The sequence below is a fragment of the Sinohyriopsis cumingii genome, chromosome 13, assembly GCF_028554795.1.
Source record: "Sinohyriopsis cumingii isolate HCF-2022 chromosome 13, ASM2855479v2, whole genome shotgun sequence".
Classification (NCBI taxonomy): Eukaryota; Metazoa; Mollusca; class Bivalvia; order Unionida; family Unionidae; genus Sinohyriopsis; species Sinohyriopsis cumingii.
The window spans coordinates 44,844,103-44,916,191 of NC_142973.1; the positions used below are offsets into that span (position 1 = coordinate 44,844,103).

A 72,089-nucleotide genomic window follows, 5' to 3' on the forward strand; every position below is an offset into this window, starting at 1 on the left:
CTACACATTAGTGGCCACTGCATCACGCTTAATACGTAGATTAGTCGATCCAAGCTTTCAAAGCTGGACAATCAGATTGTTGCATATGCTGATTTCTCATTCTTTAGCGGCATCTGTATAGTTGCTACGAATGTGATTCCCTTCGGAAAAAAAATGAAATAATTTTTCACATCTATAACGAATATTGAACACATTTTTGAAAGTCATATTTTGTTTTAGTCAACATGTCATTTCGGTCTCGCCTTATCTTTATTGTCCTAAATTTCATCATCTGAATAAAAACAATCTATATGAGATAAAAAAAGTCAAGAATTTTGAAATGATCCTCTATACATAAGAGTTCCTTTCGTTATCACATAAGTAACTGAGAATATTTTTTTGTCTGTCCCTTTCTGGTTGGAAGTAGCAAAATAATTACAAAAAATAATTCGATTTATTTAATAGTATAATAGACAGATATCTGAAATTGAATAACTTTGTGCCCCCCTCCCCATAATAACCACAACAAAAACATCATCAACAACATGGGATTTCCTATCAATTTCGTTCAGTGTTCCATTATTAATGTTATATAATCATCAATTATACAATAATTATACATTGTCAACAGTGGGGTACACACAAATTCCCAGAGTAAATGAAGACTAACATTCGATCCTGAATAATTGTGACTTTCATTTCAGGAGAATGGTTCATACGGTTTGATGAGAAATTATATTCGATAAAGCTTGATAGCTCGCAATCTGACTTTTATGGCCTATTCATAGTTCTGCTACCCCAAAACCAATCAATCTTTGATAAAGCCACACATAATGCATTACCATGCAATAAAACAAAATTACTACCACATTGCAATATCATATGTATACATTTTTGTTACATAAAAATGCTACAACCTGAAGTACTAGAAAAATATGCCCCTCCCTCAATCAAAACAACAAAATAAATAAATAAATAAATAAATAAATAAATAAATAAATAAATAAATCAAAAACAATATACGAACAAGCGAGAATGTGTCCGGTTAAACCAGCTGGGCGTCGGAGTAAAATGATGTTATGACAAGTCGATATTTAGGCCCCAGGTGCACTGCCTAATTACTCGGACCACTGAGCCAACCACAATACGAACCATAACATCGTGTCAATTTGAAACCGCATTTTTAATTCAGGTATTTTGCTTTCTTTATGTAGAGCATTGATTGAGATATGTGGGGAAAATATGTGCAGATGACGACACACCTTGTGTGATAAAGGTAAGTCGTGTTTTAAAGCCAGGACCCTCTAAACAATAAAAACTGAACAAAGGGGCCATTTTAAGCTTTATTTGGGTTAAAATCATTACTGCGATCTCACTCATGGCATTTTACTTTTTATTCAGATTTAATTTATGCAACTTGTGTTGAATGAATTTATCTTTGCGCGATCTTAATTTTGCGGTAAAATTCCAATCTCTCTGTGGGCGAATGTTCATTAAATGTTATTCTGTCCTTTCATTTTTAATATTTTCTCACAATTTCATAAAGCAAGACTCTTGCAATCTTATGAATTTAGAAATAAAAGCCTCTAAGATGAATAATTACAGTGACCAACTTAAAGCTCGGCAACAGTCACTCAACAAATGTAACATTAAAATAAGCATTTGATAAGGTCAGTTTTTTTTGGCTTTTCCCAGTTTGTATGCTGCATTTTGGCATTAAAATCAATATTTACAACATCAATATCTTAGCATTATTAATCCAAATAATGTTTTATGGAAAAGGTATAACTATTTCTGATTGATTTTTTCACAGTGTTTAAAAACATGTATCGATCACATACTCAAAAATGGGACATGTCTACTAACCTATGCTCTCATAGAAAAGTCAAGGTGTGAAGTTTTACCTGCATACCGGTTTATAACGGTATGTTTTTCCAGTGGTAAGTACCACGGTACTTTTCACTGTCCCATTACTTCATTAGTTTCCGTCAGTAAGGAATATACATAAATACAAAGTAATCTTTATAACAAATAGTGATATTAATAGTATGTTATTATCTTGCATAACAAACTAATTAAAATAATTAGTATGCACTTTACCAACCAATTGTATTTTGTCACAAATAAATTTTGAATATGACAAATATAATTATATTTATGATCGTTTAATAATTAGTCACATGCTTCACACGTGTCACGTGTGCCATCGTTTTGGTCAAATGTGATGTTGTGAAAGATATTCGGGCCAAATCCAAATTTTGAAAACATGTTTGAAAAAACAAACATTATTATTTTAGTTATATACTAGTGTATGTTAATATGTTAAGCATATATATTACTTTGTAGATCGACTGGAAGGCTATACAGCGCCACAAAAAGGAGATATTATATGGTTTATGCATGAAAAGTGGTTCATGATCAACGAGCGATAAAACAGAGAAAATATAAACAATGCGATAGTGAGGACAATATCTGAAGGTTCCCGATCAACGGGTCATGTAAATCGTATGTATAAAGGCTAGTTATATATTAAAGATATTTAGGGTGATTGGCTTAAAATATTGCTTAACATACTCAAATTAATAGGCTGCAAATAAGCTCTAGTTTTGAATAAATGTTAGCCTTCTTCAGGAAATTTAAAATGCAAGACACATTTACCATATCAAAATGCTCCTTCGAGCGCAGAACATTATGCAACGATCGTGTGTATGTTGGAGATCGAAACAATCTATTAGAAAGTGCTTCACGGTAAAGGGTTCGTTGCAAGAATCATTAAGGTTGATCATCAGCCTTTAATATGTCAGACTGTGTTATATACATATGACCAAATCAAGTTCATGCAACGATTACTTCCTCCTTGCGGATGGTTCTGTAGGAGGGATGTCATTCGTTTAAGGAGGATTTGACTTCATGGAACTTGTTACTGACAGTATAATTCCATGATGCCCTACACTTACTAAAAAAAGACTTTCTGACGCATGGTCTAAAATCAGTGTATTTTCAAATCAGATGGTCGCACAGAGTTGATTTGGCAGCGCGTTCTGTTCTTTTATGACATTTAATACAGACATGGCTTAGTAACTAATAGCCTAGTCTTTTGTGAGAGGTACACAACACGAAAAGCCTAATGAGAATACTGTTCAATGTAAGATTTTCCAACTTCTGTTGTACAGTGACTGAATAATGTGAGTGAATCGGAGGTGATTGATTTTAAAATATTTTTGGTTTCGATAAATATCAGGGAAAGATCTATTGCTCTGTTTTCTGCCGAAACTATTGATGCACTATCCGATAAATAATGTTTTGTAGCGTGATTTCAACTAATGAAGGCTGCAGTCATCTTTTCTCTTTTCACTACCATTTGAGCCATGAGTTATAGTTCTTGTATGGCTCTTAAATTTGGAGAAAACGTTCCTTATAAGAGTTATGAAAAACGTTAGGATTTGTCTCGGATTTATTTCCTTCATATAGTGGAAGAAGTAATTTGCGTTGTTTTGGAGGCCAAGAAGGTGCTACAGAAACAACGACTTTAGGAATTTGTAAAGGTCAATTTTTTATTATTTCGACTTTATGGTCTTAAACTAAATAACATAAACAAACGAAACCGAACAAGTTTAGTCAAATTAGCCAATAAATTACTTCTTTAAGTTGCAAAGTGTAAATTTAAGAGGAAATTATAGTATTCTGAAATGAATCCCAAAGAATCTTAAATGTTCTATCAAAGGTCTACAATTTTAGAATGTTCCAAATGAATTTCAATATTGACTGTACTGATGTACCAATAATATTGATGCATTACAACAATATAATCCAGAATGTCTTTAAATGAATTCACAATAATCCCATAGTGTTTTAGTCCAAACGTCTATGAGCACTGTATAATTCCAATGAATAATTTAAATAACTGATTTCTCTCAAATTATACCCGAACACATCAGTAAATCATTCCAAAGACTGAACTTAAAACCAGGAATAAGGAATTTTAAACCTATAAATACTAATTTCACTTGACCTAAGACACAACAGAATTCCCGGGATATGTTTCATTTCAAATTCAAGTCAACATCTTAAGAAAAGATACACGACAAGTAGACATTAAATGACAATAGTCAGGTAGGCTTAAACTTTAACTTCAATCTCGGACAAAGGTCACGAACATGATATAAATTAAATATACATAACATTACTGTTAATGTTGGAAGACGTTACAATGCCAAATTAATTTGGCTTGTTTTAGAAGAAGAAACAAACGACTTTTGGATTTTCAAAGGTTAATTTTTATTAGTAAGGTTTTAAGATATTATAATGCCAAAGGCAGAATTGGCATCTGGTTTATTTTCTTATAAAGTTTTGTAGTTGGGTTGGAAAACAAACACAAAGGTAGGGTTTAAAGGGTTGGATCTCAAGTTTGGGATATACATATTGCTAATGGTGAATTTGGTCACGCATCATTAAGTATGACTTCTGGCTGAAACATGAACAACTCAACAATAGTCCATTTTGGATCAAATAAAGGTTCTATATAGGTTGAGAACAATTTTACGATCAGCATACTAGTCAATGTGGGCTACTACTTTGAGTAAATCAAGGACTTTCAAGCATTTATCTTTCAGTTTCCTAATGTGTGCAATGAAGGCGAGTTCTCTGTCGAAGACAATACCCGAATACTTTGCTTCCTCAGCATTCGGTATCCGTTCAACATGACCTTAGGACCATCATGTTGTCTTCATAGGTGACAGAAGTGCATTCATACTGTTACAAGCCAGGAGTATTTGCTTGACCGAGCGGTGTCAAACCCTGGCGCGATTACGCTAGAAGTCATAAGTTTACCCCAAATTTCCAAAGACTTCCATACAACTTCATTTGTAAATTAGATAGCTAGACGTGCCCATTCTATACAGAAATGTTACTCTAATCAATTCAAGACCACAAATCTCACAATTTTCCAATTGTCTATCAACCGCACATCTGCATGGTTTCTCTTCATCAACTTTCCGTACCGTCAGCATTTCACGCCGTAAAACTATACAACTTCTCCAAACACTGGGAACTTTTTTGACTACGCCAACATAGGACAGTCAATTTATGGTTTCGAGCCAAATTTCGCCTGTAAAATTGCATCACATTTGCCCCCATGAAGACATAAACGGTATCTACCGAGTCCTTTCTTGTTTATTCCATTGTGTAATTTACCAGTGTCCTACCGTAAATACTGCAACTGCAGCTACACCACCAATATACACTCACTAGATTTTAATAGGGACTATGGAACTCCATCGACACTCATGCGGCTCTGACATGAATTCATCAAACGTAAATCATGACATCATGGAAACTCATTAACACTTCACTAGTGACGTTTGCTACTAGTAATTTGTTAATTTTTCGGGCTAAAGAATATTTCCATTGGACCGAGTTCCAATAATCAAACAAGTAATCACAAAAATCTAAGAATTCCTTAAAACTGTGCGCTAAAACAAAATGCGCATATTCCAAATTCATTACAATACTGTTTTCTTTAATTTTATTTTGAGAATTTAAAACCATCAACAAAATATATGGAGCTTTCAAGACTAGGAGACACACACTTGCTGATGTTATCAATTTTGATTTTTAAATGCATAACATGTATCGACTAAAGGTACTTACAATTTAATGTTCGGTGGTGGTGTGGCTGCTATTTTCTTTTGATCTGAGACATATTATTTTCTTTTGTCGCAAGATCAATATTGTTAATCTAGGTATTTTGCCATGTTTAATTTGTCATGTATGTGATTACACATGCCCTAAAGGTTTTGAAACAATTGACGTTAGACTTGGAGTTCTATCTACTTCTGTAATCAATTTTATTTCCGACTCGTGCCTCCCTGAACTCTTGTCGGGTCCCCTGTTGCTTTGCAAGTGAGGTAAGTTTATTCTGTGTTGGCACTGTCACCGAGCCAGGGAAGTCCAAGTAGAAGTTTTAGATTAACTGTACTATTTATGTAGTACAGATAATTTAGCGATGCACAGGTCCAAATTCTGCTGTTTAGTCTAAATTGCATGGATGTGGTTCACATGTTAATCGGGCTGGGTGTAAACGTTTATCTTTTCCCAAATTGGTAATCAGCTGAAAGTTTAAATTTCATCAGATTTCTTTTGTCATAACGTGTCAGTGATCATTTTGATTTCGTTTTTTATTTTGCATGTTGACGAGATGAAAAGTTTGAAATTTCCTTTCTTAATCCTAAGATATAGCTATGTTTATCTATTTATCACCACAGCTGGGCTTCGTGATAATTTTCAGCATATGCCAGTTTAATTTTGGCATTCACTGTTTAAAAATAGAAATACTTCATATTTCATTATGAGATTCTCCGACGGTATCATCCGTAGAGTAAGAGATCATCCGTAGAGTAACACTTTGCTAAATGTTTCTTTAGCACAACTTATGTTACAAATCCCGAGAGTAAAGTTTTCAATAATGTTCAAATGATAGTTGCTGGATGAGTGATTTCAGCCGCAAATTCCCCATTCTAAAAATTGTGTGAAAGAAAATCCCACCTGGTGTATAGCGGGATATGGCGAAAGCAGGTGTAGTTCTGGATTAGTGGTAACAAGGCTCTCACACAAACCCGTGATTAAAGAAGTAGTCACGACGTTAGTAAACAATTCATTTCATATAAATTTTAAAATGTCTTAAATAAAATTACTAACGCTTTTTGTGTGTAAATTTATTTTCTTGGGTTACGTTCTCAGACAAATTTGGGTCACAAGAATCGTTATAACACAACTTCAAACGATCCTTGTGATTGCCATGGAATTATTAATGTCTGTCTTTGAGAGTGCTTTTTATTAGTGACAATAGCACAATTGTTCGTTACCTTTTCATTATGGTCTATCCAACTCGTGTGAAAGGTATCCGAGGAAGATGAAGTGTGTTCATGGGTATGTTTAGAATTCAAACTTTTAGACACGGAGCTTACAGTATTATTTGGAAGAAGAGACTGTAATGATAGGAAGGAAGCGGTAATCAATCACCGAAACTATAATCATTATGGAGGATGGTCATATCGTTCACATTCAACCCTACTGCCCTTTTTCCCTGCGAAACCCGCCCTTACAAGAAAAGACTTTAAATAGTTGGTACAGTTCTACTGCGATTTTGTTATGAAATCTTACCATTCATCGTTTTCTTTAGGTCTCACTGGATAGTTTCGTATTTTGACACCCCCTCATTTTTAAGGTAGAAGGCATGAACCTAATTATCACAAGCCTAGCATTTATAAATTCACACATAAGCTAAATCTATAATGTGGTTCAGATTTACTTTGAGTTAGGCTTGGAAATAGGTTGGCTTGTTGGTGACTGCCTGTCACAGTTATATTTGCATTGGAGATCAAATGCGTAACTTGGGCTGCAAATGAGCTGTCAACTTGGCTTACGTATTTATGTGTGTCTGCTACAGAGGTAAATATCTAAAAATCTAGATGGTTGAGGGGTGATGAAAAGTATGCTAATTTGTTATAGTACTAGTGAACTTTATTCATGCATAAGGCACATACTGATTCTTTTAGCTGTCTTGTCACAGAAAAATATTCAAAATAGCTATTTCTTGTCAAAAATGAGTGTAAAATTTAGGGGATGGTGGCAGTGTTGGTTAAGTATAAAAACCACCAGCTGCATCAGGAATTAACCTGATTACTGCAGTCAAAATCTCACATGTATGCTTTCTACAAAAATCATTAGCTTGTTTAGATTTGTATCTTCAGTGTAAAATTATTCTCATTTTTCTGTAATTGGTCATCGTCGGATGAAAATTCACCAGATAAACTGTCCAGTGAGACCTTATGTTCCGTAATAAACCGTTCACGCATCTGTGTTTCCTGTCGTCTGCTACTGCTCACGCGCGTGCAAGCCAGCTTCCGGAATGTCCTATGATGAGTGGATCTTAACAGTATTGTACTGACATGAGAAAGGGAGTGCTAAGGTGGCAGAGTCCAGTTTCGTAATTTGGCCCCTGGCAAATTTCTTAACTTAAGGCTAGGGTGTGACTTTTTCAGCTATTATTGTTTACTATTTATAGATATGGATATATTTGTGAACTAGGTGTTTTGGGCTTGTGTTGTTCTTGAAATTGATGTCAGTCATGTACACCTTCCATAGTTGCTCTGCAGTATGTTGATAGTGAAATACCAATAGTTGGCTAGGAAGAAGAGCTAGCCTCCCATAGCAGTAGACACGTGGATTCAAGGCAAGCCGAGTATCTCAAAAACGGCTTGGATGACAACTATTCTGAATTGCATCAAACTATTTAGTAGACAATGTTTTTCAAAAGTTTCATCCAGGGAAAGGGCTTGCGTTTGCACTGTGAGTACTACATGCTGTCAAAAATGGCATTTGGATGTGAAAAATGCAGGTATAAAATAGGGGTTGGGGTGCATAAACCTCTTCTGCTATGAACTGCCATTGACTTCTCTGGTCAAGTGAATACTATTCTTATGTTCTGTTTTAATATAGGTATCTAAAAATATGGACCTTTTTGACCTCACTTGTGTATTTGATTTTTTATGATTTTTTATACTAGGTCACTGATTGCGGCATTAAATTTGTACATAAAAACTGGACCCTGCCCCCTAAACACATATGGGTTTCATTTCTGTAGAACACATGGTACAATACTTAATTTTTTTTACACAGTGTCTATACCAGTTAGCAAATGAATTCGTATTTATAGATTTCGAAGACTTTGAAGAAAAAAATACTTTTCATAAAGGTTATGTTTCTCCAGCCGTGATGTGATGTGTTTGGATAAGTTTTGTTAAATCTTACTAATATTCAATAACCAAAACTCTTATTTTCCTTAAGATAGACTCACCTCAGTCGGAATTCGTCCGTTCCATTTTCGCAAAGGAAAATTAGAACACATCTAAATGAGCGCATTTAAATGTATCACTTTTAAATTTCTTCTTCTCTTTCAAGCAATCTCTTTTCCAGTATGTAAAGATATCTGAGATAAACACATACAAATTTACAGTATTTTGTTTTAAAAAGATGATGGACGGAGTTGCATACATTTTAAAATTTATACGAATTTGGCAATCAGATAATTTAAATGGACATCATTAGAAAATTGTTGAGCTACGCCATTCATAGAAGGTTATTATTTTAACACTGTGAATCAAACAGGATTAAATTGTTAAAACGAAGCGGTCTAACGGCTTAAGCACAACACCCAAAATTCTAAATGCTTGAACACACCACCCAGCATTCTACAGGCTTGAGTACAACATCGAGAATTTTAAAGACCTGAATGCAACAAACATCATTCTAAAGTTTTGAGTAGAACACGTATCATTCCAAAGGCCTCAGGACAACAGGCTTGAGTGCAACACCCAGCATTCTAAAGGCTTGAGTACATTACCCATCATTCTAAAGGCTTGAGCACAACACACAGATGTATAAAGGCTTGAGCACAACACCCATCATTCTAAAGGTCTGCGTAGGACACTTAGCCACGATCTTTCTTCTTCACAAAATAATTATGTCACAGTTTTCCGCTGAGTTTTCTTCTTATATAAAGCACATCAAGACACGTTGTGAACAAACTAAGGAACGACATATTGTGGAAATCAGTGCACGTCAGTATCGAGGGGCGCTATTAAAAAAATGGTAATTATCGTGGAAAACTGCATTTTTGTCCAAATTTAAAACTGGTAGATAACATTAAGGGAGGGTAGAAGTAATGTGCTAAAATTATAGAATCGAGAAATCGGTTTTGGAAATTTTGTCGGCGCCATGCAAGGGTGGCGGCATAAAAGTTTCTCAAAGGTTGCTAAGTGAGTGATATTCGAAAATAATAAAACCAAGTAATAAAACCAAGACTTATATTGTTTCATGTCATTCGAAAATAATGAAACCAAGTAATAAAACCAAGACTTCTTTATATTGTTTCATGTCATTCGAAAATAATAAAACCAAGTAATAAAACCAAGACTTCTTTATATTGTTTCATGTCACTGCGATTATTGCTGGTATATATATATATATATATATATATATATATATATATATATATATATATATATATATATATATATATATATATATATATATATATATATCAGTGTGTGTGTGTGTGTAACTTTCCAAAAAATGGTTTGCAGAAACAGAACGGTTTTAGAAATATACCCCTTTCTTTGAGAAATTGGGGACAATGAGCAAATAATGATATTCGTCAGAGATGTCATTTTTATTACAATGATTACATTTCCTTTCCTGAAACGGTGTATTGTCCCAATGACCGGTTTTAATGTGGAGTCTGTGATTGGAAGTCCTGAAGTTTATCAATCGTATAATACCGATTCTGTGTTACAGTAATAAGTAGTTTTCCATATTCATGTTTTCTTTTAAGCAATGGTAAAATTTTACCTTGGATGATAAGGTTACCTACAATTGCCACTCATGTATATAAAGGTAATTTAATGTTGTTGTTGTTGTTGTTGTAGGGTTTAACGCCATTTTTCAGCACACGATAGGCATACATGGCGGCCAGTATTAATGGTGGAGGAAGAACCCGGGAAAACCCCGGAAAGAACCACCGACCAACGAGAAGCTACTGGCAAGCTTTCTCACTAATGTTTTTGTTATCTTGACAGTACTGAACTTTCCACTGTGTCCAAATTCTAACAAATCATATGTCGATCTAAAGTATCTTCAGATATGAACTCACGAAGAAGTTCTTGTCATGGATTAAACAGTTTTCTTTTGAGAGGCTTGACTGCTAACAAAGCAACATGCACTGGATCACATATTTCACTTCCGGATCAGCACCAATGTTTCATTACTCTCTGTGCACTTTCGACAAAATACATTCACACAACCACGCCAAAATGCTCATATTCCAAAGAATACAAATTACCTAAAGATCAATACCAAGAATGCCAAAATCTAACTCTTGAATCTCCAAGAAAATGATAGGTGAAAAATGCTCTAAAAAAACGTCTGGGACTACATTCTTGGGTACTGAACCGGAAGTAATAATGGTGACCTGAGTTTATATAACGAGCTCTGATGTTGGACTACTCCAATCTGATTAAAATCATATCTCCACTGCCCTAGGTGAAAATCCCATAAAGACCGTTTAGAGATCATATTCAAGTGACCTCTGCTATTATCATAATCGCTAATTTTACCAGCTAATCAGATGAAGTCTTATATCTTTAAGTTTGGGGAAAAGGGGCAGATTAGCTGAAGCGCATCAGTGTTCTAAACAATTTGATTCGCTTTCACACTTGGTAAAGCTGCATTTCCATTGGCTAATTCAAAGGTCACCAGAACATGATCCCTAAGCGGTCACTGTCCGATCTTCCCCTAGGACAGTGGATATCTGATTGTAATCAGATCGTGACTACTCTTGCGAGATAGGATCTCAAAGGAACATAATTAATGCAGGCCGATTAGAGTAGTTGTCCCTGATGGATTTATAACAAACACATAGTCTATTCGAAGACAAACAATTCTTTAAGGCAAATCAAGATAGGTTATTTTTAAAAAAAGATCATGATAACAGCGTTTAAAGCTTTTAAGATAAGATGACGAGTAAACCAAACGTTTTTATCTACCCATAATATAACATTTCTCCGAATGTGCCCCCCACCACCACCACCACCACCACCGTTACCCCCAACCGGTAAAAAATATCTTCTTTAGAACCACTGATTTGTATTGGATGGCTTTGTTTGGTGACAAGAGGTGTCTCCATCAGGGTATCTGTCAGCCATTTAGATATGCTGGTGAGAGACGAGTAAATCTAAAATAATTTATGAGTGGCGAATGTACAGCACGCGCACATCACGCGCCCGTCTCCTATCTAAGTATTAATTACATGAAAAGGCGCAACTAATAGGTGCGGGTATTACATTAATCCCAATTAGAATCATTGATCTGCAACAAGCAAACTAGTACATGTGCCAGAAGGTGACTTTACCTTTTGTTCAATAGTGTAGGAAGTTAAATATCTAAATTCAGTCCAAATATTTTTTTAAATTTTTTTTTTGGGGGGTAACTTTTTCATTTTGTCGTCCTAAATTAAAAAGAAAATAAACTTGTTATTTGTTTTTTATTTACCGTCAACTTCTTCGAAACAAAATTTTGAAAATTTGTCATAGCGTCTTGTTCCGATATACATGTCTATAATGAACGTCTGCTATCTCCGAAATCTTGCCTTGATGTGAATTAAAGGAGTTTGCATTTAAATACAGTATACATTTCATAAAACGTTAATATTCAAAAACACTTTAACCACTTTTTTCATTCAGCTTGAGAGCAGATACGTGTCTCCTTCACAAATAAATATCAAACTGTATTGATTTTGGATCGATTGCCTTTACAGTGCAGACCAAAATGGCATTTACCTGACAATCTCGTCAAAGAAAGACACATATAGATCTATATCAGATCAAACCCCCTTTAACGTAGACTTTGTATAAATGACATGCGTGGTGGCATAATTACCCACATCATTTAGACACTCTGACATTATCGGAGCATCGGCTGCCGTCTTCCAAGTCAAAGAGACGCTTAAGGGGATGTAAGGAGCGTGTTGCAGGAACGTGGACGGGCAATGGTTCTGTGCTAATTTTACATACGTACAGAAGATCTTCTAAGGAAAGAAAATTTGAGTATCGTGACTCAGTTGTTCAAATAAAGTTCAGGCTCAGTACGTAGGACAGATGTGTCAAAAATCAAGTGCAATTTGCAGAATTTTTCTGGAAAACCCGTAAGTATAGGACCATAAGCTTTTTATTCCACTATTACCTTATTCAATTTCAACGGGAATAAAAAGACCAGCTCGCCACTCATCCTAGAACCTCAGGAGTGCTGGCACATGTTTTGCAACGGCGCGCTATACGTGCGGCTGATGTATCAAACGATTATTATCTCAGCTGGGTTTTTTTCTTTCCTTTTTCTTTCTCTTTAAACAGTCCCCTAAATAGGCGCTTGGATGGTTGATCGTGTGCTCGATAATTTTGCTTCTTACCAGTCGGTCTCAGAATTCTGTCTTTAACGCTGGTCAATTATTGCATTGCCCATTGTCGTTGTCACATTTTTCTGCTGGTACTCATATGACAAAAGGTGTACAACAGATATAGCCACTTTATGTATTTTCGCAACTTCTGCATCTCCAACTTTTGCACCCAAAATCACATAAAGTGAACTTACTTGCAATCCTGACAAATGTCATCCCCGTTCATATTACAATTTTGATCGAAATATTCCTTTTTTGCATGTTACCGCACTGTTCAAAGATATTTTTTTTACATGTTACATTTATGTTTAAGACCCGGCGCCGCCTTTAATCAAAGACTTCTTCATTTTTCCAATCTAAAATAAAGTTTCGAAGGTAGGAAATGGTTTGTTTAAAAAGATATCTAACACAAACGACGTTCAAACATTCAGTTTAGAATTAATAGGTGCCACCCCTTAAATCACAGTCAACAAAGCTGCTCGAAATTCCGTTCTATTTCGGGAGTTTTCAGAAAGTAGTGATGTGATACATTCCACAAATTCAGCTAGCGACTAATCTAATAATAAAAACATTCGCACGTGGCGCGCAAATTCATTCGAGATGGACTGAAGAGAGGCCTGACCGCTTTTTTAAGCGGATATGAGAAGAAAAAGCTGCATTGGATAAAAATAAAAATCGGCTGAATACTGGTGATCGAATAATTAAAAGACGAACTTGGGTTAAAGACAGTCCGACAGAGCGTGGAGTTGGCTTCTTATATTTCCAACGGTGACGTCATCAAATCTTTTGTTCCTGCTTTCGACTGAAATCGATTCACCCACCCATTGTCGCCGATCAACAATCATATTAACTTGTAGACATGTGAAAAATGTCCGGGTTTCTCAATTCGAGAGAGAAATTAAACGCTCCTAATGTGATGAAACGTAGATATTATCTGGTTTTAATGGAACCCAACGATGTTCAGGACCAGTACCTTCGAGATTCTGTATTATTAAGATGAGTTGGCGTATAAGAACTTTTGCACGTAACGACGGCGTTAGGTCTTTAATAGATAAGATAAGAATTCTTTATTTCAGACTACAAAGTCCATACCTCTAAATTAAAATATAATTATAAAGTAAAAACATTGTAAACATAAAAGAACATATATATATATATATATCATACATACAAGTATACAGATACATCTACAACAATTAATTGTGCCATGCATTGTTAAGAATGACATTAAATGGCACATTTAAAGACTAATTTGTTCTATCTACTAATAATATGAGAATTTAAATGAATGTCATAGTTCCAAAGAGATTTCAATATACAGTTTTTACTAATAAATATTCATGTCATCATTGAGAAAACATACTTTCTCATTACTTCATCAAAACTGAATACAATATAATTTACAAACGTTGGAGTGTTGTGTACGTTACGCATTATTTAGTGTAAAGAACAACACTGCGCTTTAAAACAAACTTTCAATCGAAAGTTTCCAACATTTTATTTCTTTTAGACGGGAGTATGTTGCTAGACCCGTCAAGGCCGTTGTTAACGGATTTTGTCACTAAAGAGGCCGGTTAATCGTAAAACTCTAAGTGCAGAGGACAGAATATTTCACAGATCAACTCCAACATGATTTAGAAACTTCCTAAACAATGAAATGTCCGATTTTATTTTCATCTTATACAAGAGTTGTCCTAAACGATAAATTTGGAGTAAGAATTTTGCACCTATGGGTGTGGGTAGGAGTGCGTGGACTTAAGTCAATATGCTAAAAAGAATATTCTATCAAAACGCACTCTTGAAAGGTACCTGAATGCAATATATAAGGGGCCCCGAGTGGCCAAGTGGTCTGAAACGCTCACCGTTCCGGATCACTTCCATATCTCCTCTGTCTGCGTGGGTTCGAGTCTCAGGTTCGGCTAAGGTGGGTACGTAAGAAAGCCTGCCAGTAGCTTCTCGTGGGTCGGTGGTTCTTCCCTGGGTTTTTATGGTTCTTCCTCCACCATTTATACTGACCGCCATGTAAAGCCTATCTTGTGCTGAAAAATGTCGTTGAAACCTACAACAACAACAACAACAACTACAACAGCAATTTACGAGTAAGTATACGTATTGAACATATTTTACGATGCGATTTTTATACTTGGAATGGTTATTGTCATAAATAGTCAACATGACTAATCAAGAAATCATTTCAGGTCAGTTGTTAGATTTGATCGATTTATATGCGAGAGGTCTAGAGTTCGAATCTTATTCCAGGTGTTATTTTTCTCCAGTGCTGCTTTATTAAACTGTCATAAATCAAGTTGAATCGTTATTTCTTTTTCTAGATACACAAATCACTTCAGAATGTTTGTGTATTGCTTATTAATAGTTCTCAACATGTACATGAAACCAGGTCCATTATAACAGTATTTTACTCTTTCCCATTTATTACTAAAGTATGTGACGGTTTAGGTGCTATACCCTACTTAAGTGATACTTGTGTCCAATTATGTGAGGATTCTAGCAAGATGCTGTACAGATGCCATTGTCTCATAGAAGTGAACCTTGTCCTATCTTTCTTTCTTTGTGTTTTCTTTTTATGAGTTAGACAAACACATTTTATTACGATGTGTACACCATGCTGTAATTTCTAATGAATGCGTAGGAATCTTTCTAGAAGCCATCTTCTGGTAAACTGATGGGGGAAATTGGATAATGACTTGAACGTTTTGGGGCAACTTTTAATTTTTTGATGAAAATATTTTGGTAAAAAGGTCAACATGAATGCTGCACGCGGTCTATGATGAAAATAATAATTAATAAGTGCTTCATTTAAAAGTATTGGATGCTCCTCAATTATGAAAAAATTAATGAAAATGTAATTATACATTTACCAATGTTATCTTCATCGTAGATCTGTGCATGTACATCATAGTTTAACGGAAATAGTTTTCTTTTTTTGTTTAAATACTTTTTCTTCTTTCTTTTGTTTTCTTTTGCATAATCCCGCCAACACCAGGTGACAATATAAAATTTGCGTTTTTCCGTATTAAAGCATTGACACAATGAGGTTAATTACCCATTTAATTGCTGTGAGTCCAAACAAAGGCGAAATTTATTTGATTTTCATTTAATCTTATTTTCAGAATTTTTCGCTTTTTTCTCTTAATTTCATCCCTTTGTTTTCAACATAAATAAAAAGATGAAAATGTTTTGTCTTGAAATGAACAGTACAGAGTTTCGCTTTGCATAAACCGTTTTAACACCAGCTGTGACGTAGATTTTATTTCTCATTCCAAAGGCCAAGCGCGTATTACGTTTATGCCATTTCAGAAGTCCATATTTAGATATATGATGTTCCGAATACGTCATTGTATTATTACGGACTCTCAGAAATTCTTAAGTTTGTAGTAGCTTTGTAACTTCAGTTTGAATGGCTATGACATTCGTAACTATAGTTTTCAATATGTACAAAAATAATTGTTAATGACAGCATTCAGTTGTGTGTTTGTGTATTATATAACAAGAACCAGAGCGCCAAATGGCAAACAAGAATACACATATTTTAAACCTTTTTCTCAAAGGTCTCTTTAGAAATATCTGGACTGAAATTTTTGGGGTACGGTACTTTCAACAATTTATTGGTTACGTCATTCAAAAGAAATGGGGACTAAGTGTCGTTTCGATGAGCACACAGAGCAACGGTGTATTGGCTATGTCATGTCGAGGGAAATGGGACAAAATGTCATTGCCAAGAACACACTAGGGCAGTCGACATGAGATGGCCTGAGCAGTTATTGAACCAGGGACAACTAGATCACGAATATTTCTTGTATTATACGTGCATGTTTGTTAATAAGTATGGTTTTTAAAATTTAAATATGTTTTATTACGTTGCCAAATACAGGTGTTGGACTGTTGGGAACAGGCCAAACATGGGTAACATGCCGAACTATCTACACCGAGATGTTATGGACAGCCAGATGTTTTACTGTGCGAGGCCCAGACGTCAGAAAAGATTTTGTTGCATTTCGAAAATGTTAGTGAATATCACTTGATGAACATTAAAATTTCGAAGTTGGTGAAAATGAATGCTTCAAAGATGGTGAAATCGAACACTTCGAAGATGGTGAAAATGAACACTTCGAAGATGGTGAAAATAAACACTTCGATGATGGTGAAAATGAACACTTCGAAGATGGTGAAAATTAAGACTTCGAAGATGGTGAAAATGAAGACTTCAAAGATGGTGAAAATGAACACTTTGAAGATGGTGAAAATGAAGACTTCGAAGATGGTGAAAATGAACACTTCGATTTGTGAAAATGAACACTTCGAAGATGGTGAAAATGAAGACTTCGAAGATGGTGAAAATGAAGACTTCGAAGATGGTGAAAATGAACATTTCGAGCATGGTGACAATGAAAATTTATTTCGTTAAAAGTTTTTTTGGCTCACTCATAACTGCAAGGTCCGTATGTAACTTTCCTTCACGAGCGACAACTACCAATAATTAAACTTATTGGGAAACAGATCATTATGTTTAATGAGAAACAGATAATAAAGCAACATTTAGGGTAATGAAACACGATATTACGCATGGCGTTTCGGCAAAGTACAGCTCTAACTCTGTCGTAGTGTATGAAGTGAAAGTGTTGCGACTCCATGTTCTTAAAGAAAGTAACAGAACGAACGAAAACCAACAAGTTTTGTAAATTCAACAAATAATTGTAAATATAAAAATAATTTGTGGTATTGCAAATTAAATATAAAATATTCATAGAAATTTCTAACACAGGCCTCGATGATTAAAGTTCTGAATAATATTTAGTAATATTCCAAAATATATTCAACTCTAGTAGTGTTGATGTGCCTGGGATGGCCTTTGTCGTGGCGATGTGCCTTAAAATCAAAGGTTTCCTTGTTTTTAATTCACTATAATTCTCAGTTAATATTTCTTTACAAGAATGTAACTGAGAACTTTGTATTTCCAGTGAATAATAAATAATTTCACCCAAATCACAATCTGAAGACAATAACATGTTATCGCAGGATTCAATAATCTTCCCCGTAAACAAGAGTTTATACTGCTCTACCTGACCCAAGTCACAATTAGCATTTCTGAAGAAAAAACAAACTATCACCTAATGGAAAATTTCATTCTAGAAGATTCCAAATGTTTACAAGATAAAATCTGTTACTAAAATTATAATATAGAACGTGGTAAACACAACTACCTTGGGTCAGACCAAGATAAATATGTTTACTGCTATTGATAATGATCCTAATATTAAACCAATAACCAGAGAAAATACTAGTTGTTTGTCAGCTGTTTACAGAATAACAAAAATGATTTTGGTCAGGTACACAATGAACCTGACTGGACAAGCTCAGCTACAAAATCTAATTTTACATAACCCACAACATATACTAAATAAATAAAAAAAACTAACTAACAAATCAATCAAATTAAATATGCATAAGAAAGTAAATAAAAATAGGGAAATTATAAATAATAACAAATGTGGTGTAAGAGAGAAATATTTGTAAATATGTTTACTTGTAATGGATTCTGAGTCCCGTAAATTACTGAATATAGTTTCTGTAACGCATTTTTGTCTCCTTCCGTACCACCAGCCTCCCTCCATCTCTTCTTATGTCACTTGTTTAGGCTCGAATAAACAGTAACAAAAGAAATAATTTATTTCCCTGGAAAAATTCGGTAGAAATGAAAAAATATGAACTTACGGATTTATAGAATCTAATCCAAAAATAATCCAAGAATGAAATTTTAGTTGTTCTAATACAAAAAGTTCCACTGATTTAACACTCGAATCCCGACAAGGGGTCACGTGATCATCTTCTGGAAGTTTATCGAAGCTAAATACTTGTTAAGGGTCACGTACCCCCAATGTGACCCTGACTAAAACCAATCATTTTACTCTAAGAAATAAAAAATAAAAATAATTGTTTACATCTTAAAGACAAAGTCCCATCATGACCTCGAAAACGACCAATCATTTTAAAATAAAACTGAACTTGTTTACTATGGTTGCTACAAATTTTGAAACAAGGTCAGGATTTATATCAACACCTGGTGTTTATAAACTAACAGTCAAGGTCAAACTATTTTCTGAAATAGTATCATCTCTAGTGAATAAATTTACATTATAATATCATGTAATGAAAATATATTTTAAAAAAAACTGACAAACAATTACATTGAAATAAATATATTAAATTAGATATAATTAAATCAAATATACATAACACTCTAAACAAGAAATAAGTGTTTGGTAATGATAAAGAAGAGAAAAGATTATGCCTTACATACTTGTGTTTTAAGGATAATGAAAGAAAACAAAATTTCGACATTCCCGCATTGACATTAAAAGGCCACTATCAACTTGTATTTTGTACATATCAGTACGTAAACTACGGTATTCTTGCTTGAGTTTGGTATGTAAACTATATAAGACAATGTACAGATATGGTATGTTAAGTCTGAGAGTGTGAAAATTGTAATATAATATGTTATATTATATATATTATATTATATTATATTATATTATATTATATTATATTATATTATATTATATTATATTATATTATATTATATTTTTATTTTATTATATTATTTATCATGATGATGATTATTATTATTATTATTATTAGTAGGAGTAGTAGTAGTAGTGAAAGTAGTTGTTGTTGTTGTTGTTGTACGGTTTAACTCCATTTTTCAGCACACGATAGGATATACATGGTGGCCAGTATTAATGGTGGAGGAAGAACCCAGGAAAACCACAGAAAGAACCACCGACCCACTGGAAGCTACTGGCAAGCTTTCTCACATACCCACGTTGGCAGAATCTGAGACTTGAACCCACGAAGACAAGTAGAAGTAATAATAGGAGTTGTAATAGTAGTAACAGTAGTAGTATTGCTGCTATTGTTGTTGTTGTTGTTGGAAAGTAGGTAGGAAAGTAAGGTTGAAACGTTCAAAATAATCTTGTTTACTTTGTTTTTGCAGGATAAATTCTCTCAAGCAAATATCGACATGCGTTTTCCTGGCTTTTGATAAGAGTTAAACAGTCTGCTTGTCACGAACTTCAGCTTTCAGCAGTCCAATATTATTCGTATACTCACGAATCCGGTCCTGAATGAACATTGACGAATAGCTATTATCTTGTATTTGTAAGGACGATATTCTAGACGATGATAAATTTATCAATTCTATTCATATTACCGATAATTATTTGACAACTCATGATGCACTGGAAGCAACAACATATGTGGAATGGAAGACTTAACTTCGTAGAAGCCCGTTCATGAAATGTTATGAATGAACCTCGTTTAGGTTGGGATGTCGCGACTGCAGGTGTCGTTTATAAATGGGCTCACACATAAATAACGCTCCATTGCAGGTGAATACAAATTATACACATGTTCTTAAACACTGTTTGCACAAAATGTAACTTTTTTCCGTGCACTATTTGGGATTTCATTATTACTTCTTTGTACTGGAACAACTTTGTAGCGCGTAGTTATACGATCAGATGGTTGCAGAGACATTGGATTCTATATAAAGAGAACTAAGCAGACCATGCTCCAAAATTAAGCTTTCATTCGTGAGTAAAAGTTTTATATTATGGTATTGTTGATAATACATTCTTTTCAGGTTTTCTCTCTTTCAATGTTAGAGTGGAATTTACAATTTACCTTCCAAGTTTTATTTTCTATGGTTTATTATGACCAAACATTTAGCTGTTTTCAAAACCAGCCTATTTTCTGGAAGGTATTTGCTTACTTGTTGTTTTATCAACAGTCACTCTTTCCGTGTCTGTATCATATTGGATGGGTGGATGAAAATATATTAAGACATATAAAGCTTTTTATAAGAAATGTACGTCAAACAAAATTACTCTTAACTGATCGATTCTGGAAGGAAAGATGTATATTGTTAAATTCGACTCTATCTCGATTTAGATTTCGCATTACTCAGTTACCAGGATTTCCAGCTCATCCTTCGGAAGTTGAGAGAGCTGTGACATCAGTTTAAACAGCCATCATTCTTCAACAGTGCTGTTTTTCTGAATGCAAATATATATATATATATATATATATATATATATATATATATATATATATATATATATATATATATATATATATATATATATATATATATATATATATATATATAATTATTATTATTATTATTTTCAGACAGCTGGTGGATCCAAATATCACCATGTGCCGTTCAAGAATCCAGAATGTAACCGGGAAACAGAAGAAGCAGTTCAAACGAAATGCAAAGCAGGAGGAATATACAAAGCTGAAAGCCATGATTCCAAAGATCTCCAATATAGAGAGTGTTCCTGAGGTAGGTAAAAATGACTATTGTATATATAGATGTATAGAGTTATCCGTCAGTTCAAGCTTGTATTAGAATATACATAAGTGTAAGGTGATGTTATTGTGGAGCTAGTGTTGTGCATGACTTTGGCATACTTTGTTACGGGCGAGTTTTCATTTATCACATTCGTGTGCCTGCATTGTCTGTTTTGTGAGCGCTTGTATATTGGCCATTAACTCCACTATCGCTTGATTTTTCAACTTCTATACATGGTGATATTCAAACGTGTCATCAAAACAAGGCCATACTTTCTATTATGATGCCGTAATTTGTTATAAGATTGATGTCGGATATTCTGAATAGAAGTTCCTCCATTGAAACATGTATATAAAAGTACATATGATGCAAAAGTATGGAGCTTGCATTTAATTATCATCCTACAACGATGTTCAAACTCTTATTATAAAGGATTTTCGTTGCAAAGTTCTAATTGGTTTGGGGTAGAAGGCGTGAGATTTATGAACGGCAATAACAATTCATGGTTGAGGGAAGATATTAATGAGTCTTTAGGTCACAGAGCGTCACTGTAACAGGTCGCATGAGAGGACTCTGACATTATATTTGTATTCAGTACACAAAGGTTAAACATTTACAAATCAGGTCAAACTTCAACATACGCAGGGGTTTCTATGTCAAAAAGGTGCTTAATTCAGCGTAACATGGTCACGTGAAGCATCAATGTCGTAAGGCAAACGTTCAAATATGTTTCCGTCGGCCGACCGTCCCTGGTTTTAGTTACCGACCCAAGCACCTTTTCCAACTAGGGTAAACAAAAATTTACAATACTTTAGATATAAAATATATCATGTTAAAAAATACCTACTTGCCCAAATTTTTAAACCACTGCAATAGGAAACATTATTTTTGGACTATTCGAAGGTACATATAGCCGGTAGGCGTCGCGTTAGTGAATGTTGATGATTTCACATTAAAGTTTGTAATAATGAAAGATTACATTATTTTGTCAACGAGAATATGAAACTATTTTGATACCTATTACTGTATTCTTATATTAGTAAAGCAGTTTTGTAATCGCTGTTTGGGTGCATCAGATAAAGCAGGTCATTTGAAAGTACGCTCTCTCTCTCTCTCTCTGGTTAAACAAAATAATTAAAGGTGGAGCCTTACACACACACACACACACACACACACACACACACACACTATATGTGTGTGTGTGTGTGTAAAGTAAATAGTGTGAGATCCATGAGCGTTGTTCTTCATTTGCCAAGACTAATTCTGAGCAAGCCCTTTCTAAAAGGAAAACTTAATACGCATGTGTTTTTTCAATCAAATACTAATTATTATAGAAAATAATTCCTCTCAATCTAATTTTGCAAACTTTCTGAGACAACGAAATAACTTCTAATAAAATCTGCTTTTTTCACAATACAAACCATTATTTAACTTTTCAGTCCTTGAAAACTATAAATCATGCCAGAAATATAGAGACGGGTGAAACCTAACATCAACGTCTGCAAAAACAACTTCACCGTGAAGTACAATTCGATTTAGATTAGATTATTTCTGAAGAACAATAATTTTAGATGCATTTATGTCAGGAATAATTAACTTGTCTTCGTCTCTAAAGTCAAAATTCTAATTATATTCCAGTCTGAAGGCAATTGTGTCAGCAAATTATGCTAGACAGCTTAGACTCATTGGTTGTGCCAGTTTTGTTCATATTTTGTTTCCGGTTTTGTTCTAGCTTTTGCAAATAGTTGTGATGAAACTTTACAAGTACCATTCTCCATCACTCTGCACCATTGTCATTTCTACTATCTGGCAATTCCAAGTTTGGATATTATCCCGATTATGATCAGCTCAGCGGTCATGCGGAGATCTTAAGAGTTTAGCAAAATAGTTCCAAATACTTAGCACCTTTGCTTTGATTTGTTGTGATGACGTTCGAAGGTCAATATAATTTATGTCTCGACTGTAATTCAAACTGATATTTAAAGTAATTAAAGAATATACATGTTTATAGTATAAACATGGAATGAAAATTTTGAAGTAACTAATGAATGTATATATGTATAGAATAGATATGGAATGAAAAATTAAAGTAATCAAAGAATGCACATGGGTAATGTATAGATATGGAATGAAACTGGATAGCATTCAAAGAATGTAGATGGGTATAGTACATTTTCATGAATAGTATTCAAGGTTTGTGCATGTGTATAGACAGTACTTTTTAATGAACAGTATTCAAATAATCTAAATGGGTATAGTACAGTTCAATGAATATAATTCACAGAATGTAGATGGGTATAGTACATTTTCATGAACAGTATTCAAATAATGTACATGGGTATAGTATACACATGGAATGAAAATGTGGAATTCAAAATGGCCGTAAACTCTTAACAGGCTTGAATCAGCTACTCCGGATTTCGTGCCTTATTTAATGACATGTTTGTTGACTGCATCCCACTACATTAGTTATTTCATCATGCACTGGCTGTTGTGTTGGAACGTGGTTTTTTTTATTTACTTGTTTTGGAAACAAGAACTATTAGACTTTTCTGAGTCGTTGTGCCCAACTTTTACTACAACCGTCTTTTGTTTTGGACATGACGTCATCCCGTTTTACTCTCCAGTCGTCCCGTTTATGGGCTATCATTTAATTACATTAAATAAGGCCCTTTTGGCGCTGCATAATACATTGTGCAATTAACAACCTGTGACTACGTTCATCTTTACTTAAATGTAAAAAGTGGCCGGCGTAGAGCAGGAAGAAAAATTCCACTTATCTCCATTTCATCATTTCCTTCACAGCATTTTTGAAAACTCGACCGTTAATTTGGAAAACTTATTTCAAGCTCCTCTTAAATCGTCGTCCTTGAAGTCTGAGCAATCACGGCACATTGCATTATTCAACCACCCGTCAGAAGGACTACCGGAAACGCGCACAGAAATAGCTAACATTATCAACGGTCAGGATATTGACGTCTTTTTCTTAACAGAAACATGACTAAAGAACCAGGCGATGAGCCAAAGTGTGTGGATCTAACACCCCACCCCACCCCCGGTTACTCCATCAAGTCGTTCCTACGCCACTAACGCTGAGGAGGAATTGCTGTCATCGCAGAAAACTCCATAATTCACTGTCTTAATTACACTACAAATTTCAATTTCGAACACATATCGTTTAAACTATTCCAAACCTCACTCATATTGGAACAAAGGTCAGTCCATTTTTTCTGCCTTTACCGACCTAGTCCTAGTCAAAAACACAAGCTGACTGAATCTTTCTTTTGGAGCAGTTTCATAACCGCCTTGAGTATCGAAGATCGATACATGATAACCTGATTCTTGGAGATTTCAACTTTCACTTTGACTATCCTGGAAATCCTTACACACCAATAATCGTAGATTCTGTTCACATTTTCAACCTCAAACAGTCTGTTAATCAACACACCCATAAACATGGAAACATTTTAGACTGGATTCTTCATAGACCTGATGAAAATATTCTACAGTCTTTATTGGTGTCCAACGAACTTGCATCAGATCACCTCTGCATCATGTGCCATCTCATCGTATTAGTCCCTAACCCTCCATCTCTTTTTGTTAATAAGAGAAACCTCCATATTATAAATAGAACCCAACTAATGCACGACATCCAAGCAACCCTAACAACTTCGTTGCCTCCTACAAAAGTACAGCTTAACAAGAGCTTGCATTTATTGCTTGATAAACATACCCCATCAACCAATATCAGGGTATCAGTTCAAAAGCGTTCTCCATGGTATAGTAGTGTTAGAGACCAGCTTCGCACTGCTAAAAGAGAACACCGTAACACTGAGAGGATCTGGCTTTCCACCATCCTCACTATTCGTAAGCAGATATATGAAGCTGCTAAGAGGAATGCCACAAACATTGTTCATGCGGTAAAGTAAGCACACTACAATAGTAAGATCACTGAACGTTCTAGCTATAAAGAGCTCTTCGAGATTATGAACAAGCTAATGTAAAGGAATAAATATGCATCACATCCAACGACCTTCTCTCTGGTCAACCTTTCGGACCTGTTTTGCACATTTCGACCGTTACAAAGTTCAGTCCATTAGAGATAAGCTTAACAACACCATTTCATTTGACTCATCATCACCATACAGTTGTGATACACTATATACACGGCCACTGTTAGGAGCATTTGAAGCTGTCTCTATGGATTCGGTACATACAATTGTGATAAAGAGCTCCCCAAAGTCACGTGAACTCGATCTGATTCAGACGTCATTGCAACTTGAGTGCTTAGATTCAATATTTCTTTCACTACACGATGCTATCGTTAGGGGAATTGCCATCATTTTTCAAATTGCTATTGTTATGCCTCTGTTGAAGAAACCAACACGTGACCCCGAACGATTTACAGAACTACCGACCTGTTTCTAAGTCTCATTTATTTCGAAAATCAACGGTTATTTCAGAAATGTACAGTTTGCATATCGCCGTCGCCATGGTTTGGAAATTGCTCTTCTTAGAAGAGTGAATGACCTTCTCTCTGCTTTGGATAATGCAAGATTATAGTCCTCTCCCTCCTTTACTTGTCTGCGGCAATATTACTTCACTTCACAGTCTTCGGTATGTATTTGGTATTCACGATACAGCCTTACTATGTTTTAAGTCCTACTTAATAAACAGGACATAAATTGTGTCTGTAATAGAAAACATTCCAGCCCAGCTGATCTATGTTTTTAGTGTTCTACAAGGCGCTATTCTCAGTCCAGTTCTCTTCATTATATACGCTCAGCTCCTCTAAAGTTCAATCGATCGACAACAGGTATCTCACCAATTGTACGCTGATGACACTCAAATATAAAATCTAGTTACCCATGTTACGTACATTTGATTTAATTTATATTTGAGGTAATTTAATTGAGCAGCAGGGAGGGCGAACAGACCAATGGTCGAAAAACGTCCAAACATCGAAAATAAGCCTTCCTACAAATAATCGAAAAAAAGAAAAGCGTCGACAGATTTTAAAAAAGCGTCGACAGTCTACTGAGAAAATCTCTTCGGAATTTTTCTAATTGTCGTTGGTGATTTTTTCTAGTTTATTATGCACGCTCTTTATGCAATTACGTGAACTTGAGGTCGCGCCCTCCCTGCTGATATTAATTAAAAAAATTGTTATATCAAAATAATGGTTCGTCCAGAATCTCACACAGCTAGATTAGCCCGAGAGCGACTAGCAGCAATCAAAAAATTTCTCCCTGTTAGAGATTCATTTAGAGAAAACCTACAAGCGCAGCAGGAAGCACAAATTGAGTATGAAGAAGACACTAAAAAGTTATTTAAACCTGTTACTACATCGTTAGCGCGCACTGCTCAACAACAAAATTTTGCAACAAGGCGGTTAGCAGCCGCAGCTGAAAGATCCGCTGAAGCAGCCGCTAGGGCGGCCACTGCTATCAGGGAAGTTACAACAAGACCGCCTGGAGAAGTTTACATAGATGCACCAGAAACGCCACTTGAAGCCGAAGCTCCGCCGAAATACCAACGTGGTAAAGCAAAAATCAGAGAGGATGTGGCAAAAAATATCAAGTTGAAAAATTACGATAACGCGGTTGATCTTTTAGGTGAATTTGCTAATCGTGACAGTTACCTGGAACCGGGTTCACCACCGTTGACTCATGATCAGTGGGAACGGTTGGTGTTTACTACACATAAAGATATTCAGCGGATCACGGTAAAGTACGACTATCATTTTACACAATTTAAGAAAGATGTTAAAGCAAGAATGGTTACAAGTCCTGTTATAACCGCAGATCTGACAACACCGTTAAAAACAACACAATCTTCCTCACCGCAACAGAAAAAACAATCTCCTCTATCACAGCAAAAACCACAAACTCGACCACCGCAGCAACAAAGGAAACAACAACCTCCTCCACAACAGAAAAAAACAACCTCCTCAAGAAAAACAACCTCCTCGATCACAATCTCCAGAAGAAGAATTTCATGATGTACCTACTACTGGTTGTGGTTTCGGAGGTAATATTATTTGTCCCGATAATATTCTCAATGACGTGTCACGGTTAGAAGTTCTTATAGGAGGAAAACGTGCCGGAAATAATTCATCAGAAATAATTAATGAAGCAGCTGATATTTGTCAACGATTATTTCGCGGTGGTATTATGGATATCGGCGTTTACCGAGAACTTATCGATGAGCTCGTTGATGATTAGTCACCGCGATTAGATAAATGATAAATAAGATAAGATGATCATACACAATGATTATCGTAGACCTGTACCGGTCAGAGTAGTGAACTCACGACTACTAGTCTACAGAGCAACTTACGGAGATGGGCTTGGCGATGTTATTCGGGGATTATTTACAAGGATGGCCCCAAAAGTAGTGCCTGTTGCAAAACAATTATCAATGAAGGCTATTGATATTGTTCGTGATAAAGCTCCTGGTGCAATTGTTAATGTTGCTGGTAAGGCGTTCTCGGCAATCAGAGAAAGACTAGCACGATTAATACGACGAAAACGACAACCAGTAAAATTACCAAGTACTGAAATTATGCCTGCGGAGGTCAGTAAAATAATAAATCAAGCCGCAAATAAAAAACTAGCAGCGTTGATGGATCAAGGATCTGATGAAGCACAAAGAAATATTACTGCAAATTTGATAGCAGGAAGTGGACTTCGTACTCGCTTGACAAGGTCAGCGCGACGATGACTTAAATCAAAGTTATATAATAAATGTTTAAACGTATATCCGACGTAGCATTCGACATGGAAGTACCTGTCGAAAAGGACTAATCAAAACGTGATTATCAATTTTATTCCTATGACGCAAGACAATCATATCAACGTGGACGTATCGAACTTCAAGTTCAGGATACGAGTAGATATTTCTTACCCTATGAGGCATTTATTGAGGTAGAGGGTAAAATTGTGACGAATGTTGCATCTGATACGGCATATGATGCTAATTTGCGAGTTGGTTCTGTCAATAATGGTATTATGGCGTTGTTAGGAGCGCTACTTATATCATCGATGGGAAAAACATCGAGACAATTGAGAAAGATGTCGACGTTGCTACAACAATAATTGGTCTAGCAAGATATTCTGATGATTACACAAGATCAGCTGGTCCATCAATGATGTTTGCTAAGGATATTACCGACAACGCCGATCATGTTCAGTATATTAAAGTACAAACACCACGAGGTACTGCATCTGATCCACAACCAGTTGATTTTGAACATGCGGATAGACCAGGTGCTGCTTTTGATAGTATAGGAAGTGTTAATGCAACTTACAACTTGGGATTTGCAACACGCCGAGCGATGTTGAAAGGTGACAATAGAGAGTTTTCATGTGCATTCCATTATCTCACATCTTCGGATTTTGCAGAGATTTTAGAAAGGTCATCTTTGGAGCTAAACACACAGTTGTGCTTGTAAGAAAGGGTGATGATAACGATGCGATCTGGCGAGGTGCTGGTGTTGCTGATGGCAAAGTAATTATAAACAAACTGTCACTGTGGATGCCTGTATTAACTCCATCAATTACAGAAGAACAGAAATTATTGTCTTTTATGGATCAAGGCGGTAAATCATTGCCTTCATGGTTAACAGTAACCACAGATGCTATTCAAAGTTCTAATCGGGGTTTATTTACATGGCATATAGCATCACAACAGGGTGTTTCTGCGCCGCGACATATTTTTGTTGCACTGCAAAATAATAATCGGATAGGTAGTCAGGAACGTTCACATATGATATTTGACAATTTAGGCGTTACTGAGGTTTCTCTACGGATAAACGGACAACAAGAACCATCCGAAAATATATCGTTAATTTATGAACATAACCATGTAGCACGTGTATATCATCGTTTGATGTCATTCATGGGACGTGATCAAAATGTGGATACTGGTTTGCAAATATCACAGTTAGATTTTATAAATCTATATCCGTTTTATTATTTTTCGCTGGAGAATCTTGATTTATCCAAGCAGTCTGTTGCTGATATACATTTTCGAGCTTATGTTAGTAACCCGCCAGGTGGCGGTTTCCCCTAATGAGCAATCGCGGTTATACTTAGTGACAAAGCGATGTTACTTGAAGGTGGTAGTGGTCGAATGAGAGTCATTGATGCACCAGTGGAAAATCTATAATCGTGTTATTTAGAAAAAGATATTTATATAAAAAATGTCATACAATCACGTTAATGTCACTTTGACTCCCGGTCAGGTGAAAAAATTACAATCAAATTCAACAAAAAACTGGGGAACAAAAATAACATTAAAACAAGATCAGATTTCTAGTGGTGGTCCAAATAAACTATCACTAACCAAGAATCAAATTAAACATCTCAATAAAGCCCTAGAATCAAAAACCGGAGTTCAATTTCATCTTTCTCCGAGCGCCATCAAGGACATGGTTAAAACAGGTGGTATTTTTCCATTTCTCGTGGCCATTCCGGCATTAATAGCTGCTGCTGCTCCAGCCGTAGCAAAAGCAGCCGCGTTAGGTGCTGTTGGAACAGCTGCTGGAATGGCTTTAAAGAAAGCAACAGGAAAGGGATACAAAAAAAGGGCGCGGCCTAAGATTGCCAGGATCTCGTTGGGGAAGAGGTCTGAGGCTTCCAGGAACAATCCGTTAGACGTTCCAGCATCAAATTTTGATTTACTTAATGCTGCTAAACAACTAAAAATATCTGCCTTTAGAGGTGTTTTCACGCGAGATCAATTACCACAACGACCAAACAGCGTTGAAACGGGTATTATTAATCTTGACTCGAATTCAGGACCCGGTACTCACTGGGTATCATACGCAATTGATCCACGTGGAATTGTTTATTTCTATTCGTACGGATTAGCTCCACCCGTTCAATTTATCAAGCATGTCGAGCCACTTCATAAAAAAAGTTTGGTATTCAACGCTACCAACACATACAATGACAGATTGGCCAATATGCGGCCGTGAAGCAATTAATGTACTTAACGCCATATCAAAATCATCCAAACCACCACATAAAGTTGTGCATGATTATACAAGTAACCGCTTCGTTGCGCGCAAGGTGTTTTAAACAGATGAAGGATCTTATATAATGGTTGATATTTACGGAAGATCTTCCTCTACAAGTAAGAAAAGTAAGAAAAATTCCGATGACATTGATCTGTCAAAGTACGCGACTAAAGATGAACTCGCTGATATTATGAACCTGGCTGGAGTTGACCGAGATGAAGTTGTTGTTTTTCATGACCGATATGGTGTTTTAAAAACGAGTAACATCAAATGGAATGACATAGTTCGACGAGTACTCGGTGCGGTCACGGATAACATCCCTGTGTTTACTGACAGCGGAAAAATCAGGGATTCAAGTATATTGTTTACAACCATCAGAGATGATATTGCAAGAAGCGTTGCTAATCGCGTGAAAAATAGCGGTGACACAATGACGGGAGAACTCAGCATGAATGGGAATAAAATAGTAGTTTTGAGAGATCCGACATCCGACGAAGACGCAGCAACGAAAAAATACATCGACACCAACTATAACACTGTAGATGGTAAACTATCCACGTTGCGGGCCGAGTATTATGTTCATGTAAACGCGTTCACAAATCTCCGTAGAAATTTTAGAAAAATTAACGAAACCGCAGAGGAATTTTTTGGTACTCCGCCCACCGCTGATATAAAACTCTCTGAAATCAAAACTAACATCGACACGATCAAACGAACACTCGAAGACATCGTAGCGGGGATTCCTGAGATCGTCAATAAAGTTAGTCTGATTAAAATTACACCTGGAATAACTCCCGGGTATATTACCAACATCGTATACACGGTATCATCTGGATTCGCAACATGGTCAAAGAAAAATAAAACTATTAAATATACCGCAACAGTCACTGGCCTGTACAGGCTATTTGTGTTCAGTGCTGCAAATTTTGAGATATTTACAAATTATCTATGGCGACATTCCACCGATAGGTTTTCCGGGGTTGTGTATGTTGTATTAAATAAAGGAACCGAAGAAGAATTTATGCTGGAAGCAGCTGATAAGACATTAAACGCAACATCTTACTGATGGTGTTTGGAATTTGTAGCTGAAACACCTCAATTATTTACTGCATAAAATATAATGAGTACCTCAATCGACGATGCATCTCAATACAAGTACAATCAAGCGCGTGAATGGCAAGTAAAATTAAAAGATATCATCGAACAATATACAGTAAAAGTAAAAAAATATCGTCGACGAGTAGTTATCGTCGACGTGATTGTTTATTCAGTATCCGCTGTTGTTGCTTGAACAGGTGTTATCTTGTCAACAATGACAGAGATGGCACCAGTAGCCGTAACAATCTGTATTTCAGCAGCAACAACTATTGCAGGTGTTTTTAATATCGTAGCAAAAAAATATGCACCTGCATGAATGAAAAATTATCCGATTACATAATAAAATTACACACAGCGACGGTCGCATACTCGAAGTTATCTTCGTTGTTATCAGCAAGCCTCAGCGATGGAATAATTTTTGATTTTGAGTTTTCAGAAATGATTAAAATATATAACAGTGCTGTTAAAGGTACGAGTATTAATAATGACATCAGTAGAGCTACTCCAGCAGATCGTGACAAACACAGCTCCACCAAAAACAACAATTATCTCGGTAAGCTCGACTAATCCTGAATTTAGTGTTAATTTTCCAACTGCATTTCGCGCAAATGAAATTGCACTAGCACAATTACGAGCATATTACAGCTGGCCAAATATCAGATCAAAATCATTTAATGGAACACCAGCAAATAATTCGCTTGTATTTGCTAATAAAAACAAACCAGATGGAACACCTGATTGGGTCGTTGTTGGAATACCAACTGGCAGTTATGAGGTCGAGGAAATCAATGAAGAATTTCAACGTAGAATAAAATCAATAATCGGAAAAGAATAAAAAATATCAGTTAACGTTCATGAGCCAACTTTATCAGCAACGATTGAAATACATTCACCTGATTACGCCGTTGATATTTATCAATCATCGATAAGATCTGTGCTAGGTTGGCTTGAAATTCCTCCACATGAAAAACCAATACCACCAGAACAGAAAAAGTCTGATTATGTCACGGATAGGCAATCATATCATGAAATTACCCCATCATACAAACAACATCTACCTAATATAAAAGATTTAACGTCGGTTAGTAATTTTATGTTCCTTGATGGTGAGAAAATTAATTGGAGATTTATGCCTGTACTCCCTAAAGAGGTGGGGTTCAGACTTGTTACTGTTTATGATACTCACATAGATGAACTTATTGAGTATTTTAAAGAAATAAATCAACATCATAAACAACAACAACAGCAGCTACGGCAGTCCTTCCAAGAATATCTTTTTGATATAACAAGTTCATGCCGTAAAATCATTACACGTGTAGAAATATTAAATCAACTTGTATCCGACATGGAATATCTTAACCAACGATTAATTCAGACGGTAATTGACGATAAGAGCGGCAAGAAGCAACGATTTTTAAACGCGTATTCGATCAAAGATGTAGATCTACCGAATTTTAAATTTCCCGGGTACAACGCAGATGAGTTAAAAAAATCTCTCAATGATCTTATCAACGAAAACTTTCATGAAATTGTTGTGGCATGGAGAAAGATGATACCACCAGCAACTGTTCTTAGATACAACAATGATCCGTACGGAGGCGGTAGACATCTTTCACCGGAAATCGTTAATATAACATCAACGATCGCAGTCAATCTTGTTTGTGACGTAATCGATGGCAACTATCAAATCGATCTTGGAAAGTCAAATCAGGCTCAGCAAGGATATATCTTATACACGTTCACACCACAAGTATCTCCTGGAGTTTGATCGTGCAAGAGCCAACCAATCCTGTACACATAATCAGTATTTGTCACGAATCAATTTCAAACTCACCGACCACATAGGACCATTAATTGTCCTGCGTGGGGAGAAATTAATTGTGAATCTACATGTAAGATCGTAGATCTTTATCGTAATGATGTCCGTCTTAAAGACTTTTATCGTAATGATTTTTGATCATAGATCTTTGATCTTAATATTTTATTTTATTTTTTCTGAAATATTTTATTTCTTCTGAATTATTTTATTTTATTTTATCAGAAATATTTTTTCTGAAATATTTTATTTTTTTCTGAAATTGATGGGGCAGTTGGTACTCAAAATCGTGCAAACCAATCAATTTCGTAATTTTGATGGGATAGTTGGTACTCAGAATCGTGCAAACCAATCAATTTCGTAATTTTGATGGGGTAGTTGGTACTCAGAATAATGTAAAATGATCAAAATTTATGATGAAAAAATATTTCTGATAAATTTAAAAAATATTTCCGAAAAAAATATTTCTGATAAAAAAAAAATATTTTTGATAATGTAAATATTTCTGATAAAATTAAAAAAAATGTTTCTGAATAATATAAATATTTAAAAAAAAAATGTTTCTGAATAATATAAATATTTCAGAAAAAATAAAATATTTCTGATAAAATATTACACGTGTTCGGTCGTTTCTTGATCTGACATAATTTTTCTTAATTGTCTTATACGAGTACTAATTTTTTCTTTGCTTCGTACTCGCGGGATAATTCCGATCGAATTTTTTCTACTGCAGCAGAAAGAGGAATCAATTCCTTCACTTGATCATCTTCTACAGTAGCTAGCGACTGAAACATCACCGCCTGAATTCGTTTTATGAACTTGTATTCGGATAATAGTGTGTGTATTCCTTGGTTTTTACGTTCTTGTAAAATTTCAAAATCAGAAATTATTTTTTCAGGATTTAGTTCATCAAATATATTAATACCATCTTTTTCCAATTTTTTTAATAGCAGTAATAATATCATTAATATTTTCGTAGTTCATTATTATATATATATATATATATATATATATATATATATATATATATATATATATATATATATATATATATATAATCAACAAATTATATCCCCATGTGAACCTCTAATCGAGTGTTTTAGCGAGTTCAGGAGGATGTTTCAAGGACAGCACAACATATATAATGAATGATAATCCCCACATGAACCTCTATTCGAGTGTTTTAGCAAGTTCAGAGGGTATATTGAATATATACAATGAATGAATGACAGTACAAACATAAATCTTAATTAAGGACGGCCCAAATATATACAATAAATGACAATCCCCACATGAACCTCTATTCGAGTGTTTTAGCAAGTTCAGGGGGTACATGAAATATATACAATGAATGAATGACAGTGCAAACATATATGAAATATACACAATGAATGACAATCCCTACATGAATCCCTAATCGAGTGTTCTAGCGAGTTCAGGGGTACATGAAATATATGCAATGAATGAATGACAGTACAAACATATATGGAATATATACAATGAATGACAATCCCCACATGAACCCCTAATCGAGTGTTCTAGCGAGTTCAGAGGGTACATGAAATATATACAATGAATGAATGACAGTACAAATATAAATCTTAATTAAAGACGGCACAAACATGTATAGGGCCATTCTCTACGCTCAACAGATATTGACCCCCCCTCCACATAATCAGCCCGTGGGTGATACAAAACATGTATCCACCACCGGTGACGTAGTGGGGGGTATCTTTTTTCTGTTGAGTTTTGAGGGCTGGCGGGGCCCCAATTAATCGCTAATAAGCGTAACCACCGACAAATGTCAGCCATGGGGACTCGATCGCCGGGCCTCGAGTTCAGTAATTCTACACGCATGCAATAGGCTACGGAATCATCTGACAAATATATGTTTCAGAAGTTATTATATCGGTTTCTGAATGGATTGTATATATTTCTGCATTAAAACAGCGGTTTCTGAATGGATTGTATATATTTCTGTATTAAAACGGCGGTTTCTGCCTCGAAAAATAGTCTTTTATCATAATAGCGAAAGCATCCTAAAATTGAATATATTTCACCCACTGCACCATCAAATATTTTATAGTTACCTATAGATCAGTTTCTGAACACACTGTAAATATATAAATGTAACAGCGTGTTCTGTCTCGATTTCTCGTAACAGATTGTAAATATCTGCACTCAAACAGCGTGTTCTACCTTGATAAAATATATGTGCATCTCCTACCACTGCACCATCAAACGTTTTATTACCTACAGATCGGTTTAAATATTTCTGCATTATAACAGTGGTTTCTGAATAAATTGTAAATATCTGCACTCAAACAGCGTGTTCTGCCTCGATTTCTCATAACAGGTTTAAAAATAACTCGCTACATTGTACGATGTAAAATATGTTTATTCTTCTACTTTGTAAGCTAAAAACCATAAATATCTTTCTACCGGTATAATTATTGATATTAATTACGACGTAGATGGTTAATTGACTAATTACGACCGTAAAAATCAGAAATCTACGGAGAAATATATATTTACAGAATTATCTCCCTTTCGCTCAATTCGACAAAATAAGTAGCATAAGAGTGAGGATTTCTGACAAAAATATAAATAATTAAATAAATAGTTAATAATATAAATCTACGTAATTACTTGATAGTGATGATAATTTATCTCATTAACAATATTGGAAGGTGATTTTCTGTTTATATGTTTTGAGAAAGCGGATTTATATATATTTTTCGCGACTTTTTGTACCGAACACGAGTTAATTTCAAAGTATTTCGCAGCTGAATTCATTGATTGAAATATAATTTCTTCGCTAGTCTCTGTATTGAAGGATTTAACTGATCTATGGAATTTTGAGTACTTGCCCGTCCCTCCCCGTGTATTATTCTCACTCTGTGTGATAGCTTGAAGGTTGGATAAATTATTGTTTTGAGGGTCTGAGTCAATATGATCGATCACAAGACCGTCTTTGGTCAACCCCTTGTGACACTAGTACACAAATTGATGACAGGGATAAGGTTTCTTCCCAACAGTAAACATCAGATAGCCAGCATTATTTATATAACCAACTGGTACTTTCTTCTGACAATCTCTGATCACACCATCAAGATTTGATTCGTAGTTCGTTGTTACAGGATGTCGGACAAATTCATTTTGCTCCATTATATAATAATATTATTTGTTTAAATTATAATTTGTGAAAACTTAGTTAAATAATCCTCCACGGATTTTATAGCTCCGTCACTGACATTATTTTTTAAATCATAATATCTCTTAAGTTCGCGATATTTTTTTACCACCACTATTTGCACATAACTCTGTTTTACCTCATACTCCAACACCACATCGCAAACATGGTATTGGTCCTAAACAACCTCTACGAACGGACTGCAAGTGAATCCCGCAGAATTCCTTCCTGCAGGATTTATTGCAGGGAGTTAATGATCCGATCATCAACTATTTGCACTTGTTCTGTTGAGACATTGTATATGTAATATTTTTTATTTAAATACTTGTCTGAAATATAATATGGGAGAATTCGAGAGATTATCCAGAACCAAGCCTTGGAAAACAAGTAAATTCAACCTCGACAGGATATCTTCTGATTTACCAATAAAACATCTAGTTGATAAGAAAAAAAAAGTTTGATCAATAAAATTCACGACGCCAAGAAAGAATTTCATGCAGATGGTGCATCTCATGTCTGGTGAACGTTCAAAATTATACGATGAGATTTTCAAAAATAAACTGTGTGGCTGAACGAGTAATGGAACATTTTACAAACGCGGCCCGTGGAAACGGTTTAACAGATAAAAGACTTAAAATAATAAACGAGTGAGGCGAGATGGTTAAAGATACCGGAGCGTCTATCAAATATGTCGCTGAGTTAGGAAAAAAACTAAAATTCCCAATAACCGTAGCGACGATAACAGGAGAAATATTATATGAATCAAAATATAAATCAAAAGGAGCTTCAATCGAAATTATTGATCATAACGCGCACGCGTGGACTAGCGCAGTAACAGTGTTTCCACGAGATTGAACTGTTAAAAAGTATCGCGGAGATATGTTTGATTTTATTAACGAGATAAGTAAAAACGATCCTGTGTCAGTATGGCTGTTTCAGAGTTCTAACGACGAATCAGATATGGAAGAAAAAATCAAGTTCGATCAGTTTGTAAGACAAAATGGTGTTACTTATCGAACAGATCTTCTCCACGAAAAAATGAAAAATCTTGCACTGCAATATACTGATGACACTGACGAACTATTGAGCAACTATTTTACTGTTCCGTCAGTTGCGGCTCATTTTGCTAGAAAGAAAAATTCGTGGAAACCAACTCGGTCCGATTTTCTTAATGATATAATACTGAGTTGTGTCGAATACGGACACGGTGGATTGTGGAATACTAAATACGATCATAAAGATGTTATTTCGGTTGATATGGTTGCATGTTATCCTGGAAGTTTTCTTGTGATACGGAGATTGTTCTGTGTACTTTGAGCGATTCGGTCATCCGACACACGAGATGACGCGAGTATCGATAAATGCACCATTACCGGATTTTGACTTAACTGGATTTACTTGTATCGAGTCATTAGAAATGTCTAAAGATCTCCATGCGATTTGTTATACCTGGTTTGGAAAACATTTTTCAGAAAAAAATGTGGGCACCAATAATTCTCTTACGGTGTATGCTTGATTGTGCCATGTTAACACTATTGATTGTAAATGAAGCAATTATATCATACCGGAAACAAACCGAAGTTTGGTTACCACAACAAAAGAAATATTCTGATAATGAAAACCCCGATATAACCGATTACGAGAATAAAATTACAAAAGATCTCGGTAGAAAAATAATCGGCAAGTTCACCCAAGGAGGAACATATGATCACAGACGACATTGTACAAGATTGATTATGGATGATGTTGAGTTCGACTTTATAATCGCTGATACAACGAACAGAAATACGTTTATAAATCGAGAAATTGCTTTTTTGTCAAATGGAACTAAATTAGGTACAATTGTAAGTTATATGGACGGTGAGTCACCTCAGTATACTCATTTAAGATCATCGATGCTCGCGTACGTTTCAATAAATCTATTATCGATGATAAATAAAGTTTCTACACTCGCTGTCAGAGTCGCTACAGATTCGTTTTTCGTTAAATATCAATAAAAAATATTCAGGATTACTAGAACAACTACATATCGGTACTTGTGCATCATGGGGTTCGTGGAGAATAAAAAGGAAAATATACTCGATTATTCCGAATCAGCTGATGTTGCGGTTAAAGATATTTATTGTAAAAAACATCAAAAACTACAACTATCATCTGGACCATCGGTATACGATCCAATAACTAGAAATAAAACGGTTTATCTAAACGGACCTGGAGGTTCTGGTAAAACCGCTCGAGCGATCGAACTATTTCATAAATCAGATATGATCGTGCTAACACCTACACACAGACTCGCGCGAGAGATGAAACAACGAGGAGTACAATCATGTACTTATCATAGCTTCTTCCGATGGAAGGGTGATGCATGGACTTCTTCGAGGATGGGAGAAAAATATATTCCGAGGATTATAATATGGGATGAAATATGTACAGTATCATCAGAAACATTAAAACATTTCTTGATTGGTTATTAACAAGAAATACTGCTGTAATAATATGTGGCGATCACGGTCAACCACCACCGTTTGATCATAGAGCGCTATATGCAGAATTAAAACAGTTTAAAAAATTAATCAGACTACAGCCGAATAAAATTCAATGTGAAGTAATGCGTGGAATAACTTCAGAAACTTCAATGAACGACTTTCTGCAGACGTGGAAACCAAATGATCTGATAGTTGCAAGTAGAAAAATAGTTCGTGATACACTTCAACGGGAATTGTTTCAGTTACATAAAGAAAAATTTCCAACATTGCCAGTTCCGTTATGTTATCGACCAGCTCATACACGGCGGTAGAATATTGATGTTGATATACCAGGACAGACCGAGAAACAGAATTTAGTATTAAATGATATCATCACAGTTGATATCAACGCTGTTGAAGATGCATTATCGTTGAACAAATCTCCGTGGACACGGATATGCAATGACGATTCACTCATCTCAGGGATTAACTATTTCTGATACAGTTGTTTGGATTATAGATGATCGTATCGAGTGGTCAAACTTAGTTTATCTCGAAGTGTCTCGAGTCAGAAGAATATCTCAGTTGCGGAGAATTGTCTTGGATGAGTCAGTGACTAGTGATGATATTGACAATGATATAATAAGAAAAAAAATAGCTGGTTATAAACAATCTGATAAAAAAATAACCGCGATTTTGATCTCGACGTTGAATTTATCAGCACGTTGAAACAACAACAGAATAATCATTGTACAAGTTGTAACTGTGTGATGTTATGGAGATATTCAAATAATAATCCAAGACAATTTACCATGGATAGAAAAGATAACAGTTGCGGTCATACACGAGAAAATGCCATGTTGACCTGTTTTGAGTGTAATCGACGTAGGGGTGCTAGTTAAGTGATAGCGGTGGTAATTGCGTATCCTCAGGAATCACCTGTAATTGTTCACGTGTAAATCCACGTTGAGGAGCAGTTGAATCTAATCTGTAGATTCCGGGTCTACCTGAGGATCTTGTTATGTTAGATATCTTATGTGTGGTAACACTCCAAATAGGATCATTCGCTCTTTTTTTACCACCTTCGAGTTCACCGGTTCATATAAATACCTTACAGTAACATTACCTAATGCTGGTTGCGTTGAAAAATCACGTCGTTGTATTGGCATATTTTTTTGTAATTGCATTAATAGGTTTCATGTTGGTCGTTCGAGTTACTTCATTATTTAACGCGGCTATCACACTTGGTGATCTTGCAACCCATTCACGAGATCTTTTATCCTGAATAAATTCCTTCGCGTATTGATATCCAAATAACCGCTCAGCAAGTGTTCGATTAAATCGTTCAACAATTGCCTGATCACGATGAATTGCAATGTGTCCTTGTCGTATTTTGACATTATGTTGCTTCATCAGCGATGATACTGGACCAAGAAATTCTTTGCCAGGATCAACCTGTATCAGCTGTGGCCATTGAAGACCACCTTGTGGTCCGGGTCTACGTTCATAAATTCGTTTAAACGCAGAAGCTACTTCAGCAACTGTCTTTGTCAATAATGGTTCTGCGTCTTTATATCTGCTTGCAACATCAACAACGGTTAGCGCGTATTTGTATGTTTTTCTACATACAGTATCATGCGGTAAAAATAAGATATCTGCTTGATGAACTTCATTAGGAACACTAACATCGAAATACGCGTACTGAATTTGTTTCGGTGGTGGTAGGTAAATTTACCATATTGCCTGTTTAGATAACCATTTTTTAGTGGTAACACGTGTGACTTTTGCTGCATCGGCGAGGTTGCCAATTGCTGCGTTACCTTTCCAGTATCCTCTTGGGGAATAATAAATCGATTCCATTTATACATTACCAGCACCTAGCGCTAATTTACCTTTCATCGCGGATCTTATTAACCAATTAGCTAGTGATTCTCTTATATTTTTATTTTTTATAGAATTTAACGCATAAATTAATTTCACATCTGCAATATGTCTGTCTTGTAGATTTTTGCTTTTATATGCTACATCATGAACATGAAACGCTTTATCAATAGCGTTTATTGGTTCCTCGCCTGGGTTTGGTTGATCCTGATTGTCAAGTCTGATATCAAGTCGAGTACCAGGACCGCAATAATTATATCCTGATAGATGTTTTTCTCCTTGGTATTTAGCCCACGGAGTTCCTGGGAAATTTGACATTAATGTAGCAATATCACCACCGTCTTTTTTTGGGTAAAAACGAAAACTTTTTTCTGTTACATACTACACATCTTCCACCGTATGCTATTCTCGCATTTTTTGTTGTAACCGTGGATAGATCAGTAGTTGGGGTTTTAGTTCTACAGCGTAAACAATATAGATTCATGTATTTATATAATATGGATATAATTGATTTCTCAGCGACAAAGAAACTAGAACCGGTCAAGCATCATCCGGCGTTACCGAATTTCATCAGAATGATTATAATAGGTTCATCTGGATCGGGTAAGACACGATTGTTACTTAATCTTATAATGAGATGGCTAAAATGGGATAAGTTGTATTTAGTAGCACCATCAGTTGATGATCAGCGGTGTTATGACGTACTTAAAGATTTTAATGAAAACGTGACACTGTTGAATGACGAGAATGTGATTGAATTTATAACTAACATTGATGAAGCTCCGTCCGTTGATGATTTAGACGGATTTATTAATAATTTGGTTGTATACGATGATGTGATGCTGGATAAACAATCAAATCCAGCTAGAATATTTTCTCGAGGAAGACATAACAACACTGATGTGATATATGTAACACAACGGTATACACAAATACCAAAAGTGATCAGAGACAATTGTAATATTTTAGTTGTTTTTAATGGCGTAGACACACATACGTTGCGACCTTAGACATGTAGATACCTTCTATATTGCTCTGGAATGTGATCACCTAACCCTCATACGGGTATCTGTTTTGCGCATTATTTGTCTGTATAACCTTTGTTTATAGAGAAATAATCTCAGTTTAGGCTTTTATTTTGGACACTGGAAAGTATTTCGTTGTGACCAGTTTGGAGTTACATTTTAATTTTTATTCAAATTATTTGGATTCTTAAAGATTTATTCTTTTTCCTGGAAATATTTGAGTTCTCATAGTGAATTCTTGGACAAAGACATTTCTTTAAATTTTGTTCGGAATTCAAACACCGGAATATTATTTTCTGTGGTTCACAAAGAACTGTAAACACATGAGCGCTATGGTGACTACAGTATACGTCATCGATTTCCATTTTGGATTTTTCATCGGGACTCAAACTTGAATTCATTAGAACATTTCATTACTATAACTTCTAAAATTTAATTCGTGGATTATTCTTGGACTTTTTCTGGATTTGATTCTTAAAACCGCAAGTTCTTATTGTTTCATTTTTGATTGTTTTTTCTAGGGAAATAAATTATTTTTTAATTTTTTTCAAAGCTTGTTGTTCTCACTCTTTCTTTTGTTACTGTTTATTAGAGCCTAAACACCTAACACCCAACTGAAGTTAAGGATACCATCCAAGGAGTAGACAGGTGCATTTCAGATCTGAAGTCATGGATGACATGTAACAAGCTGCAGATGAATGATGATAAAACTCATTCATATACTTTTTACCTCAAACAATAAGCACCAGCAATGCCAACATCAAATTTACACAGTCGGTACGAAACCTAGGTGTCACTCTCGACAGTACGCTCTCATTACACCAGCATGAAATGAACATATGCAAATTTGGATAAATGGAGTTGAGATGTATCAGCTCCATTCGCAATTTTCTTTTGGTTGATGCCACTAAAACACTTGTGTGTTCATTAGTACTTTCTAGACTGGATTATTTTAACTCACTTCTATCTGCTTCGTCTTAGTATCTTCTATCGAAACTGCAAAAAGTTTAAAATACGGCTGCTCGGATCATCCGTAGACCACAAAGAGCTGAGCATACCCATCCCCTGATTTTTAGCCTTCACTGGCTACCCGTTCGATCCAGGATCAAACACAAAATCTCTTCACTATGCCGCATTTCACTGACTGACTGCAGTCCAATATACCTATCTGATCACACCCATGTGTATATCCCATCTAGAAACTTGCGTTCCTCTTCCGACACTCGCATTCTCATTGTTCCCACTGTTGAAATGAAGTCATACGGACAATGTTCTTTTGCTTATCAAGGCCCACCTACGTGGAACGAACGATCTAAGACACGAAGACACTGTCCTCATTCAAGAGTGATTTTATAACTCACTTATTTCGACTACAAGAACAGACTTAAAGTATTGATAATGTTTACTTCTTTAATTATTGTAAGCATGTTTTTTTTTTCTATTTGAAATTTCATGGTTCTTGGTTTTGTAATCTTGTCGTTGTATGTGTTTTTATGTGTTATCTAATATTGTTAAGCGCTTAGATCTTCTAAATATTAGGCACTGTACTAAGTCCTTATTATTATCATTATTATTATTATTATTATTATTATTATTATTATTATTATTAGTAGTAGTAGTAATAATAGTAGTAGTAGTAGTAGTCAAAGAATTTACATTGGTTTATTACCTTTTCTTTGTAGAACTTTAAATGGGGAACGTATATTATTGCTTATATTAAATTATGGTAAAGTTGTTTTCGATTTATTGTTTCAAAACAAATCCTTACTATTTGACTCCACGACAGTAAGTAAGGTGGACTCGTGCACTTCGGAATTTAAAAACCTCAGAACCTAATTCGAGCTTTTCCTAGTTTAATAAGTTGTTACTGTATGTACTCGGTTATAAGTAGAGTCGAACCGCGAACCGCAGAGACCCAGATATGTCGTCACATAATTCACCGTCATGTCTGGGTATATTCAATTTCCTAGCAGTAATCAGTAGAACAAGTAACATAGGCTCTGATTTTCCTGCACCTGACACGACGGGAAATCTGAGTCTATGTGGGTTTTTTTTTTTGCAGTTGAAATCGACTTTTGTACATCTGTGAAGATTCACATTCTTAATAGTATCATCCAAACTGTAACAAAAAATAAATAATGTATATGAAGTGATGTCACTGCGATAATTTCGAATCATTTTGGAAGGATCTTCATGTTCATTATATTAGTTTCTTAAGCTCGTCTATTTTAAACTCCGGATTTATTTACCTTGCATACTCGCTTATAAGTGGAGTCCAACTGCAAACTACACAGACCCAGATTTGCCGCCGCATAATGCGCCGGCAGATATGAGTCTTTGTAGTTTGTTAGGAGTAATCGATATAACAAACAATAGAGACTCTGGTCTTCTGACACATTATTGAACGGCAGACTGAGGTTTATGCTGTTTGCAGTTGGACGCGACTTACAAGCGGTTGTAGACAATACTTTTCGATCTAAATTTTTAAAACTATTTTGTTACGAAACTGAATTACAAGTATTTTTATTAATTAAACAAATTTCTTATCACTTTGCTTATCTTTCTGAAAAAAAATTAGCATTTTTCCCCAATTATTACTGAACTTAAAATGAGGCTGTGTGACTATGCACGTACACTATACAGTTTCCTTAAAGAGAAATATGCTTAAACAATATGTATATCAAGATTATTCATATTACAAAAAATAAGAAATATTCATTTGTCTGGTTTAGTCGAATATTTTTTCCACCAGGTAACTGTCATCGAAGAGGCCTTGCAATACATCGATCAGCTCCACGAGGCTGTTGCAGCCAAGTTTAATATTCCGGAAGGTATATATATATATATATATATATATATATATATATATATATATATATATATATATATATATATATATATATATATATATATATATATATATATATATATATATATATATATATATATATATATATATATATATATATGTGTGTGTGTGTGTGTGTGTGTGTCTGTGTGTGTGTGTATGCATATAAGACGAAGCAGATAGAAGTGAGTTAAAATAATCCAGTCTAGACAGTACTACTGAATGCACAAGTGTTTTACTGGCATCAAATTATATATATATAATTTATAGTGCCTCAATATTGTTTCTAGTAAAAGCTAAAGGGTCATTAGGGAACAGGTATGTACTCGTCTCTGTTTGTACCTTGCGAATACGGGACGCAGAGACTTTAATTAAAATAATAATTCCAATATATATAATATCTATAGGAAAAGTTTGCATGGAAATAGAAAATTAACTAACTCTAGAACTGTAAGGTTTTCTCCTTTGCTTAAGATGCTCTTTTGTACTTATAGGTTACTGCATTTGTATGGGAAAATATGAACGAGTTTTCGGAATGAATACTGCACGAACTTGTGAGTGCAGTATATCCTTCCAACAAAACGAGTTCATATTTTCCCATACAAATGCAGTAACCTTTTTATTATCTGCTCATTTTTTTATTCTACCTAAGGTTTAATTATAGAAACAAAATACACTACAAGTATCAACGTAAATGAATGAATGCCGTATTCCAAACTAAATACACAAACGCAGATGTGACATTACAAAATGACATCATTATTAATACGCACATAGCTCCGCCCAGATAAATTTGAACTTAGTCGCGCGGTCGACATAACTTTCGAAAGAAAATGGCGTGTCTAGTTTAAATTGAAATTTGCAGTCATATTGTGAATGAATGCGCATTGCAACGACTTTTCCATTTGATCTGGAGTGAATATATTTTGGTATTTTTTTTCGATTCGACGAATGTTTGTGATTTTGGACTGGATTCATCTGTGCAAATTATACATGAAATATATCGGATTGAAGTGGCGCGGGAGAAGCTTGTTTACGTCTGCAGATGTGTTTCTGTTTCTGTCATTGAATGTTTGAAATCATAACGTGGGAAAAATATGAAGTCTTTCAATTGCAGTTTTCAAAAAGACGCTATGGAATTTAATGTGTATTTCATTTTGAGTGCAGTAAGGAGGATGCAATTGCACTTATCATCGAAATTACAGCACACTTTCGAAATGTCTAATCCAGATTGAAAACCTATGACATGGCTCATGCAATTCGGATTTGCAGAATTAAGAAAAAAACATTTTGAGGAAATTCAGGGTGTAAAACTGTAAGTATATTTTATTTTGCCATTCTTATCACAAGATAAAGAAGACGGTATATGCTTTCTCACTTGTATGTTATTTGTAAGGACATAATCGTCCGTCTTTTATATAATGTAGCTAGCCTAAATCCGTAACATTGTATCAACGCGGAATGTGCCAAAACAGCTGAGGGTTTTTTTCAGTCCACGAAACGTGTTTTAGTTCATTCCGAAACAAATTTAAATAACCACAACGTAAAGAACCTCTTACGCGAGTGTATATGATTTGTTTACAAATCAAAATTGCTGGTGTCTGCGTCATTGTTTGTTTACAATAGAAAGTAGTTCCTTCATTCACGTGAATGCTATATATGTATTGTCGCGCGCGTTCAGTATCGGGGAATATTAAACGATTCTGACAATGTAAAGTTAACGGGGCAAAAAATGAGCATATAATAATGCAAGTTATTTTAGGAATGTTCTTATATTTAAAAGCTCTGAACATCAGGGTCAAAATAAATATTTCAACGAGATGCGATAATGTCCTTATTTTGAGTGTAATACAGTGTTTCAGGACACAAGCGATTCCATAGTCGACGAACATTATTGCACCTGCAAAATAAGTGCAGTATTGATGAGAATCTTTAAAGGATGACAGCTTCTTTTTCATCCAGTACACATTACTCAAAAATTAGTCTTAAATTATCTCAGTGATATTTTTTTAAAGTTAAGTTAAAAAAAAAACATAATAAGTCTAAGGGCAGTTCTACATTTCTTTAAATATACCTTTTTATCTTTATTTGAGCATTAATTTTGTTACAATTATCATTATCCATTAGAAGATGTCAGAGATATTGCTTCGAAGAAAATGAAAATTACCACCAGGTCGTTTCGAATTCGAGCAGGTAAAAGGGATTTTCGTTGGAGAATCATAATGGAAACCTCAGGAAACATCCAGCAAGAAGGACACATTACCATGGTAATCTTTGTTTGGCTTCTTATGCGAATTACCCATTGTTTGTATAATCACTGATACAACTTAGAATAGAAGTCGCAGTGACATGCTATTTTGATGATTAGTCTTTTGCTAATAATTACTCATATATGGATTAAAATGAAACACAATTTCAGGTGATTGTTCAATTCCAATTTTATAATTATATAGTTATTAAAAGACAAAGTCGGTCGAATTTCAACTTAAGGTATATTGCACGCAGAGAAATGAGCAAAAGCGAAGAATGAGTGATTGAACAGATTTATTATCTTTTTGTCCAAACTGTTACTTATTCGTAACTCCCGTTTTCATTTTTGATGCTGGTGTTATTATTATTATTATTATTATTATTATTATTATTATTATTATTATTATTATTTCTTACAGAAATAGGGTGATCGATGAAGAAGAAACCAAATACAAGAATTTTCATGCTTTTGTACAGTGTCTCTTTACATTCTTTTGATATGTATTCGGCTCTCTCAGTTTCCCAAGGAAACAACAAGACACATCCCAGTGACGCAGTTAGAAGACAAAAAGATATCTCCCATTTACACATTAGAAGACACATTGAGACATGTCCCAGTGACGCAGCGAGAAGACACATTGAGACATGTCCCAATGACAGCGTGAAGACACAAGGAGACATGTCCCAATGTCACAGTGAGAAGACACATTGAGACATGCTCCAATGACACTGTGAGAAGACACAATGAGATATGTCCCAATGACAGTGTCAATATACAATGAGACATATCTCAATGACACAGCGAGAAGACACATTGAGACATGTCCAATTACACAGAAGACACAATGAGACATGTCCCAATGACGCAGTGAGAAGACACATTGAGACATGTCCCAATGACACAGTGTGAAGACATAATGAGACATGTCCCAATGGCACATTAAGAAGACACACTGAGACATGTTCCAGTGACACAGTGGGAATATACAATGAGACCTATCCCAAGAAGAAAACGAGTAGGCACAATGAGACTCGTTCCAATGAAACAGTGAGAACATACAATGAGACATGTCCCAATGACTCAGTGAGAAGACACAATGAGACATGGCCCAAGAAGACAACGAGAAGGTACAATGAGACATGGCCCAATGACCCCGTGAGAACATACATTGAGACATGTCCCAGTTAGTGAGAAGACACAATGAGACATGTCCCAGGAAGACACTGAGACAGCCGAAGTAATAATAAAATAATATTAGGCTGAAACTAACAAACGTAGGAATATACACTTTGCTTGCATGTGTCGCCATATATTGAATAAACCTAATAGAAATAATCTCTGAACGTAGATCTTTTCCTTAATTTTTATCCATAATTGTGTAAGAAACAATAAGATTTCATTGTAATAAATTTAGTGATTCCCACGGTAAAAGCTTTTGTACAAAAAATCAATTTGTATGAAATTCGCGTGAGTACATTAATGATCGCCATTATTCATAATAAAGATATCAATGTTTTATGTACCAGTTTCTATAATGTTCCAATGCATAACCAGCGTAAGCTTTGCCGTAATGTCTTAATTAGCAACTTCATTTAAAGAACCTTTTATGAGAGTGACTTGTTTGAAATTATTTGGCCAATAAAAGCTAATTGGTGTTTGACTGAAAGCGCTGTTTTCCAAGCAACATTACTTCATAAAAGCGGCTTGACTGTCAATTCTAGTTACCCATCAATCCGATCCATATCGACCAAGGCTATCAGATATTAGTTCATCAAAACCTTTGTACATAAACGGTAATTTAAGTAAATAGTGCTTGCGTGCCGCTATTTTTTCTAAACGTTTATCTTATTCTGTCTAGTAACATGACCGCTGAAATGATCATTTCATTAACGAAGCGAGCTTAATGTGAATAAGATATTCTGGAACATAATGTTAAATGATAATTACATCTATAGCGATTATATTAGCTGCACGGAGTTTTCGTGTCGGGCATGTGTGAAACCTTTAATCGTGCATCACGAGAAATAATATCCGTGGAATCGTTAAGAGGATCGATTTCTAGATTCAGTGGTTGTTTGCTTTTGTGTCCCCTTAAATATCTTCATCTAAAAGGCACAAAGGTGCCAGTTGCTGCCCACTAATGTGCTAGACAAGGTATCTTTTATTTATCCTTCATTTTTAAAAATGAAACCAAGGGGTTTGTGCACAGTGTTAAGTGTTCATTTCTACTTGCATAACGGATAACGGGTCGGCTTCTGTGGATCTCAGTCCCTTTATTTGGACCTTGTGAGATGGGGTTGGGTTACTAGCACAGTGCCGATTTGTAGAGTGGATTAGGACTTTAATCCATTGGAGTTAAAGGATAGGGTGCTGTTACGCGCGGTACGCTATTCGAATTATGCCTGAACGGTTAAAACCCGTACCAAATATGTTTTTCTCTCAAATCTATGTACAACAATTAACCTTAAGCTACAGCCAATTTATTTTAAAAAAAAACGTCAACAGCCACAATAAAATAATATTTTGTTTTCATGCGTCCTAGCGCAGGCCATAACAATAAAATAATTTTTATTTTAAAATTATTTTTAACAATGAACCTAAACATTTAGAATACATGAATAAGAAACTAATATATGCGAATCAGGTAGATTCACGTCCGAACTCTTGATTTAAAGCACTCACGTGGTTTTGCCCCCTGTGATAGAACAGTCGACATGTAATTAACTACTAATGTCTACGAAGTATTATTTTATATTTTCGAATTTATAAATGTTACGAGCGTTTAAAAAATTAATGGAGTTTGGCTAAACGAGCTAATAAAAAAGTGGTACCGGTAAACCAGTCATACTGAAAATTGCATTAGATTATATCGTCAAATTAAACTAAACTGACACAGTATGTAACCGCAATAATCAAATTGTTTAAATCTACAGTTATATTATATTTTAATCATTCAAAATCTTTAAAAGATTTACCAGATATAGGTTGCTTTTTAAAGACCATACTACTTAATTTTCTTTAGTCATTTTGGAGAGTGGCCAATTTTGAACCTACGATCAGACTGTGTGTTCAAACCCAAACATAAGCTTGCAATAATTTTCGTAGAATTCCCATGAGAATAGTGGTAATAAGTAAAATCGAAAAGTTGAAGGATGAACGAAAGAATTAAAGAGTAATTAGAAGTCAGCGATGTGTCGGAATCTGCTAAAATCCTACGCATGGCTGATTCTAGCAATACGTGAAAAACCAGTCACGTTAGGTCAAAGGTTAAAAGAAAAACTAAACAAGGTGTGTAAGAGGAGGAAGACGCGGAAAAGAACTGGAGCTAGTACAGGAAACAGTGCAACAAAAAACGAAACAAAGAGGAAAACACAGACAAATATGACTGGATATAATGTATCTGACAAATTACAATTACACAGCATTAAGTTTTACGCCGTATGTAAATTTGTAAATTAGAGATGACGAAGGCTGCAAAAATTAAACAAAGCAAGCAAACATCAATAGTAGCTCCTTTTGTAGCCCACAGTACAGAACAACACTACAGTCAACTGTCTGTTATGTTCTAATTTTTATATTTTTTAAATTCGAGCACATCAAATGTTCAAATCAACGCTGACGACATACGCCATGCTGTATTAGATTACGTGTTAGATGTTTCTGACGATATGTAGGAAATGTACTTTTTAAGAGAAGTTGCCTGTGCCATTGTGGATAAATGAATTTACAAAGCGATATGGAATTATAACTGGAATTTCGTCAGACAAAAACTACATACATGATAAGGTGATACGAAATTGGTACAGCAAACTTTGTATATTTGAAGCCATGGTAGTTGACGGAGAGCAGTATATGAAATTACTGTCACATTTTCAGTGACGTCAATTATAATATCAAGTTTATGATTTTTGAAGAACTATTAAGGCAACAATGCCTATATCTGAAACATGGTGTAAGGATATGTTCTAAATTTGTTGTCCCTAAATCAAATATAAACCAATTCAGTACTTGTTCGCATGCTTCCATACATATTTCTTCAGATTAAATTTTTAAGATATTTGAACATTTGCCGGATCTATATGTAACGACCCGACAAAAACGATACAATGTTTTTTAACGATACAGTTAGAATTTTCGATGGAAATCCAACAATTGCAACGCATTTATTAAAATCAAATCTAGAAAACTGAAATAGTCAATATGCACCGAACAATGTTAGTAGGATAAAAAAGAATTAAAATGTTATATGTGCCATTAATAATAGATTCTTTAGCTGACCTGTTAATTATCATATGACTGATAAGTATTGCATGACTGATAATTATCACATGACTGATAATTATCGCATGATTGATAATTATCGCATGACTGATAATTATCGCATGACTGATCATTATCACATGACTGATCATTATCACATGACTGATCATTATCACATGACTGATAATTATCCCATGACTGATAATTATCGCATGACTGATCATTATCACATGACTGATCATTATCACATGACTGATAATTATCACATGACTGATAATTATCGCATGACTAATAATTATCGCATTACTGATAATTATCACATGACTGGTATTATCACATGACTGTTGATTATCATATTAAGAAAGGTGGTCATAAAGTATTTATTGAATGTATTTATACCATTTTGACTATAACAGATGATTCTATCCGCCATTTTGATAAGATTTAATTCTTTGTTTAACCGAGACTCATTTGTTTTGCACCTTTTGTGTATGATCAGAGACAGATCACGTGTTCTAAATTTATAGGTTCCTGTTGTTTGTTTTTTCTTCTAAATATTATGGTGGCCTGAGGTTGGACACATATATACCCAATTTGTTTTTGCGTGGGTGTTTGTGTTCTGTTTGGTTTGTTTTATATATAAAAAAAAGATTTGGTAGTGACTTCAGGTTCGTTGTTATCATTAATTTAGCTTTGTCTCGTGGACGTGGGTTGTATGGTGTTTATTTTTTGGGAAAAAACAAAGATAAGATTATTTGTGTGGATGCATATGCTTTGCACAATTTTTTGTGAGGAAGGGTGTTTATTTTGGAAAGAGATATGTTTGTCTCGTGGGAGTAGAAGGTAAGGTGAAGGTGTTCTCTTTTAAACAATGAAAATAAGATTATTTGTTGATATGTCATCGGGGCTAGATGATACAGATACAATATTTGTATCGTGTATGGTAGGGAGTTGGTGTATCGTGAATGGTTTGCTGTTGGCGTATCGTGTATGGTAGTGTGCTGGTGCATCAGGTATGTTAGGGTGTTGGTGTTGGTGTATTGTGTATGGTAGGGTGTTGGTCTCTCGTGTATGATCGGGTGTATGATTGGGTGTTTGATTTTCTTAACTTTATATTGTTTACTGGTTTACGACTGTTATTAATTTAGCTTTGTTTCATGGGGTATAGCATTGGTATTGGAAAAAAGAAACATAAGATGTTTTTTGTTATGTCGTCGGAGCTAAGAGATGCAGTGTCTATATTACTCAGTTCGAACCATCATGCGCACAATTACAGCCATCTGAATTGATCAAGAAATACCGTCAAAGACAGCTTGAATACTTACAGTGAAATATGTTTCTCTGGAGTTAAAAAACTATAAAATCTCATATATGCCGATGCAGTCCTTAATTAAAAAATAATATTCCATAGTTACATATTTATTAAAATATACTTTTGCAGCATCAGAAAAATATCAGGAAAAATCGTATAAAATTTTAGTTTTGCTGTAACACTGCTTGGCAACGCAACGGGTACAAAATCGGTCATAGGTCACTGTCTATCGCTGTCAGTCTTTGGAGTTAATTTGAAAGCCACATGAATTAGCTATTGTTCCACTACAAAATCAACATGTTAAAATTTTTTTTTACCCACCCTCCCCCAGAATCCCCCAATATCCCCCCGCTAAAAAGAAAACAAATCAAAAGGAGAAAAATCATGGTGAATATCAGTGATAAATAAACTGGCCAAATTGATCCTTGAGTACGATAGCGAGGAAATTATTTAAGGTGAATACTAACTTCAAAATTAACCATTTTGGAACGGATTGGCGTCACAATATAACAATATTAAATGCCAAAAGAATGATAACTATCCAAGACAATCCAACTAAAATGGACAGTGGCCACTGTGGTCAGCTGCATCGGTCTTCTCAGGTTTACATGTTACATTTTGATCTTAACTGTGAATGAGCTGAGTCTAACATGGTCAATATTAGAAAAAAGAAGATCATCATGTCAGGTAACAAAGTAATCATAATTGAGGATCTTATAAATGAATTTTTAAGGCTAAATTGTCTCCAGCTGAGAATCTTATCGATGATCATTTAAGGCTAAAGTACATATAACTGAGGACCGTATCGATGATCTTTTAAGGCTTAAGTGTATATAACTGAGGATCTTATCAGTAATCTTTAAAGGCAAAACTGATGATCTTATCGTTGTTTTTTTAAAAATAAAAAGTATGTATATAACTGAGGATCCTATCGATGATCTTTTAAGGCTAAAGTACATATAAATGGGGACCGTATCGATGATCTTTAAAGGTTTAAGTGTATATAACTGAGGATCTTATCAGTAATCTTTTGAGGCAAAAACTGATGATCTTATCGTTGGTTTTTTAAAAATAAAACGTATGTAAATAACTGAGGATCCTATCGATGAACTTTTAAGGCATAAATTTGTATATAACTGAGGATCTTATCGATGATCGTTTAAGGCAAAAATGTGTATGTAACTTAGGATCTTATCGGTGATCGTTTAAGGCAAAAATATGTATATAACTGAGGATCTAATCGATGATATTTTAAGGCAAAATGTGAATATAACTGAGGATCTTATCGTTGAATTTTAAGGCAAAAATATGTATATAACTGAGGATCTTATCGTTGATCCTTTGAGGCAAAAGTATGTATATAACTTAGGATCTTATCGTTGATCTTTTAAGGCAAAAATGTGTATATAACTGAGGATCTTATCGTTAAATTTTTAAATAAAAAATATTTATATAACTGATGATCTTATCGTTGATCTTTTAAAGCAAAAATGTATATATAATTTAGGACCTTATCGTTGATCTTTTAATGCAAAAATTTGTATATAACTGAGGATCTTATCGTTGATCTTTATGCCTAACGTGTCTATATCTGAGGATCTTATCGTTGATATTTTCAGGGTAAAGTATTAATAACTGCGAATCTTATCGATGCTATCTTAAAGAACTGATATGTAGGAATATTTCTGCGGATTGGACACGTGACACTTAATTGGACGGTGGATTATTTCGATAATATATCGATTTATGATATTACTAAAAGAAAGTTCCTTATTTTCCTCACATTTATACTTTTTTGGGGAAATCCAGTCCATTAGTTATAAGTTCAGGTGCACCAAGACTATGGTTCTTACATCATGCACTAACACTGATACAACCTATCCAGCATGCAATATTGACTATGTCGCATTTTTCTAGGAATATGTGCATTTGAATGAAACGACTATAATTTCTAGTAGTCTGTGACCTTTCCAGAATGGGCCGAATTACATGTTTACTTTGTCATCCTACGCACACATTTTCTTTCCCGTTTAGTCTTTAATTTCGCATTCAGTTAAATGCAAGTAAAAGTCTTAACTAGTTAGCAAATCTCCAGGAAATATGAGAAAAAAATAGTACTAATTTTCTTAGGCACTAGAATATGGTATAATGACAGCTCGACGGATCAGTTAGTGTCCTGATACCTTCAGGGTCGTCGGATTCGTTAGGACTCTTATTACGTATCTTCCCTTTTTCCCTGATGCTTGCATGTTTATAATTGTATGGTTGTTTGTCTTGTTGCTTGTGTTGAGTTCTTTAGAATAACTTTTCTAACTTGTATTATTTTTTTGTGTTAAGCGTCGTTCTACCTTTTTGATATGAGCTCAAATACGTTAATTTTCAAGATGATATCTTTTTGACCAGTTGAAAGTTCCGTGTAACTAAACTCTTACGAAATATCTAACTAATGCATTGTGGACCTTGCGTTTGGTTTTGTCATTTTCACTAAGTTAATCTATCTTTCTGTATTTATTAGATGAAAGTTAATTGCCATAATTTATTTCCCTTGCCAGAAAGTGTAGGAAAGCTGCAAAGAAAAGGCAACAGTAATAACAAAATGGCGATGAACTGGGCAGATGGCACAAAAAATAGGTTTTACTTATTTGCAAGTTTTGTTTATCTTTATTTTCTCCGTTTTAATAATTTACAATTAATGAAATGTTTCCAATGCTACTTTCACCAGTAAACAACATTAATTTGAAAATTACTTATGTCAAATACACCTATGTTCTATTATCTTTGAAGAGGACCAAGGATTTGTATCGGTGTAATGGTTTTCTTTGTCACTGGGGAAGTGGAATGTTTGGAGATATGTGGCTTTAATTCTGCAAACACTTCACTCGCTTTGATATATATATATATATATATATATATATATATATATATATATATATATATATATATATATATATATATATATATATATATATATATATATATATATATATATATATATATATGTATATATGTATAATGATATTGTTGGGCTTCATTCGCACCATCTTGTAATGTTTCTACGATCAGACATAAAGCTTTTCAACAACGATAAGTATTACTGGTGAAATGAAACAACCATAATTAATGTGAATTGAGATAACATACATGTACAAATTTTGTATGAGCAAGAACAGCAAGAAATCTTTTACTGTAGATTTATCGCAAAATTTGCTTATACATAACTTTTAAGTATAAAGAAGGACAACTAATTCTGACATTATTTTTATGGTCCTTATGTTTGTTGTTGTTATGTCCCCTTGTGACACAATTTTCAATAAGACTCGCATTGTGCAGTGGCCAATATGTAGTTCTATTTTTCTGTAATGTGGTCGGAGCTGGCAATCCGTTTTAAAAGCCTGCTACACAAAATGTACTCAAAACACAAACTGATTAAAGGCTATTTTTTAAGAAAGGAAACATATAGCTAATATACTGGACGTTTTAATAGAAACTCGTTTTCTTCCTCTGAGATAAACCGGAACACTGGAACAGAGGAAACTGAATTGCTTGCTGCTGTTTCTGCAAATCTGAAAATATTTTGATAAAACTTGGAAACATCACGTAATTACTATGCTGGCTACTAAAATAAATACTGAGAGAATATGGGAGCGAAAATCCGTTGCATATACGTCTACAAAGATAAAATACGAGCTAGATGAGACCACTAAATCCGTTTGATGAAATGAAGAAAAAAGTTGACGAATAGTTCCTTTACGGAATAATTTCAGAAAATGTAAGTTACTTTAGTAGAAAGTATTTGTAATGACGAAGTCCACATAACTTGATCCGCTTTATTCATTTGATTGTGCTGTTTAATTATAGAGTCCTTAACAAAACAGCACGCAGCTCCATTAATTTTATCGGTATAGTTTTGTGCCTTTATAGAATAACATTTTCAAATGGAATGAAAAAACATGGTTAATTTTCCCGTTTGTTAACAACCACTTATTTTGAGTTTTACAAGATTTTCGCCTTACACATTGTCTAAGAGCTGCTGCTGTTCAAAGGTTACCGTGCCGGACTCGCTACCGAAATGGTTGAGAGGTTGAATCCAAACCGATCAGTCTGGGTCGGCTACCGTGGTATGTCCTTGGGCTAGGTACTTTACTCCAGTTGCCTCGGTAACAAATATCCTGTAAGTAATTGAAGTTTAAATTATTTTCGTGTTTAGTTCATCATTTACTTTTGTGTTTTTGTGTTGTTTGAAGTAAACACGCTATTTCGATCTGAGAATAACTTTTGTTGCAATACTGTGCTTCGCACAGTATAAGTGGTGCAAACACCATAGCCGACATCCTCTCAAATTTCTGCAAATGTACTTTACCAAGTTGAAAAAAGATCATCCCCAGATTAATACAGCATCTATTTCTTGGGTTAGGTTAACTACTGTGTCCGAGATATTAGAATAGGCGACGCTAAACTATGTGGATGATCTCCCACAAATTATTGGTGAGGGCACAACCGCTTCCCTACAAATATTTGAAATATATGTACATGCATTTTAAAAACGAACCAATGAAAAGACGATAAATGGTCACGTGATCCTGTATGGCTGTGTGCCAGCCTTAACGAGAAGTATATGTGCAAGGGATTCCTTTACTATTTTAATAGCCATATTTTAGTTCAGTTTTTCATTTGGAGGAGGGACGCACCAAACGCTAATTACTTTGTAACTTTTCCAAAATTTTGAGGAGTCACTGAAAATGTAATGACCTGAACACGTATAAGTCCGAGAAATTATCAGTTGCTTTTGAACTTTTATGCTCGGTTTAAAAGAGAAAATACGAAAAGGATTAGATGAAAGACCGTCTGTTAAGGCTGCATTATAGCCTTTGATTTGAAGTTTTACGATTATTTTGGATGAATTTATGGCCATTTGAATTGTCATTTTATTACCAGGCCATGATTTTCTTATTTTGGAGACAATGACAGGGTTTGATGGCAAACAAGATTTGAACAAGACAGGAAACACGCGTGTCTTCAACAGAAGCAGACAACTGAATGTTCTCGTATGCCATCTGTACCATCAAATAATGAATCACATTTGTTATGAAGAGAAACCAATGAAAATATTAATAAACTGTAATTGTTATTGTAATGCATACTGGATGGAAATTAGCAGCCGGACATCGGTCTCACAAAAAGACGGCGATATTCAATGTGCAAAGGCTTCCAGTGGTCGATGTTGCTTGAACTTCGACTTTTTAATGGGTTTTCTGAAAAAAATTAATCTTTGAGACTCAAATCACCTTAAACAGATCACAGAAAGGTTAGTATTTTTTTAATATATAGATCAACATTCATATATGATTCTGCTCCACTTTTCGTATTGGGAGACAATTACCTAACTACGTGTCCACGAAAAGGGATACATGCATATCTAACTACTTACCTACTTACCGAAATACATCCATCAATACATCGATGGATCGATCGATCCATCCATCCATCCATTCATCCATCCATCCATACATCCATCCATCCATACATACACCTACCGACCCACCTACTTACTTACGTACATAGTAGAGGTACGCTGTATTACTGGTATACCGGTTTACCGCTGTATTTTTTTCTGTGGTACGTACCACCGTACTTTGTCACTGTCACAGAATTAGGCAAAGAAATAACTTGGTTTTGTCTTAAAACTATCCGACTATTTCTCGTTGTACATGGGTACAAGGTTATCTGGGGTGAATGTGTTTTTCCAGGTAAGCGACTGTATTAACATGTACCTAGCCAAAGAGATTACTTGTGACGAGGTAACATGACTAACATGATATGCACGGGTATTCTACCCTGACTTGTACTCACTCTCCTATGGATTTAAGTAAGACCAATTTCTAAGACCACACTGGTCGTTTTTGGATCACGTCAAGGAGTGTACGCTCTCCATTGTTCTCCAGCAATAGGGGTAAGTGTTAACTTTACATTTTCATTTGATATGCGAAGCTTATTCGGTTTGTAATGTCGTATCGCGTAATAATGCATTTATTACAACGCAGATTTAAAGTATTGAATTACAAGTCACTGTTAGAGGTTAAAGTATTATCATATATCTAGAGATTATACAGAAACTATTATTATGACCAATTTGGTTTTATTGTAGCTGACTGTGTTTGTAGCTGACTGTGTTTGTAGCTGATTCTGACTGTTATGGTGGCTGACTGTTATTGTAGCTGACTGTTATTGTAGCTGATTGCGACTGTCGCTGTGATTGTGTCTGTCGCTATGAAGTGTGATTGTCAATGTGACTGTGAATATGACTAGAGCGGTCTGAAGCTGTCCGAAGTCGTCTAAAGTTGCTTAGAGCTATCTGGAGTTTCCAGAATATTTAGTGCTGCGTGCTGTCGATACGTATGTATGTACGTATGTCTGTGCCACGGACGTAGACGTAGCAAATTAAAAAAAAGTGCTGTATGCTGTCTGTACGTGTAACGTATGACTGTACTCGTGGTGGATTCATAAAAGGTGCGAGCGGTCGATAAGAGTGTGGGCCAACCCAAGGAATCGTGCGACTGTACAAGGGGTCTAGAAGCATACGTTTGGATCAGTTGTTGTTCCATTGCATTTTTATATCCATAAGATTATTTGAATCTTCGTTATGTTCATAAGATTATTTTGAATCTTAGTTATGTTCTTAAGATTATTTTGAATCTTAATAGAATTCATATTCGAGATTATGTGAATCTCTTATAGTGTAAAATACTGTTTGAAGCGTATTTGCAGTCCATGAGGTTTCTTGGATCTGTACTTCATATTGATTTAATATTTTTGGTTTATTTTCGATGTATGAATGTTGTGTAGAGTGATTTGAGTAAATCGTATGTTGAGAGCGTGAGATTCATTGTATTTTTACATCATATAGTTATCTTTATTAATTCATTCATAAATTTCCATCTTTCTCACATTGTGTTTGTCTTATTCATTTAGTCCAAAGACCCACTCGGTTTTTATTCTGCGACAGTCACTATACTGGTAGGTCGGTAGTTTCCGTCAGAATGTACGGAAGTTCTCGAGAAATCCTGTTACGACTTTAATGATATTAACAGCGTGTTTTCAATATTCATAATAAAACAGTTTTTAAACAATGATCTCTTCTTACAAAACGGCTGTATCTGTCACAAATGAATGGTGATAATATCATTATATTTATGATCCTCTAATCAAATCTTTGACACCTGTCACGTATGCCAATGCAGTGTCCAAACGAATGGTGAAACAGATTCGGGCAAAATCCAACTTTCAGAAAAGTTTCGGATTAAAAACAAACAAAAAATTAAAAATTAAAAAGACCTATGATGTTTAGTTATTTACTTGTCTATGTGAACGTCTCAAGTATATGCATTCCTTTGTTAGGCTGACAACCATCCTACTAAATTCAAGAGCGCCATTGTTTTTTAAACGCCACTAAATATTTTCTCTTTTGTGGAGTAAATGTGTTTAATGTTTTCTGGCCCTTTCTGATAAGTATTTTGCCCGGGTGTTGTCTATCATCCCGATTAAAGTTTTCCCACCTATTGTATCAGTAGTGTAGCTATAAAATTGTAGGATTCAGTATGAACATTTACTATTTATATCAGTAGTATTTCTATTGTCATTACTATGTCTTTCATAGTATCAGCTATAGTGTAAGCTAGTTAGATTTTAGATAGCAACTTATTCAACAATTAACACGTAGCAAATTCATCGACTCTAAGGTACTGTGGCCATTTGGTTATAGGGGATGAGGGGATGTGATTTTCTTTTGAACTGATATAGCTTCGTTTCCTTTATCTCAAGATAAATAATATGTATTTCCTAATAATATCATTGATATTAGTTGTGTTATTTTCCTATAAATCAAAGCAGAATGTTTTGTCAAGTTATTGACAGACGGATTTAAACAAAAGAGTGTCGAGCTCTTGTCCCAAAAGGCAAATATTTAAGTAAATTATGCTTCTCCGAGAATACTTGCTAGATCACATTACGTTTGGAATAACAGCCTGCTAACTCGCGAATCCAGGCCAACAAAAAGACGAAAATCGTCTTTTCCCCATATCAATAGACAAAGGGCATTAACTCTTGGCTCTCCAAAGAGCCAGAGGATGACGTTGGCCAGTTTAATCCACTCAGAGGGACGGTCTTATTGATATGGCACGTGCCCCTGAAAATATGCCACTTTCCCTCGTAAGACTTCAGAGTGGAGGGCTTTCTTGCTCTCAAGATTCTATTCACAATCGAAGGTTTAAATGGTCAGTCTCGTAAGGTTATACCGATAAAAGCCAAATATGGAGAAAACGGTCTGGACAGGAATGGAACACCCGTGACCGTGATTGCTTGATAAGATTCGGGTTGGCCAGAATCTTCCTGGGCAGATCTATCGCTTGATCGAGTAGATCGAGACCCAGGACTTGTCCCATCTAAGAGGGGCTATCAGAATCATCTTGCAAATCTGACCTTGTAAATTCTGTATTATTTGGTGGTATCACGACTGCGAGATGCTTGGCAAATATCCTCAGTCCTCCCAACTGAATGACGGTGAATCCACGGCCCAAGTTTCTGGATCTGGGACTAGAGAGAAGAAAGTGTATAACTGAATCCTCCTTGTCGCAAAAGGTTAATCGTCGGACGCCATCAAAGTGCACAGATCCGAGTGAAGACCGATTGATGGAGCGATCATCCCGTGTGAAGGACTTGCCCTCTCCCGGATAAAGTTTCAGCCAACACATTGAGTCTGATTCGTAAGTTGAAATTCAGACTGTCGTACTGACGTAGAAACTGCCAAGTCCGAACACACAGGTCGGGTAATTTGGTGCATTTCTTTTATGGAAGATAGGTCACCACCACATAAATGTCGAACCTAATGAGGACCATTTTGCCTGAAAGTCGATTTTTTCAGTAGTGACAGCCTTCGTTTCAAGGTTGTTGATGTGTAGAGGCCGTTCCCTTGGACCCCATGTGCCGATGACAGTAGTGAAGTGCCGCAACAGGTGGGCACCCCAAACCGTGCGCACTGGCGTTGGTACATACCGATATTCCCGATTGAGGCTTCTAAAGCAGGATTCCCATGGTCAGCCAACCTGGGTTGTACCACTGACGCTTGAATGATCGAATCCTGGGTGTGATCATGACTGCTTGATCGAGAAGACTTGAAAAGGGGTATTGTGCTCGCATCGTCATTTGTACGGGGCACATGAATCCACGGCCAAGAGTTATCAAGTCCGCCGCCGCCGCAATGAATAAGTCCTAATCGAAACAGACTCTATGAGTTCGACGATTCTGATTACGCGGACACGAGGAAGTCGCTCAAGATTCCGGTTGGTTAAAAATTACATGCCCATATGGACAAAACTCTGCGATACACGGAGGTCCGACTTTTCTCAGTTCACTAGAAATCTTAGATGATCTAAAAGGGAAAGAAGAACGTTCCTGCCTTGGGTAGGATAGAACTTACCATTTGCTTCTTGAGGGTGTCCTCCAGGTACGCTGCCATCGTTGGAGATGACATCGATAGGACCATAATCTTGGTAAATACCCAAGGGCTGATCTTGAGGGCCAAGGGGGAGCAAAACGGAATTTTTTTTCGCGACACAGGAGAGACAGGGACGTGAAAATATGCGTCAGTCAGATCGAGACTGACGACAAATTCGTCCCGTCGAACGGAGAGATGGATTGATCTCAACGTATCCATTTTTAATTTTGAAGGCGCAATCATTTGGTTTAGGGAACTCAAGTCGATGATGGGTCTCGACTTGCCGTTTGCTTTTCCAAATAAGAAACAGACTTGATTAAAACCCCGGGGATTGTTGTCTTTGCACAAGCTCCACCGCCTTTTTTAAGAGCGACCGTATCTTCTGTCGTAGAGTAGTAATCTTCTTCCGATTCTTCCGATCTGACGGTGCATCCTTGAAGAGGGTAGAGGAAGGAGAAGAAGGGGGTTGTTGATGAAAGAAAACCTAAAACCATCCGAAATGACATGGATCTCCCACTTACTTTCTGGGGAAATAGGGAGGTCCAGTGAGCTCAAAATTTGGTTCCTGACCCCCTCTGTATGATTGCTTGAAGGGATCGAGTAGCACACTGGGGTAGAGGGCACTCTGAACTAGCCAACACTCGACGGGATCCTGAAAGCTAAACTTTTTCCCGTTCCAAGGTCAGATCTGAATATAATGTGAAGGATGGTTGATTTGAAGAAGTTTGGTCACACACACTGTGTGTCGAGGCCCAATCTGGGTTTAATTGTATCTCTGAGGAAGCCATATCAAGTGACATGAAGACTCAATTTCCATCTCTATGAAAATATCGCTAGCTCTTCCTTGTGAACAAGCACTGAACACACGGAAGACCGGCACTGCTGAAACAGCCGGCTGATTTGCCCAGCGAACGGTTGGCCTGGAAGCTGGCGACATAGAAGTCGGTCCAGCTATCACTGATACCGGCCGCTCCAAGGGCCTCGCTGGTCAGAGATTTCTCATTGAAATCTCCGTTATTAGTAAGGATATGTCGCCAACGGTACGGTTTGACGGATGGATCTGTCACTAAGATCCACGTAAATCAAATTGGCTGGACCGATTAAATGAAACGGTCGCCATTTTGGAACGGCTAGACAGCCGGTGCCGGCTGGACAGTTGGCGACGGCGTGGGTTTATTATTATGCATTGGATCCAATGGATCCGGTACAAACCCCATGCGTCCAGACCTATAGACCCGAAGACCATGCTTGGAAATGCGGAGGGACTTACGCCCACTGGGCTACTTTCAATTGGGGACGGTTGCCCTAATGAGTCGGAAATGCAAGCGACGAACTAGTTTGCTGGGCTGTCTTCTCAAAAGGTCTTCCGTGCTGGACGGTCAGAGACGGCTATGCGACAGATGACAGCTGAGCGGCCGATAACGTTGCGGTGATAGAAGAAGGAGATTTAGTGGATCTGGTACAAACCCCATGCCCCCTTACTTACAGGTCTGAAGGCTACGCTTTGGCATGCGGGGGGAAAGTAACCCTCTGGGCTGCCTTAAATCATGGAACATTCCCCAAAGAGTCAATATCGCCCATGACGAACTGTGGGTTGCCTTCCTTGACTTACTCCGTCTTTCCTTCCCTTCAATACCGTCTGGACGATTGCTTTGAACGTGCATTTCATGCATTTAGTTCATATTTCTCCTGAAACGACACAAAAAGAGAAACGAAAGCACAGAGTATCAAATCAGTATGTAACTAATTAGCTTTGACTGTAGCCTAGACTTTCTTTGACTATGAATTACACACGCTGCATGTTATAAACGATGTACACATGGCATATACAAAAACAAGAGTCTTGGTAGACTTCCATGCTCTGAAGCTGCATCATAGTATAATAGCATTTAGATGACGTTCTGCTATAATGATACAAGAAGAGAGAGCAAAGCATAAATTAGTAATGCATCATGTTATTATCAGTATAATAATAAATCTACATAAAACACTAAAGAAACGGCGTGTGTGTGTGTGTGTGTGTGTGTGTGTGTGATTCGGGTTTTTAAGGTAGCTTTAAATATTTTCAGTCATATCGCTACGATGTCTGCTGCGTGGCAGCTTATAGTGATGTTTAGCACTGGGGCATCATACCGAAGATATGTAGCATCATGTCCCACTGAGTACATGATCCTGACACCAGGCCACCCAGTCCTAACACTTGCATCTTAATGCTGAGCGCCAAGCGACGCCATTTTTATGTCTTTGATATGACTCGGCCGGAATTTGAACCCGCGACCTCTCACATCCGAAGTGGACGTTCTAATCACTTAGGATACGGGATAGGTCCATAAGAAAGCAGCGTTCAGGGGCGGATTAAGGCTCACTGGTGCCCTAAGCACTGACAAATCTTGGTGCCCCCCCCCCTTTCCACGTACACCTGGGAAGATAACCCTAGGGTGCACCATGCACCATGATCAAGAAATAGAACATTATGATCAATTTGCACTAGTTTTATCAATTTTTTTTACAAATCTTCATTCGTTTTTTTTCTTTTCACCCTTTTCTCAACTTTGTGGTGCCCCCTTTGGCCCTGGTGCCCTAAGCACGTGATTTGCTTCTCAGTAAGTAAAATGTTATGAAATCGTACCTTTATTGCATGTGAGCTCGTATTTTCCACTGGCCATATAGTGATGCACAACTGTCGCTTGTTGTTTGAGAGTTGCAGACAAGTCTGAAAGATTTAATGAGATATGCACATGTTTCTGTATTAACAATAACTTAAACGGATGAACTGCGATGTTTCACTCATTTGTCAGTTGGTCGAAGGGGTAGAATAATTGCATCGTATGCTGGAAAGTCAGACGACGGTTATAGCACATAATGACACGCTCGCTTTGCGCCTCTGCTGTTCTTCGTTCGATGCCGTCTCCGTCACATTTCTTAAAATCGATAGTTTCAACTGCATTCTCTTGTTTCAATCGCATTTAACGCCCCCATTACAAAGTTGTTGATATAGGAGAGAGTTTTATTTAAGCCACAAGAACATCGAAATGAAGTAAAGTTTAAGTTCAGTACTAAACTTTATTGTTTATACCAACCAACTATCTGCATTTTTAAGCTGGATTACAAAGGAGCAGTGTGCCTGTTTCATATTAATGTCTTGAAAAATAGTTCTTATTTATTTATTTATTTATTTATTTATTTATTTATTTATTTATTTATTTATTTATTTATTTATTTTAATTTATGTATCGATTTTAATAACTAACCTAACAATGTCACTTGGGACTGTCTTATATCTTGGTCGACTTTATGCCATTTAAAGCCTGGAGTCAGCAAGACCAGAATACTCTGTAGAATAAGATAACGCAAATTATTGATAGCGATAATGGTGTCCTTCAAAACAGACGAAAGCGACGACAAAACAATATGCATTAACTGTTGATGGATGTTAAGTTCGTAGACTTTTGCGTTACGCGTTGACATTGGTTGAGTTCTGCACGTGTAGAAGTACACACTCGTAATACTAGATATCAAAGGTATTAACATTTTTCGTTGTGGACATTTCTTGTCAAACATTTCTTGCATTTTTATAAACGTATTATTAGGAACTTCATATTACAGTGAACGTGCTGAAATATCTACTTACCCATATATGATTCAATGTCATTGGCCTTCTGTGTCTTGGATTTTACTTTCGGTTCAAAGCCAAGAACTTCGTTTACATCTACACCAATGTCAGTGTTCCTCTATTTTGAAAAAGAAATAAATACATAACCGTTTTACACCTATTTACATAATTAGTTTGTAACATATGGAACTGTATTCGCAGTAAATGATTCGTTCTCTTTAAACTACTTAGAATTTAAAAGTTAGCTTCAAGTTATGAAACTGGTTTTACATATAAAGGAGTTGAATATAATGATACGAATGCTGCAATATTAAACCTTTGTTTCTATCTCAAAGCAAACTAGTAAGAAGAGGGAAACAAAAGTTGGTGAAAGATTATAGTAGATTATAATGTCCCTTCGTGAGTAATGAAAGTTTCGACGAAAATAAGAAATAACATTATAGTATAGTCTATTCGTTTTAGGGTCAATCATTAGAAAGTCAATACAAGAGACGAGATTTTCACGGAATCTTCATCCGAATTATGTAAATGTCTTTGAAAGAATAACGAAAACTAGTATGATAAAACGCTATACAGAATAAACTGAATCATCTTTGATAAAATATTGTCATTTATTACTTACATTTTTTTGTAGTGTTGTGAATATTCGTCTGTTACACTCAAAAAGTGCTTCAACTGCATCGTGTGCATTGACCCAAGGACTCGCACAAAGGCATCTTAATATTGATTTCTGTAATAATAATAATAATAATAATAATAATAATAATAATAATAGAAATAATAAAAATAATAATAATAATAATAATAATAGAAATAATAATAATAATAGAAATAATAATAATAATAATAATAATAATAGAAATAATAATAATAATAATTATAATAATAGAAATAATAATAATAATAATAGAAATAATAATAATAATAGAAATAATAATAATAATAATAATAATAGAAATAATAATAATAATAATAATAATAATAATAATAATAATAATAATAGAAATAATAATAATAATAATAATAATAATAATAACGATGGCCAAATGTATATCGTTATTTTACACTCATTTATATCTTTTCAAGCCTTTAAGGTAAGAAAGCAAGCATACGGTTCAGAAAATATTTTTGCTTCAGTGGGTCGTTAAAAAATAATGTTGTTCAATTGACTTTAGAAGGTAAATTAAAATGACCAAGGTTTCATAGATGTGTTACAACTTAATCCATATGTACACTTACTATGCATTATTGTCTGGGTAATGTGCTAACGAGGATACAAACTGGCCATGAAAGACGACGGCAAATTTCACAGTTAAGAACGAAAATTTAGGTGTAAGTTTCAAGCCAATAAGTGATGTAGTATAGGATTTATAGCACAGATAAGGTGGATGCAAGGATATATATATATATATATATATATATATATATATATATATATATATATATATATATATATATATATATATATATATATATATATATATATATATATATATATATATATATATATATATATGTGTGTGTGTGTGTGTGTGTGTGTGTATGTGTGTGTGTGTGTGTGTGTGTGTAAGCACTGAGATTGAAAAATATGAAATGTCCACGGACAAAGCATCAGTACTTTCAAAATGGAAGAAGATAAAGATGGGCGAAATGATCTCTTTTAAGATAAGATAATGCTCCTCTGCTAACTGCAGATAGAGGAATGTCACTCTTCAATTAGACATCATGTAAATTACAGAGAAATTTCAAAAGAAAGAAATTCAGCAAATAGAAAAAATCGTTACATAATACACAACTGTTTGACTCCATTCACAGTTTAGTAGATGTTGAAAAACTAAATAGTATAGCACGATTCCAGATAAAGATTCCACTTAAATATCTTAATAGAAGTACAGGTCATTGCAATTTGCATATCCAACACTTTTCTCGGTGGAAGTGAAGGAAGGTTTGATGTACTGAGAAAGCTGTGTTCTCCATGTGTCGAGAAAGTACTGTACTTTTCTTAAGGCTACTCGCTTGGACACGTATTCGTATTTATCAATAACCTAACAGTAAGGTGGATAGGAGATAGATTAAGAATAGGGGATTGGAGAATACCCTCATCCATACTGATCGATTTTCCTTATTTCTTTACAATAGAATGTTATTGAAAGTACAAACAATACTAAGGCATATCAGTCATGAACGGCGTTTGGGGGTGGCAAGTGGGGCGACCGCCCCAGGCCCCGCTCTTGAGGGGGGCCCAGCGCTTCAGGCCTAAGGTCGTCCTTATGAGTTTGTCAAGCTATATTCTCCGGTAAATTGGAAACGCTGATACAGGCCGCAAGTAATGCACGCAAAGTTGCTAGTCAACTTAGGTCAAAGACATTGTCGTCATGTTATTACTTCGATTAAAAAACCCGTTGTCCACAAACAAGAATTTTTTTATTATAAAAATGAAAATACTAAATTCGTGCGCCAAAAAATCGCGAAAGTTGATCTAGTCTAGACATAATCAGTGTTTGCAGTAGCATACCAATCGAGATACCGATACTCTGGCCCCGCGCGGTCATGGTCGGCCCTAGGCCCCGCGTACTCCTAACACCGCCTTTGATATCAGCAGTATCTTCAAGTTCTAAACTGTGCATTGTTTACATGGTTTAGAGAAGAAACAGGATTATAAAGATTGTATATAGGAGACAGGATTATAAGAGTTATAGTGGGGAAACATGATTATAGTAACTTGGAGGTTTCAGTGTAACAAATGAACACGTATACAAGTAAGCTGAAGAACAATATACATTTTTCATGCATTTTAACTGAGGAAAGACGACAGCAAAAAGCGTGATCACTTTGTCTCGCTTGTGAAAAATCTCCAGTTTTTACACGGACAAGGGTAAGTGATGGTCAGTCCAAGACCGTTGGTTTATCTTGGGTTCTCAGGTTTCCTTCACCTTAAGTCACTTCATGCCAACATCTGAACCACTGACAGTGTGTTCTATGAGTTGTCTGAAGTTAATGTTCAACGCATGTAACAATAAGTGAACATGAAAAAGAAACAGCATTACCGTGATCATCTTCACCTTCGCAGTCTGCTCTGATTCTAGGGCATTCACAAAGCGGTTGGCGGATTCCATGGCCTTGACCCTTAGGGCCTGTTTTAAGACCTCCTTGGATCCCATTTGGGACTTTAGGCGGATTAAAGTGTCCTTATGCATCTGTTAAAAAAAAAATAATAAAGAAATGAAATTGTTTTAAAAGCATAACGAGTCTCCATAATGTCCGTCAATCTAATGAGTTAATGCAACTGACGACCATAGATTACAAATATAAGAAAATATTTTTCTGCCGACTTGTAGAATTATGAGATTGCATCTCAACATCTCATCATCGTGGTCGTAGCCATCGTCAGTATTATTATTATTATTATTATTACTATCGACATTATTGATGGTGTTTGTCATAAAAGAAAGTTCCGATCATAGGTAAGATGAGTATACGTGATGAAATATACTTCTACAGGAGAAATATTCCTTTGCATGCAAAGAAGTACATAGTTACATGATACTGAAATTACAAAAGTTTGCCTTGTTCGCCTGAAGAATTCCTCTGCAGTAAAGACTTTGTTGAAATGAACAAAGAAACAATATCTTTAAGACTTCTGTTAAATGCTCAAAGAAATGGCACTGTCCTTTTATCCAGATGAATATAGGTACATAATATTCACTTATTCTCACCCGCCGCCTGTCCTTAGTCTGTCTGTATGCCTGTATGGACGTTTTTCTGGTCTTCTTAAGGGCTTTTCTCAGAATGTTCAAGATCATCTTCTTCTCGGAACATAAAGAGAATCTGAAAAGGAACATTTGAAAAGTGTTTACCAAAATAAGGATGTTTTGAGAACATTTAAAATAACTTGTAAGCCACAAGACAAATATACCACTGATCTGTATGAAAAGAATCTAGAAAGAAATTCGAAATGTCAATAAAATTAGGGAGACATTTTAGGTTTTGATTACAGAGGAAGAAATCTTCGGTCTCGTATAGGTCATTCATGATTACAACTCTTTTATTATCAATTAATTTCCAATTTTAATTGATATACAACTCAGCTTGAATCTTTAAAGCCAAATGGAAACGTTGTAAATTTAAATTCTATTAAAAAGAAAACGAACTTACCCAAGCAGCAGATGAGCTTTACACACGAATTCCATCACATTTCAAACAAACACCAGTCATCAAATATCTAGTTTTCTATTAATCAAAAAGAACATCGATCAGTATGTGCACCAAACGGAAGAAGAAACCCTTGACTTTAAAAATAAATAAAAATTAGTAGATTTCAATAGTGCACTAGAACAAATTACTTCCTATACTAACTTTCTTAAGGTTCTGGATGCGTCCAGGCATATAGTAACGTCCTTTTAGACATCCAAATGTTGCATAGCAACACGATGAAAGAAGGAAGAGAAAGCTCTCGAGATGACAGGATAATCTGAAGTAACGAAAAGCAAGCGTTACAAATTGTGACCTTTTAAGATTGAAAATAATAATTTAACTGTCAATCACAAAAGGCGTTGTAGGAGAAGATCTGTCAGATATATGTCAATTACTTGTAATATGTTATTAGAATCCTGAAAAAGAAAGAGAGAGAGAGAGAGAGAGAGAGAGAGAGAGAAAATGCAGGAGATGGGTACCTTTGGCCATGTCCAGACTTGTTTGAAGTTTCTCGTTCCAGGCCAGAGCCTTCGTCTCACACCAATCTTGGCTGAAAGCTCTCTCCTCCAGAGCATCCACCCATAAGTCAAAGTCACTTAAACAGAAATAAGAAGAATAATGAGTTACATATAACTATAATCAATCGGATTAAAATTATTCATTATTTGGGATGAGGTTAGATCAACAGTAAATAAGTCTCCTTAATTATATTATCTTCACGTGAAAACTATCGGAACATTTTCTTCCAGTCAAGTGAGTGGTGTCTTTTTTAATTTGCTGATGGGGCCTTCAAAATGAAAAGAGCTGTCCTTCGACTCTGCAGTTCTCGGTTAGTTTGCTTGACTGAGTGCAATGGTGTATGTCTGGCGATTGAAAGCCGTCGTGTGCTTTTTAATAGTTTCAGTTCTCCAGTTTCCATTATATAAACGTTCACATTAATCTGCCATTATATGTATTTATTTATCTCTTGATAAATAAGGAATTAAACCGAACCTTTAAACTTGAGCGATGGAACAAAAAATATGGTCCTAGAGTAGGAAAAGGAAAAAAAGCACTTATTTTCCAGTATTTCTTTGATTCCTTTGAAGCTTCCTATGGTTGTCAGGTCATGCTGAAATAATCAAGCACCATTCGTGTAATATAATGAAACCCATGCGTTCGTTTACAGAGCTCTATTTTGATGAATATGTAATGGGCAGAATGGCAACAATTTCTCTTTGATCATAGATTACGTAACTAATGAGTGACGCAGTTTTTCGTCATTCTCAGTTAAACGTTTCGACGCAGGCCTCTCGCAGATTATGATTTTGATTTCGATATGATAATAATTGGTAGCTTGAATGAAGATCACAAAGCTAATCAAATATTAACTGTTCGCACATTTTTAAGCCACGCAGTGCCTTGCTTAAAGAGCCTCTCAAAGGCTCTAGCATACCTTCAAATATTAGCTTCGTACCTTTTTTACTTTCTTCTTTTCTTCGCGTGTGTGTGGGGTGATGAGAGGTAATTTATAACTACTTTTTATCTTTTGTTTGTTTAAGTTTATTTTTCATTGGATGTATTAGCAATACATAAGTTGAATGCCTATCGTAGGTAAAATCCAGACGTAGATAATAAATTTGCACTTTATTTCTAGCCATATTTGCGACTGTTGCGATCACTATGTACCTGTTTTATGTATATTTAATTTGTAATTATTAGTTTTTAAACCATGATTGTAAGCTTAAATTGTATTTTGTACTTGACCTTGTTCAAAATCAAGTTCATGGTGTACTACTAGACCAATAATGTTTATTTTGCAAACAAATAATACATAACTCTGTCAGTGTCGGTTAAATATTAGAGTCAGTATCAACAGCAACAAACTCATTTATTAAGGTCAGAGTTATGGTTATTGTAATTCCCTTATAAAAATACACAGCCTCTTTGATGTGTAGCACATTCTATATTATAATTTTAGTAATAAATCTCCTAGAATGTAAGTTTAAATTGAGTGTAAAAAATTCTTTTCGATAATCCTTATTGTGACCTGTGTCAAGTTTAGGGCTTTATCATCCTGTTTATGTAGAAATTATTAATTCATTTGGCGCCCTACAGTTTCCTATTTTGCATAGGATTATAATTTCCCCGAGTTTCCTCACTGAATATATTGCTTATTTAAAAACGACCCTGTATATCTCAGGTATTGCTCAAAGAACATGTAATTCCCTTTATTTTGGTGTTGATTGATGGGCGTAATATGAGTCATAGAGTATA

The 72,089-nt window shown here is 35.3% G+C and overlaps 1 protein-coding gene across 1 annotated transcript; it reads left to right on the forward strand.

Moving 5' to 3' along the window:
• Nucleotides 1-20,530: 20,530 nt before the first annotated feature.
• LOC149785329 (uncharacterized) lies at nucleotides 20,531-48,282 on the forward strand. Its single transcript, XM_089931196.1, has 5 exons — nucleotides 20,531-20,601; nucleotides 21,200-21,356; nucleotides 44,618-44,696; nucleotides 46,841-46,980; nucleotides 47,383-48,282. The coding sequence occupies exons 2-5, from the start codon at nucleotides 21,225-21,227 to the stop codon at nucleotides 47,386-47,388; spliced, it is 357 nt and encodes a 118-aa protein (XP_089787322.1). The 5' UTR covers nucleotides 20,531-20,601; nucleotides 21,200-21,224; the 3' UTR covers nucleotides 47,389-48,282.
• The last annotated feature ends 23,807 nt before the right edge of the window (nucleotides 48,283-72,089 follow it).

Excerpts from the sequence above, each read along its gene's own strand:
- LOC149785329 (XM_089931196.1), top strand. The coding sequence starts at position 21,225 with ATGTGCCGTTCAAGAATCCAGAATGTAACCGGGAAACAGAAGAAGCAG. Across the intron at positions 21,357-44,617 it reads ATATAGAGAGTGTTCCTGAG|GTAACTGTCATCGAAGAGGC; the intron begins GTAGGTAAAAAT and ends TTTTTCCACCAG. Across the intron at positions 44,697-46,840 it reads CAAGTTTAATATTCCGGAAG|AAGATGTCAGAGATATTGCT; the intron begins GTATATATATAT and ends ATTATCCATTAG.